Source organism: Tympanuchus pallidicinctus, unplaced genomic scaffold (assembly GCF_026119805.1).
Source record: "Tympanuchus pallidicinctus isolate F22 unplaced genomic scaffold, pur_lepc_1.0 scaffold6, whole genome shotgun sequence".
Lineage (NCBI taxonomy): Eukaryota > Metazoa > Chordata > Aves > Galliformes > Phasianidae > Tympanuchus > Tympanuchus pallidicinctus.
This window is the reverse complement of record NW_026294780.1, coordinates 15,777,286-15,843,925: the sequence shown is the minus strand read 5'-3', so window position 1 is coordinate 15,843,925 and position 66,640 is coordinate 15,777,286. Positions and strand designations below refer to the sequence as shown.

The 66,640-nt window shown below is 39.9% G+C and overlaps 1 protein-coding gene and 1 long non-coding RNA gene across 3 annotated transcripts; one reads left to right on the top strand and one right to left on the bottom strand.

Annotated features, from left to right (window-relative positions):
• Positions 1 to 12,302: 12,302 nt before the first annotated feature.
• Positions 12,303 to 20,361, bottom strand: LOC128071603 (uncharacterized). Its single transcript, XR_008201893.1, has 2 exons — positions 13,369 to 20,361; positions 12,303 to 13,105 (listed from the first exon to the last, which is right to left on the bottom strand). It is a non-coding gene; the product is annotated as an uncharacterized LOC128071603 (long non-coding RNA).
• A 181-nt stretch (positions 20,362 to 20,542) lies between these two features.
• On the top strand, positions 20,543 to 54,755 carry ANKRD10 (ankyrin repeat domain 10). 2 transcript variants are annotated; one of them, XM_052664395.1, is made up of 6 exons: positions 20,543 to 20,898; positions 27,074 to 27,226; positions 34,794 to 34,885; positions 46,321 to 46,556; positions 50,138 to 50,233; positions 53,084 to 54,755. In XM_052664395.1, exons 1-6 carry the CDS (start codon positions 20,698 to 20,700, stop codon positions 53,566 to 53,568), a joined length of 1,263 nt encoding a protein of 420 aa, XP_052520355.1. In that variant the 5' UTR covers positions 20,543 to 20,697; the 3' UTR covers positions 53,569 to 54,755. The 2 variants fall into 2 exon arrangements, with proteins under 2 accessions (XP_052520355.1, XP_052520356.1); XM_052664396.1 differs by having other exon boundaries at positions 20,544 to 20,898; positions 53,102 to 54,755.
• Positions 54,756 to 66,640: the final 11,885 nt, after the last annotated feature.

Sequence of the window (66,640 nt, the reverse complement as noted above, 5' to 3'; positions counted from 1 at the left end):
CAGGAAGATGCACTACGTGAACTTTGATACCCCTTCAGATGTGATGATTTCATACAGAAACTTCTATATATCAAACAAAAGGAAAAAAAATGCATCTGGGTCGAAATTCAGGTCTAAAACATGATCTGAACTGGAGTTACAGCTGTAAATGAAAGGTCAGTAATCACGAATTTTTAGAGAAAAATGGCTAGCCTTTCTTTGTGGCAGTATTTGCTGAAGAGAATCCACAGTAATCACCTTGACATTAGGAAAATTGTGTAGAAATAAGCTGAAGGCATTTTTTTTTACTCAGCACTGAGCAAGCAGATGAGACAGCAGCCGGTTATCAAATGGATCCTCCATAAGTGTGTTATGGAGAATATCTAACTACCTAATCACTTGTGCTTCTGTTCCTGAAAACAGACTGTCTCTTTGGTCACTCCAGACCTGAAAGACTGAAATAACGACACGGATTTCTTTATGACTTTTCAGGACTGGAGGCTGTATTTAGGAACGGGGTTCTGACTTAGTCTTCAAGAATTTACAGGTAAAGAAAGCAGAATGGGACAACCCAAATTTCTCAGCTCATCTTTCAGGATACAGAAAATAGCAGCCCCAAATAAACTGCTGGGTCTGAGCAAGTGGCTCCATGGCTTCTTTAGCAGCGTGACTTTAAGCAGCACACATCTCTGCCTCTTTCCTTTCCTCTCAGCTATTTAAAAAAGGTGACTTCATTCATGCATCTAATAAAATCACAAAGGCTCAAAAGCTTAGTATGCTGAGCTCAGTGATGTTCTTAGCTCTGTCTCTTAATAATTACTTTCACAGTGCTTCCCCCCACCAGTAAGATGAGCTCGATGAATTGGAGCTAACTTCATTACACGGCAGAGCCAAGAGCATCTTCTGCTTCCTGTCACATCCCCAGTGGTAAAAGCCTCTCTCCAACTTGCGCTGCAGAGTTCAGACCACAGCATACATACAGATTTTACTCAGATTTAATCAGTCCACACAGGCTGACACTACACATGCTTGTGTGTAATAAAGGCTAAAAGCAGTCCAAATTTTCTTAATGTTAGTACAAATATTCTGTAAAAAAACCAAAGCCCATTGACTTGTAGCAAACTCACTGAAAGAGGCAAAAATGAATGGTGTCTTCCCTAAGAAGTACAGCTGTTGATTTCCCTTATTTAGTTGACAGTTAAAATGCTACATATTAACTCCCTTAGATGTTATTACATCTTCATGCCCTCTTCGGCTTCAGTAGCATGACATTTGCCATTATTTCTTTCTATTTTTCTTCATGTACTGGCTTTCATCACCGTGGCCTTCTCTTACCTCGACAGCCATCAGAGATCTTATTCTCTTTGTGGCCCAGGTGTGTTCTCGCAGTATTTTATGTAGAGGGAATCAGTTTTGCTCCTCATCAGTATTTTTTTTTATCATTGAGAGGTTTTTTGATCCTTTATCCCTAGCTTCTAGCTGTGTGGTTTCTGTCAGGGCTTGGTAACTACAGTCATAGCATTTCACTCCTCTATTACAGCGACTCAGACAATTTCCAAAATCTGAAGTCTTTCCACCACTTGAAAAAGCAAAATAAGTAAATAAACAAACAAATAGTTCAATAAATAAAAATCTGAATGCAAATGTGTAAGGTGGTACCTTACTCTGCCCTATGGTGCTCCTGAAGGCAGTGTAATGGATGCAGGAATTAGGACCACAGGATGAGTTTTCTGTATCTTGAAGCAATGACCAGCCAAAGAAGTGGGAACAGACAGCAACTGCAGTTTAAAAAAAGAAAGGTCTTGTGACTACTGGATGTGAACTCCACACCCAGACACAGACGCCTTGGTTTGATTCATCTCCGAGTCTCTGGAGTGCCAGCATAAAATAATATATGATCAACAGAATCCAAACAGGCAATATGTATGCTCAACAAATACCTGCGAATGATAACAAAAATGTGGCAGTGTTGATAGCTGCCTGTTTGACAGCTTGGAATAAAGCATGAATGGTTTTACAAACTGCTGCTCAGATACAGTAATAACGCTCAGCTGTCCAGGTCACTCAGTCAGACATTTAGCCCTATCTGCATGATGCTTCAAGTGGGTAACATGAACTCGCTGCTAAGCCTTATCCTAAAGTGTCAGAAGTCACTAGTCAAGAATGCACTAATGCTTTGCTACATTTGAAGAGCTTCACATTTTATTGGCAATATTACACAGATAAACAATATTTGCAAAATGAAGGTGGACGGACACATGGTCAGATAAGCTGAAGTGACGTACAAATGAAGCTATACAACAAGCTTGTGCTTCCATTTCTCCATGCAAGCTCCAAGACCAAACGGCAAGACATAAAGCAGCACAGAACATATAACCTCAATTTAGAGTAGTGACCATTTTTAAGTGGCGTATTAAATTTTGTACAACCTTATGACATCTGTAGAGCTGTTCAGAGTTTTCTGAATTTACATATACGTGTGTTCTAGTCTTCCAAATAAACGTATGAAATGTAGCATTTGTTCTTTTCCAGGACAAAATGCTTTCATAAAACCTTCCAAAGATAAATCTTACAAACTTCCAAAATGGTCTGGAAATAATACCAGCACCTCTCTGTACTGGCAGAGTTTAATCCATCTCTGACCTAGATTATAAGACTTAGCAATCAGGATGATATAACACTCGACTCCTCGTCAGCAGATAAAGAGTAATAAAAAACAGCTCTTCCAAGGAACAGCAGGAAAGTAAATCCATATTATTCACCAGTCGTGCTTCAAATCTTCTTCAGAAATGAATCAAACTTAAAAAATAAATAAATCATGAGATTGGCTTTAAAATCGTGAGATTTGAAATACGAATAAATTTGGAGTTATTTATCTGCCATTGAGTTTTTAAGCCTCTAGAGTGTGCTCCAGTCATATTTTCAAGCATTTTCTTACAAACTGAAATGTGTAGATGCTTTATTTCTAATGAAAGCTGAAGTGGTTTGTAAAGCTAGTAATTCAGAAGTTGACTTTGCTGAGGAAACATGAAGTTCTACAAAAAAAAAAATATCCCAAAGTGACATGATTAACAAAACAGTACTGTACCAAAGTAGGAGAAAACTGAGAGAAAATAACCAAAGTGACAGCAGACGGTCTGCAAGTGCATATCTGAAAAGATTAAGAAAAAATGCCTGTGGTGCCAAGGAACATGAACTCCAAATCTTTAGGGGATAACTTCACCATCCACTTGGTGTAGCCATTCAGACATCCCCCCGGTAAGCATTATCAAAATATTATCATAATAACCAGCCGTAGAAAAAGGAACTTGTTGGCATGTATATTTACAAATTCCAAATCAGTTCCTCAGATACAGAGAGGACTGCACTGCAAAAAGCTGCAGATTTGCTTTCCATTAATTCATTCCCAGCTCCATTTATTTGCCATCCAGGATTCTTTCCATATTCTTTGTGACATTCCCAAGCAATTCCCTCCAATATCTAGGGTTGGAAGCTTTATTTTTATTTGAAAGAAAATAGGTTATTAAAAAAGAGCTGAAGTTTTAGGAAAAACATGGAATGTCACAGTAGAACCAGGAAGGTCAGCAAGCCTGTATCTGCTTAATTGAGGAACAACTCGATAGCAACCTACATGAGGTGGTGGTGTCCACCTGCTCTCTCAATTCACCCTGCATCCCAACAGTTCTCTCTACAAATGAGAAAGCAAAGCTCCAAATTATGCATCGAATGTGGCATACAAATTAACCATACCAATGATCTCCTAATTCACACAGCAGTTCTGCAGTAAGTGTGTAGAATTAACCACGGTAAAATGCATAAGCAAGTTCTATTAATAATCATACATTGACAAGATACATTGACTAACCGAGTGACTACTGGATAATTTGATAAGCTAGAAGCTTCTAAGTGGGGAAAACAGGCAGGATCCTGTGCAAAATGCATATTCAGACTCAGATGATCATTTTATTTTCTGTGCAGAAGGCAGGTAAATCTGAAGCCACACATTTTAAAAACTGTCATTTTCCAGACTGCCCAAGAGCTGGAGGTTTAGCCCTTCAGCCTCTTCAAGCTCCCTATGCCACAAAGTGGCTCAGCCTCAATATGAAAGATAAAAACCTTTGTCCTCCCCCTGCCCTACAGCCCCCTGGCTAAGACACTCCTATGGTGGTTGATGTATGTCTGTGTTCTCAGCATGCAACTGGATCAGCAACTTGTGATGTGTGCTCCTTTACTACCAAAAACCATTACAGAGAGATTCCATCTGATGATGTTGCTTTAGTAAGAATCACAATCAGATGTTTTTTCTGTAAACATAATGAAATAATGTATTAATTGGGATAGTGTTTAACTTGCGCCTATAAACAAAGATGAAATTACTTCCCTTCTTGAAAAATATAAAAGCCCGTGCCAGGCCTGCTGGGAGAACCTTTGCTTCCACAACCTCTTGAGTAAGTACTTGGTTAGGCATTTTCACAGTGTTCACACACACACTTCTCTACTGTGTCCCCATTCCTTAACACTTCTGCGTGTGCATTAAATGTTAGAAAGACAAAGAGCCTGAAAACACCGAGCACCATAATTCAACACGGTTGTGAAGTTCATTATTTATATAAAAGACTTCAAGTAAGCAAACTTTACATTGCTCATGAGTCTTCGTGTCAGTTGGTATTTTAGCATAATAATGTTTAGGGCCACAGAAATTTGGGCCAAAAGAGGATGGAAAACAGGCTGGTAAATACCAGGAAGCTGGAACTGAGTTCACAGGGCACTGTGTACTGGTGCAGCATATGAAAAGCTAAAAAAACACGCTTGTATGAACTAATGTGGATTCTGACTGCATGCTGCTGTCTCACTTCTGACAGACTTCATAATCTCTGTCAATTATAGAAGCATATGCATGAAATCAAATAGCACGCCCATACAAAATGAAGTTATAAAAAACAAAAATGATTTTGGCTGCTCTAAAAAATGCTAGAATTCATAATACTCAGAAATCACTGTAGCTGGGAATCAATATGAAGCTGAATGGAGCTGGATCCAAAAAGTGTAAGTGAATGACAATGTGTTACATGACTTTTCAACCTGTGATCATCAAAACAGGCTTGGTAGTGAATGAAAAAATCACTATCCAATACCTGTTTATTAATGAAATGAAACATCCTAATAATCTTTAGCCAGGTCACCACAGGGAAAGTCATACTCTTCCAAATTAGAGCTGCATGTGAGTAGTGTTTCTGCCAGAGCATGAACTACCTAGAAGTTGGCTTCTCCTTTTCCTCAAGAAAGACAGTCTTTCAAAGCTGTCCCAATCCACAAGTGATGCACAGTGAGGATGCACTGTTGTCCCTTTTTGATACCGGTACGTGATCCACCTGCGCCATCCTTCTCAGGACACAGCAACAAACAAGCCAATTCTTTCAGTTTCTCATCTCACATAGAAATACTGTCTCACTCTCAGTTCATGAATCCTTACTTCTTTTCTCCTTCAAAGCTGAAGTCAGCTCGTCCGTTACAAATAAGCAAAAACAAATTCTGCAGCTGAGCTGCTTTGACGCATATAAATCTCCATCAGTTTCTTAATATTAGTCAGTAAATTTATTATTTGTCACAACATGCTATGGCTTTATCTAGCACACCATGAAACTGATTTAAACCTGCTTGATGTTTAGATTCAGGTGGCTAAGGTACGAACAAAGTGAGCGAAGCATAGGCTGCATTTCAGTAAGCATTTTCAGCTGTAAAGAAATTAAGGCAAAAATCTTGACCTAGTTATGTATCCGTGTTGCAAGACACATTTCCTTGCTCAGCTGCAATAGCATATGACGCAGACTCTCTCTTATAAACTTGGTAAAAACTAATCAGGTTCTTCTGCATGATTACAGGAGTAATAAAAAGCCATACACCAAAACTGTTCTATTAATCCATGTTGTAACTTCTTTATTTTCTGACACAGAGTTATGACAATAAAAACTGTTCTGATTTTTAAAGTTGCTGGTAAATATGACAGAGTGGAAGCCATAAGAAAACAAGTTCAATTTTCTATGAAAACAAATGTGAAATTTTGTTCTAAGGCTACATATGTTTATCTGAGCAACTGTACTGCAGATTTCTTTGATTCCTTGAACTAACTTTGTGAAACTCAGCCATGCTGCTTACTTCTTCATCTTCCATCAGCAGCTCTAAACACCAAAGCAGCCATATGTTAATGTAGAATGTTCCTTTTTTAAAAAAACATGTCCTTTCATTTAGATTGACTAAATGTGGGCACAGAAGCTCAGCCTCAAAAGCCGGTTCAACATTTGTGTCTAGACACGACCCTCTTAAACATATTTCATGCCCATAGATGGGTATTTGGCTCCCTGCACTTCTGACCATCTGTTGGGAGGGCATGATGCCCACTTACAAGTTAGCCAGAACTTCTGTCGGTTGCCAGGGGAAGGGGATATGTGGTCCTGCAAGTGACATCTGTTCTACCAGTAGCCCTTTTATCTCTGAACAATGTGCTCGTTTAATCACAGACACACTTGTAAAGAATAGTGTTTAAAAGACAAGCTGTCGAAAAACACTGGAAAATATAATACTGGAAGGAAGGGGAAACATAATGATGGTCACCACAAGCGTACATTTCAAACCTAAGGGGAATTCTTCTAGTATTAAAATACTGGGGATGTTGGAAGAAAATTGAAGGTGCTCTGGATATAAAGGCAATCTCATGGCAGATGAAGTCACCAAGGGACACAGTGAACCACAAAGGACTCACTATAACTGAGCCCAAGACAACAGCTGTGCTCTTAGAGACTACAGGAGGAAAAGGCACATCTGAATGATTAATAAGGCAACACACAATGCCGTTTCGCACAGATGAGAGACAGAAAGAAGAGCAAGCCATCCCACACTCTTAAAAAATCTTATTCATCCAATGAGACACTTGGCAATTTGCGTGTGAGAGACTCCAAATGGTGAAAGTTGCCCCTCTGCTCTCTATGGTGTTGAGCCAAAGTGTCACATCTCTAAGTCGAGTCCGTTGTGTAGAGCAAAAACTATTTAACCCACTAACATTCATGAGATTCCTACAGAAGTGCATGAAGAATCTGACAGTTACATCCTGAAGAGACTTGAGAAGTATCACCAGCAGGTAGGAAAGAAAAATATTGACCAAGAAAGAAAAGAAGTAAAGAAGTGTTCTTAATACTTTCAGAAATAAGTAGATGAATGTGATTCATTAAGCTTTACTTATGGCATGGCCAATGAAGGAAGACGATATAACCCAAAAATGATGTAAAGTGAGCCTCAAGGCTCCACTGACCATTGTCACTGAATCTTTTGTACACTGAACATGTACCTCACCTATCTAAATTCACCCTACAGACATCCAAGCTTAATCTCGATCTGGATCTGACTCCCACTCTCAGAGTTCTGATTCACAATCAGAGATGAGTTATCTTGGCTGTGTACCATCTGAATCCAAAGCTGGGTTAAGTCTATGGCACCTATTCCTAAAAAAGGATGTGAAAATGTTCCCAAGTTTCGCAGCACAGTACACAGCATAATTTCTTCCATCCAACATCTCGGATCTTTGGGGTTATTGTCAGAAGTTCTGTTCCCTTTTCCCCATTTTTGGTTCTGGCTGGAGAATAGAAGAACTATCGTTGACAGCCCAGTGTTTTATAGTAAGTTAGAAACTACTTTGGGTTATCTTAATATACTTAGCTACAAATTGCCAAGCTACAGCAGCTGCTACATGAACAGCTGAGCCACCTCTGCAACTGAGGCTTGTAAAGGGCATGTCATGGGGTGGAATGGGCAGCTGGGAGCAGGAATCATTACAGCCATCACAAGCTGATCATCACCACCGGTGAGTCAGAGCACTCTGATCCAATTCTTAACTCACTGTTGTTATAGATACATAGACCTAAGTGATAGCTTTCTATTCACATTCCCTGCAGTACATCACCTGTACAAATTAGCACACACATTGTGTAAGAATTAAGTCACAACTGCAAAAAAGAAAATCCTAAGGCATCATACCATATGAACCCCTGACTATTTGTTGTATTATGAGTTCTTTCCCTTTGTATGAGATACGGAGGAAATTTGAACTACATTCAGCTAAATTGCCTGGCAGTAAAACCATGGAAATCCTGGGGGGAAAAAAATCAAAACAAAACAAAAAAACAAAAACAAAAAAAACCAAAACAACTACATCCAACAGATCTTGGAAATAGCCAAGTACGTCCCAAATCTAGAGTGATGGATTAAACTAGAATCATGGAACATCTTATGCAAGATTTGCCCTGGCAGAGCTCTCTCATGTTTATTCAGAGCAGTCCAGGCAGGTGGCTGGAGGTGAGAAACAGAAAGTTAGACTCAAATAATCAGTAGGATTTTCTTTCTTGGCTCTCATTTCCAGAAGACATCCCATTAATTTGAGATTCTAGCACAGTGCTCATTCCTGAACTGTCTGCCAACTAAAGTTGCCTTCGGCAGCTCTACTGTAGACCTGATCCCCAATTATCCTTGAAATTCCCCAGTGAATTTCTGAGTTCATTGTAGTTCGTAAAGCTTTTTACCCCAAAATTGAAAAGTTTAAATACACTTTATTTTTTTGTATCAAGCTTTATATACTTTGGAAAGCATTCATATTCCAAAATAAGGTTTAAATACACAGGGTACATATGTAACTTTAACTTCTGAGGTCAGACATCTCAACAGTTCTATTCAAGAATCTTTAAAACCACCAACAGTAGTGCCATTTTATGGTGTCTTTGCCATGTCTTTTGTTTTACAGAGGAAGAACTTCATTCTTCACTTTGGCACCATCAAAAAATTTACACACTTATTCTACAAACAGATTAAGACATTGTGACGTGGCGCACTGCAACATCCAGCTTTGGATGTTTTTAAACCCATAAGGTGCCTTGACACATATACAGAGCAGCTGGGGTTAGGGGGAATCCCCAGCTAGAATAAGCACTTAAAAATAGCTGACTTTCTCTTTGCCTGCCTCAAGAGTGGGTAAAGGTTCACCTTTACCATGGTAGTGCTAGCCAGACAAAAGAAAACTGAACGTGGGGAAGAAGAGTGTCCACATAGTGCATCTGTTCAGACAGGAATCCAAAACTGCCGATATGTTCAGTTGGGACCACGCAAAATAGCCAACAGTAATACTAGGGGAAAAAGCACCATTCACACTTGCAAAACTAATAGGCTGTAACCTGAGCTTCAGTGAGGTGAATGTTAATCATCACTTACCTTAATTATTCTCTACAAAATGCAGCAGAAATGTCCTATAGAACAGGAAGAAAATGGCAGTGGTGTTATTCCTTTGGAAAATACTGACAGCAGTCATCTGGTGAGACGGTGGAAATCCACGAGTTCGAGGTTGCACACACCAAAAAAAAATCAGAAAATGTGTTTTTTTCTTAAAGAAAAACTGTTCCAACCTGATTCCAACATGCAGGTGAACACGTATGTGTTCAGGTTTCAATCTATGAAACTTGAATACTAATCATAAATTGCATTAAGCTGAGAAAACAAGTTAATAAATGTTGCCTTATTTTGCCAAAATTTCATGTACTGTTACACTCATAGGAAGCAATGAACTATTACTTTCTACAACTGTATGTATTACAACTGCCTGGAATTCCTTCAATTTCTTTTCTTTTATTATTGTTTTTTTTTTTTTTTTTCCAGCATTAATACTTGGAGTTGTTTGAGCCAAAGGTCTCCCCTGCACTGACAGGCTTCCTTCCCTAGCATTTCATTGAGAAAAAAACCTAAAGTGTTTCCCAAACATACAACAATTCATGCATTTTTGTAACTTTTTGTTCATTTTTACAGTGGTAATACACTTCAAGAATACATTACAGTTTTAATATCAAACATTTTTTGTGGTTCAAGTATCACAGAAACATGTAAGCTTTTCTTTACACGTTTCCATACTCATAGCTTTTGTAGCAGTCGAGTAATTCACATAAATAATATTTAGCCTTACAAACACTGGAAAACTATGGAAACCCAGCAGTCTTCCTCTATTTTCCTAGTGGATATGGACCTAGTTCCAGACACAATAAAGTTTTTAAGAAACTTAACTGCTATTTGAAGAGGATTTCAGCTACTCTCAATAGTAGCACGAAGCATTTTTTAATCTGGACATATAAATCTTATCCAGGAAAATCCATAAGAACAAATGAACCAAACTTGATATGTTATAATGCAAGCTGGTATCTTAATTACTTGAATATTCATCAGCTTCTCCAAAACTTGAAAGTTAAGGCTGTTTTGCAAGTGTGGTAATCCATCTGCTTACTGTTGTAGGCAAACAATTATTTCCCACACGGGGGAAAAAAAACTGTTTCAAAAAAGATAACTCATCTTAGACATTGAGCTCAATATCCACTATCTATCATTTTTAAACATGGTATGACTAAAGATTTCAGCATTAAATCATGCCATCATGTGATATCGGAAAGTCTCTTATGCCCTGTCTGATTGCTTAAAATAACAAATTGCCATTCCTTTGGGTTACGCAATTACTTAATGTTGGTATAAATAATGGCTGTGATTTAAGCTTCTGTGTAAGATGCTCCAAAAAGCCTGCTAAGGCTAATTTCACAAACATCTTCAGAATGGCAGCACATCTTCTCTTCCCCCTAAAATATCAGTGTATTTTTTAGAGAAAGTATGGTCAGTGAAAAGAATATCAGCATGTGAGGGTACTGAATTTCACTGTTAAGTACGTCACTACTACAGCTGGAAGGTGAGACATCTGCTAGAATAAATACTATTACGTGGGGATCTTACAGGTAAACCTCCTGTTTTACACTGCTAAAGGCTTTAAGGCCAGTATTGGTAATTTCTGCTCGGAATTGTATGATTTCAGAAATTATTCTAACATACCTAGCAGATACAGGAAGAATGTTCTGAAGTTGCACATAAGGCAAAGTTTCCACAGTAAAAGACAACATAGCTGAAATTGGGAAGTAGCCATTTCTTCAGTCCAGACAAGCAGTTATCACTGGTAAAGGTTTATCTAATAAAATTCCCAATCTAATGAACAAAGCAGGTATTTCAGTTTGGTTCTGTTTATTTTGGGGAGGTCAATGAAAACACAACCCACTCCGATTAGATCAGAACTAGAACTCAGCTACTATAGAAGAGATGACACTGGTGAAGAACAAGCTGATGTCTGCAAGAAGTGAGGTTGTTCAATAGGCTTCCAGCAGTGTTCAGCTGTTTCAAATGATGTCTACCATCTACAAAAATAGTTAAAAAAAAAATAAAAAAAAAATGCCATGCTTCTTGAGATTAAGGTTTTATAAAAAGAGGAAGGAATAAGTAAGTGACAGAAAGAGACAACAGGCACAAGATGCCTGCCCCACAGATGGGGCATCCACAACCTCCTTGGGCAACCTGTTCCAGTGCATCACCATTCTCTGAGTGGAAAACTTCCTCCTAATATCTAACCTAAACCTTCTCTGTCTCAATTTAAAACCATTCCCCCTTGTCCTATCTCACCCATGTATCAACCCATGTAAACAGTCGTACCCCCTCCTGTTCATATGCTCCCTTCAAGTACTGAAAGGCCACACTGAGGTCTCTCCAGAGCCTTCTCTTCTCCAAGCTAAGCTAGCCCAGTTCTCTCAACCCTTCTTCATAGGAGAAAGGAGAAGGTACCAAAAGGATTTCATTTCATTTTTAGTAGGCCAGTAGTTTACCATTGATGAGGGTATTGCAGTATTCTCCTCCAGATCCTTCTAGTTCTTTCCTTGCCATTTGAATAAGACAATTTCTGGTTGTAGAATCAATGAAATCCCAACTAGCAGAAAAGAAAGCATGCATAAAATTTATGAAGGTACCATTATGATTGATCTGCTGTAAGCCTCCTTAGCAGTGGTCAGAAGTGATTTTTTTATACCCAGGGAAAATCTTACCCTACTTCTTGTTTATTGATATGGAAATACTGACCTCTGTAGAAAAACTCAAACTAAAAAAAATATCTGACTACAAAATTTCCCAACAAGAAATTTCTGGAAGTTGAATCCAAATAATTCTAATAAACTAAATTCAGTTCTGTTGTTAAATGAGGATACGTTGATAAGTCTCAGGTTTTCATAGAGTTCAGACAGTAGAGAGAATATCATAAAAATACATTCTTTTCCAAGAGGTCTGTTTTCACAATTGATCCTGTTTTAAATTCATTATATTCCATGATTCTTGGAATGCATATTTATTCTCCTCCACAATATACCATAATTGTAAAAGTTCTTGACTTTCATCCTTCTTAATATCAAAGAAACTGTATAATTACATCAGCCTGGTACTTAAGTCTGACTTCAGTTTTACTGAAGTAAATCCATATTATCATAGAAATGCATAAAAAATAAATTTTCAAGTCCCACTCAAATATGCAGAGACAGAGGTCAGTCTGTGAACCTCAATCACTGCTGTGATTGTCTTCAGAAATACACAGAGGCTCACTTTATTAAAGGAGATCCAATCAACCAAGGATGCAAGGATGTGCAATATTTTTGGATGACAGCAAAGCTTTCAATACTGTTTCTCACAGTATCCTGTCCAGCATACAGCTAGGCAAAAACATAACATGACAGGTGAATAGTTGGCTGATGGGTTGGGCTACGTCTGTCAGTGATGGGCTTCACACAGCTCCATTTTAAGTCCAATTCTATTCAATGTTTCTATTAATTACTTGGATATGTTTCTTGAAGGTATACTAAATAAGCTTGCAGATGGCATCAAGAAGGAGCTGTTGACTCCCTTGAGGGCAGAGAAGCTCTGCAGAGAGATCTTGGTACATTGGAGAGCTGGGCAATCACCAACTGCATGAAGTTCCACAACAGCAAGTGCTGGATTCTGCATTTGGGATGAGGCAACACTGGATCTAAGCACAGACTAAAGACAAGAAGATGGAGAGCAGCCCCATGCAAAGTGATATGGGGGCTGTGGCAAGTTGAATGTGAGCCAGCAGTGTGCCCTGGCAGGCAAAGGGTCCACAGTGCCCTGGCAGGCAGCAGGCCCAGCACTGCCACTGGGCCAGGGGAGGGGTTGTCTCACTGTGCTCTGCGGTGGGTGGCCTCGCCTCCAGCACTGGGGGCAGGTTTGGGTGCTACAGTATAAGAAGGACATAAAATTGTTAGCGTCCAAAAATTTGAATTAGACTTTTAATTTGACTGTTATTAATTAATTAATTAAAACAGTTCTAAAGAAATCAGATTTTTGTCTAAAATTGTTCCACTTTAAGAACTTCAGGAGTTATGATTTAGGCTTGTTATTTATACATAACTTCTGAGTTATCTAAGGGATTTTTTAAATAGATATAATTAAACTAATACAAACATCAGTGAGCTAATATATATGAAATAGATTTACCTATATCTGCTGAGGATTGTGAAGATTAATCCAAGTGTCTTTGTGTATTATCAAAGAGGCCAAGAAATCAGACTGATTTATCATTTATCAGACTGATTATCAAATGTTGTCTCCCCAGGTCAAATCTGAAGGTTGGTTTGTTTCAGTTTTGCATCTGGAATACACATAGTTCCCAAAGATTACATCTTAATGGATATTATTAAAAAAATAATAATTTGTCACTTACTTAGAAATCGGTTCCACTAAGAGAGTCGTATTTCAGAGATATGATTGACTGCAGTTTAAAGCAGAACTTAGAGTGCAAATTAAAGGGTGTAAGAACTCAGAGGACTGGTAAATATTGGTGTGGGTTGACTAATAGAGGACGTAGAATGAACATACAAAGTTTAATTCTGTTTGGCTAGATTGAATGCCTGGTAGAATAAGAAATCTGATGGAACGAAAAAGATTGAGTGAAAACAGTTTTACTCAAAATGCAACATTTCTAAACAAGTAGAAGAAAAATTGTCACAGAACTATAGAGGTAGTTCTATATACATAGCATAGAACTATAGAGGTAACTTCAGCTTTTCAAGGCAATACTGTAGCAACATTTTGTTTGCAGAATAGACAACCACAAGATGGCTCCTTTCATACTATGCTAGCTAGAGAAACCTCGTAATGTAAACTGCCTGTCTTTTTGCTCTGTTTCATGAAGAAAAACACCAGACACCATCTCCTTTAACAAAAAGATGGAGCTATGATTGCTTGATTAAACCACAGTTAGGACAGAAGCACGTTCTTTCTGAAATGAGTAGACTTAAACAAACATAGCAGCTAATCTCAGGTTGAGGGTTTCAAGAATACTTGCCAGGCTTAGAAATAGACGTGTCATACTCTTCATCTTTCTCAAGACTTTTGTTTGTTCTCTTTGTAAGAGGATATGACATTTTTCACTTCAATACATTTTTTTCTTTCCCCATGGAAAGATTTCCAGATTATGGAATTGGAAAATCAGATGATTTATCAATTCCAGATCCATGTAAATGCAGTCATGTCATGGATTTATTTGTTATTTCATTTAACATTTAAATAAATGTTACCTAATATATTTCTTCAAGCTTCCATCCAAATGCAAAACAGAATAGTACACAGTAACTGTAAAGGTATCCTTAATGTAGAAAGATTTGTTTGGTGTGATTTATCATGCTCAGTTGCATAGACTCCACAGCTGCAGCCATGAATTCCAAGAGCTGCAATACGCAGCACCCCGCAGCATCCTTCTGGATGCCAGAGATGAAATTTTCACACAGTCATTAGCATTCCTTACATCTCAACGTAGCACAGAGCACAAAGTAACACGGACAGGTTGCTTCCTCCACTGCTGCACAGCAGGGTGGAACACAGCAACCACTCACTAGTGCTTAACAAGGGAGGAAGACAGCATCTCTAATGAAGTATCAGGAGGAATTCAGGGAGTCATCATGTGAATTGCATAAAGAGAAACTTGAGCAACACTCCTCCACACACACACACACACACTTCTTTTCTTTTTTTTTTTCTGATGGAAGTTTGTTCATGAATAAAAGTGCTCGGGAATTCAGTTTTATATTCATCTCCAGTGTGGACATAAATGGAGAAATGAACTTTCAGTGTTCAGGTAACGTTGCAGATTATTTATTTGTTTATTTATTTATTTATTGGAAGACAAGAACGCTGAAGGACCTTTTTGTTGCAGTGGTTTAGGCTCAGTACAAATTGAAATGGTTTGATATTGATTTCTTACAGGTTGTTGTGGTGGTTCTTGTTGGATTTTTTGTTTGTTTGTTTGTTTTTAACAGGTATTTTCTCTCTCAAGAAATCTCAATTTTCAGTTAAACCTTGTAAGGAATGTTGAAAAGTGAAGGACAGTTTGTCAATAAGCTAAAAATCATAATCAACTCCTTTACTGTGAGGCAGCAGACCTCTTTAAACATGGCCCAGATAAGTCCCACCATGAATCAGGAAAAGAATTAGTTGCGTGGAGGCAGAACTGGCAAAACCTCACAGTGAATAAGGTCACTCTTCCCAGGCTCGTAAAAGATGGCAGCTTTACAACTGTAGAGTAACAAATCTGTTTTTATTTTTTACCCGCTAAATCACATTGTTTCCTAAGCAATGAAGATTTTTTAAAAGGCTCCTTTATGCGTAAGTAAATATTTTTCTAATGTAATCTTAATATATCTTGCAAACCAATCCCAGTTTACTTAACAGCGAGATAGCTTTCTCCAGGGAAGGCAGGAAGAAATGGGGGATGGCAAAGGGAGAGTTTGGCTCCGGCTGCAATAAGCAGCTGCTCTTTGCTACTTGCCTGCAATGGAGTAATACGTCAGTAATTATTTGAAAGTCAGACAGATTCCCTGCTTTCCTTGCCAAACAAAATTCTGAGAACTGAGGGCTGGAAAGGAGGACAAAGAACTTTCAGTTTGCTCTTTTTCCACTCATGGCTTTCTTTCCATGTAAGCAGCTACTGCTGCTATTAATTTTCTGGTCTTTGTGCACTGAGAGGCCTCACATACTATGCAAATTTAATTTTAGCACTTGGGCTTTAATGCTTCCATGTTTATTAAATTAACTTTTTACAAAAAGAATTCAGCTGCTTCTCCCAGTAACTTCCACCAGAAAGAGTAATGTTGATTTGCCACGCAGCTTTAGGAGCAAACACAACAGAACAGTTGGTCTTCTGGAAGAAAGGTGAAGATAGAAAAAAATCCACAAAAGAAAGAACAAAGTAAGTCAAGTGGTACAGTGCTCAGTCGTGGTCTTAAGTGTAAGAAAAACCAGGAAGTAAACCTAAACTTTGAACTCGTCTCTGAAGATGATGAGTCAGATTCTATTTGCACTAAGGAAATTATAGAAAGTTTCTCACCATTGCTAAAATAAATACATGGCATCTAAAGAGATGCTACATTTTCACCGCAGTTCACAGATTTCCAAAATAAAATGAATGATGAATAATGTCAGAATTAGTTTGTCCTTTTGTACTTGGACAGCATGGAATTGCACGACAAACTCCTACAAATACGGGTTGTTTTGAGGAAATCAGTTCCAGATAAAATGTGAAGAAGTCCCTGTGTGACCAGGTTCATCAATGTAAATGATATTCAAGAAAGGCCTATTTGACAGAATGTAGATTCTTAATGCAACCTAACAAGGCTGTTATTCAGAGATACATCAGCTCTGTACAGTGGCAGGGAACCTATGTAAGCTTGTACCATTTTCCTGCAGCAGTTGGCAACAAGCAAGAATACTCTTGGGCGTCTCAAATGGCACCAGACAAGTATGTATGGCAACTAAATAAAACTCTAAATGTTAACCAGTGCGAGCTCTCCATAAGAAAGAGGAAGGATTTGAACAAAGAATGTATTCTATTAAATTCCAAAGTTGGAGTGGTGGTGGTTTTGTTTTGTTTTTTTTTTACAAAAATATCCAAGACCATTCTGTGTGAGTTATCATAAAGTCCTCCATCTTCAACCTTCCTGCAAAATAAAATCAGCAAATGTAATTAATTTGTACAAGAATGGCACATAGAAAATGCAGAGTACATTACAGGGTTGTGTAAATCATGGAATCATTAAGGCTGGAAAAGATTATCTAAGATTATCTAGCCCAACCATCCACCACAAATGTTGCCCACTAAACCATGTTTCTTAGTACCACACCTAAACGATTCTTGTACAAGTCCAGGGACAGTGACTCAACCACCTCCCTGGGCATCCCGTTCCATTGCCTGGCTGCTCTCCCAGATAAGAAGCTTTTTGTAATATCAAACCTGAACCCTGATGCACCTTGAGGCCATGCCCTCTCGAACTATCACTGTTACCCAGGAGAAGAAGATTTTCACTTTACTTTCAGGTAATTGTAGAGAACAATGAGGTCTTCCCTGAGCCTCCTCTTCTCTAGGCTGAAGAATCCAAGCTCCCTCTGCTGCTCCCCATAAGATCTGTGCTCCAGACCCCCCACAACTTCATTTCCCTTCTCTGAACATGTTCCAGGGCCTCAATGTCTTTCTCGTAGAGAGGGGCCCAAAACTGAACACAGTACTCAAGATGCAGCCTTACCAGAGCTCAGGAGATACATTTTCACAAAACACTTTAAAATCATGTATTTTGTATCTAAATGTATACTTATTAGACTCTACTGAATATTCAAGAAGTCCTCATTTATGGACTATTTTATTTTATTTCATTTCACAACCTTGAGGCAAAAGAGAACATAAAAGTAAAACCAGCTAAAATAAAACTGCATCTTTTCTGTTACTTCCTTGGGGGAAATGCTGTTCTGTTAAACTCCTGAGTAAGCAGAAGGCCCACCTCCTTGAACTGACAGAGACAGAAAGCTTCTCACTTCCCTTGAAAGACCAGGAATAGAAAGAGGACAAAATTAATGCAAATAGGCTTGCAAATAACAATTTTTTTTCAAAACACATATATAGGGCAACTAAACTTAGTGGTTGAACTCTTCTGAAACATAAGAAATTAGGAATATATTTTGTTGTGTAAGTAATACAGTAAGCATACTATTTATACTACTTAGTTAAAGAATTTTATCTTATAACATGCAGCATAATACCAGAACCAGTGATTTCTGTGAAACTTTAGAATGTTTGGTGTAGATAACCAGTAAGGAAATAAAAAAGGTTAACGTCACAACAAAAATTCTAGTTGCAAAACTTAAGCCTGTAGACTCACTGGAAGGCTGAGGCTGGCAGGGCCCTCTGTGTCCCTTTGGCCCATCCCCTCATCATCAGGGCCACCAGAGCAGGGTGCTCAGGCCTACAGCCAGGCAGCTTTAGGAGGCCTCCAAGGAGGAGAATCCACAGCCTCTGGGCAGCCTGTGCCAGTGCTCCAGCACCCACACAGCACAGAAGTGCTGTGTGCTCTTCAAAGGGAACTCTGAACTAAACTGTATTGCAGTCTGTGCCCATTGCTGCTTGTTCTGGCACTTGGCACCCCTGAAAGGAGCCTGGCTCCATGCTCTTGGCATCCTCCCTTCAGGTATTTACTTACATTGATGAGATCCCTGAGTCTCCTCCAGGCTGAAGAGCTTCAGCCCTCTCAGCCTTTCCTCACTCCAGTCTCCAGCCATCTTGGTGACCCTCCATTGCACTGTTTCCAGTATGTTAAGGTCTCTCTTGTACTGGAGTCCCAGTAGTTCTCCAGATGCAACCTTAGCAGCACAGAGAAGAGGGGGGTCTCTGCCACAACCTCAGGTCCTTCTTTGCAGAGCTGCTTTCCAGCTGGGTGGTCCCAGCATGCTGTGGTTCCAGGAATTGCTCCTGTCTGGATACAGGACTCAGCACTTTGACTTGTTGAACTCCATGAGATCTCTGTCATCCCTCTACAGCCTTCAAGGTCCCTGTGGATGACTGCTTACTGTGGTGACTAAAGATGCTAGGATTCGGTTTCACAAGCAGAATTCCTGCATAATACAGTTAAACCACTTCCTTTCTTGGTATTTCACTTCCTCATTTGTAATATGAGTGCAACTGAACTCAGCTATCTTGCAGGAAGTGGTGGAAGTTAGTAAGTTAATGAATTTATATAAGGAAATTAGAAAGTCCACTGTCTACTTGGTGTGGTAGTTTCCATATCCCTGCAAGAGATGCAAAACATATGCAAATCCTTAATATGAATCCTCAGTAAAGTACTGGTTAATTTCTGTTCATCATAATAAAAAAGAATATTTTTAATATTCATTACTTTTTATGGTAATCATAAACAACACGAGTGACTACAAACAGTAGTGTGTATATACACTGTAAAAGCTGCTTGCCTGTTTTCAGTTGAAGAAGCTGTTTCATTTAATACCAGATGTTCTGGTAATTAACATTTTTATAACATAAGCTGTTGGAACGGTTGTATTTTTTCCTTCTTTCAACTGTTCTATCATATGGTACCTTCATTATTTAATTCCAAAGCAAGTCAAACAGTGAGCATCAAACAGAGCAGTTTGATGTGGGGAAAAAATACACATAAATCACAAAAGAAGAAGTGTGTATGGGATGATAAACTGTGAAAGCTAAGGCCAGGTGCAGCCTTGGATGCCCCATCCCTGGAGATGTTCAAAGCCATTTTGGGATGATCAGAGGACTGGAGCACCTCCCCTACGAAGACTGGCTGAGGGAGCTGGGCTTGTACAGCCTGGAGAAAAGAGGGCTGCAGGGTGACCTCATTGCAGCCTTTCAGTAGCTAAAGGGAACATAAAACAGGAGGGGAATCAACTCTTTGAAAGGGTAGGTAACTGCAGGACAAGGGGAAATGGTTTTAAGTTAAGGGAGGGGAGATTTAGGTTGGATGTGAGGGGGAAGTTCTTTACAGAGAGAGTGGTGAGGTGCTGGAACAGCTGCCCAGAGAGGCTGTGGATGCTCCATCCCTGGAGGCGTTCAAGGCCAGGTTGGATGGGGCCCTGAGCAGCCTGGTCTAGTGTTAAATGGGGAGGTTGGTGGCCCTGCATGTGGCAGGGGTTGGAGCTTCATGATCCTTGAGGTCCCTTCCACCCAGGCCATTCTGTGATTCTGTGGAGCTGTGGGCAGCGCTCTCTCCCTTGGCCACAGCGCTCAGTCTCTTCGTGCTTCAGCATCACCATCTATGGAAGGGCTCATTTGTAATCCATCCTCCCTCACGCGTCCTAATGTTTATAATTATTATTTTGGCAAAAAAAAAAAAAAAAAAAAAAGGGGGGGCCTATGAGGCAAAGTTTCAATCTAATCTTGCGTGTGCGTCTTCACACTGACAAGTATCCCTTCTGCCGGGGCACTGACAGTCGCTAACAGCACACGACGGCCGTCAGACGGACTCGCTGCGCTGCAAGCCCAGCTCGGGGCTCAACGTACCGACGGCTGTCCGCCTGGAGGCAGCGCTGAGTTTCCGGGCGAGAAGCGGGAACGCGAGCTCCCCCTCTCCCCGCCGCGCTGCCCCCTCAGGCGGCGGCAACAGGTCCTCCGCCCCGGGCAACGGGAAAAACGGTCCAGCAGCGCGCACCGCCATCCAGCTCTGCCCAACCCCCCTCATCCCCCCTCCCATCCCGGCGGAGCGCCAAGCGGATTGGAAGAGCCGGGAGCGCGGGGGCCGCCGCGCGCTTCCCGCCGTGCTCTGCCTCGCGCCCGCCCCGCCCGCCCAGGGAGGCGCCGCCCCGCCCCGCCCGCTTCCTTTGTGCTCGGGCGGTAACGGCTGCCGCAGTCGCCGCCGCTCGCAGCCCACTCCGCGCGTCTCGGCCCGCCCGCTCGCTCCTTCTCTCCCCCTCCTTCCCGCTTTCCCCCCCCTCGCCCCGCTGCCATCCCTCTCGCCGCTTTCCCTCGCCCTGCCCGCCATGTCGCTGGGCGCCGGCCCCGAGGCGGGCTTCTCCAGCGAGGAGCTGCTGACCCTCCGCTTCCCCCTGCACCGCGCCTGCCGCGACGGCGACCTGCCCGCCCTGTGCGCGTTGCTCCAGAGCGCGCCCCGCTCCGATCTGGCCGCCGAGGACTCCTTTTACGGCTGGACGCCCATCCACTGGGCCGCGCACTTCGGCAAGGTGGGGCCCGGCGCGGCGGGGGGAGGGAGGCGAAGGGAAGGAGAAGGAGGAGGAGGAGAAGGAGGACGGCGGGCCGGCGCGCGGCGCCATCTTTACCCCTTCGCACGCTGCCGGGAGACGCCGCCGCTGCCTCTTCAGAGCGGGGCTGGGGGCGGCGGCACCCGTCAGCACCGGGCGTTCGTGCCCTCCTCGCTGGGAAGAGCCGCCCCCATGGCCGGGCTGGGGAAAGGCGCCCGTCGTCCCTGGGGAGGGCTCTTCCCTTCGCTCCGATGGCCCCGGCTCGGCCGTCGCCGTCAGGCTCCTCCGCACCTGGAGACGGTCGTGTTGTGCCGGCCGTGTTATCGCAACGGGCTGGCTGGGCGCCTGGGAGATGAGTGTGCCTGTGTGCGCGTCCTGCGCGGCCCTTGGGCTGGGAGGCGAAGCGCTTCGGCTTCTTCGCCGTGCGGGTGGAGAATCAAAAGAAGCGGCAGCGTTGAGCTGAGGATGTTGTTTGTGGATCCCGCGGGCCGAGCGCTGTTCAGGTGCAGGGTAGCAGCGTTTGCTTGGCTTCGTTCCTCCGGCTCCTAAGAGCCCCTGAGCGATGGTGGTGAAGCGGCGGCGGTGCGGGCAGCCCCGCGGTGTGCGAATTGTGCTGCCGTGCTAAAAACCGCTCAGCTCCTCGTTACCTTTGTTCGACTGACGAGCCCGAATGCGGGCGTTAGCAACTCGTTGCGAATGGAAAAAGATACGCGAAGCTTTCTAAAACGCCCTCCTTCCCTTGGGTTATCGCTAACCTCGAACCCGAAGAGGAGTGGTACCTTAATGTATTTATTTGAGCTGGGCGTTCCCTGTTTATAAGCGTTCAGCCGGCACAGCGTTCAGGCCTGGGGGTGCGTATTTCTTTTCCTCAGTGATTGCCCTGCCTCCTGATTTTCCGGGACTTACGCTTTGTACTCTCGCTCTCCCTTCTTTTCCTAATATGTTTCTACTGTGTATTGATGGTGTGCCAGGGAAGGAAGATTAATGCGTTCACGCAGGTGTAACGATTTAGGCGAGTACATTAAGAGATGGGTTATGTTAAGTGATCTCATTTGCAGTGCTTGAGAAATACCTTAGAAGCAGAGCTAAGTAGTCCTACTGTCTCACAGAAAAAAAAAAAAAAGACAATAAAACTACAGAAACTCCAAGACTATCTATAAGACTATCTATCCAGAAAGTAATCTTCCGTGTTCAGAAACAAAGTGGAGTAACTTAGGTTTTGTCTTGAGATCAAATCTGTCTTCATACAAAATCTGAAGATACTGGCTTAACATTAAAGATTTATATTTGTCTTGTTTATCATAGAGTCATAGGATGGCCTGGGTTAAAAAGGAAAACAATGATCATCTGGTTTCAATCCCCTGCTATGTGCAGTGTCACCAACCACCAGACCAGGCTGCCCAGAGCCACATCCAGCCTGGCCTTGAATGCCTCCAGGGATGGGGCATCCACAGCCTCCTTGGGCAACCTGTTCCAGTGTGTCACCACCCTCTGAGTGAAAAACTTCCTCCTGACATCTAACCTAAACCTGCCTTGACTCAGTTTAAAACCATTCCCCCTTGTCCTATCACTATCCACCCATAAACAGCCGTTCCCCTTCCTGTTCATATGCTCCCTTCAAGTACTGGAAGGCCCCCATGAGGTCTCCCTAGAGCCTTCTCTTCTCCAAACTAAGCTAGCCCAGTTCTCTCAACCTTTCTTAGAAGTATTCCAGCCCTCTGTTTCTTTTAGGATATCAAAGGAATCCTTTACTTGCCTGTTAGTCACTTTAGTGTCCTTCAAGTATATGTTCAGTTCTGTTTTCCTTAAGCACCTTTAGTTTTCTGCTAGCCACCTGGAATAAGTAAATCATGGGTACCTTCTTTCCTATTGGAGAGATTATTGCATAGAAAGCTGTCAAAGGGAGTGAGTCAGTGTGCAAGCTACCCTATTTGCCATGTTCACTCCTGGGTACCTCACCAAAAGGTAAAGATTTGTTTTAAAATTTCTTGCAATTAAAGTAGAGAGAAAACTTTTTTTTTTTTTTTTTTTTCAAGTGAAGTGAAACTTTTTAAAAGCTTTCTGACAGGTTAGGTGGACTCTGTGTGTGAAAGATACCTGCGTGCTTTGTAGCCTTGTTAAGTAATGTTTCTTTGAGTCAGACTGTGCAATGGAACCGTGGGGACGCTGAGGTAGGAATGGACCTGTGGGTCCCTCTGGTCCCTTGGGCCGCAGCAGGGCTGCCAGAACAGGTTGATCGTGTCCGGGTGGTTTCTGAAGATCTCCAAGGAAAAAGATTGCACACCATTCCAGTTACCAGTCACCTCACAGTGGGAGAAGTATTTCCTGATGTTCCCCTGTGTTTCAGCGCTCTGGACAAGTTACATTTCTGTAATTAGGTACAGTGCTTGACTGACTTCTCACCAGCTAATAGATGATGGCCGAAAGGGAAACAGTAACTGTTTTTAGTGGACATTCGTATGCGTGTCATATGTTATTTATGTTTTTTCTAAAATTTGGAATCATCATTTTTGCAAATGGGAAGTTTGTCTGCATCTCAAAACACTGGGGCTTTAAAACTTCTATTTTTGAAACATTCATTAGGAGTTACTAAATGACATTCTTTCCTCTCTTCTGAGAGCTACTTGTTACATTGGATTTTGTGGGGTTCTCACTTGGTTTTTCTTTGCCTGTAAGAAATTAAATGGCAACTGAACTTCGTGGCTGTTGATCTGATACGGGACGCTTCAGCAGCACAGTCCAGCAGGCATGACCGATTGTAAGAGGCTGAAATGACAAAACTGATTTAGTTCCTCTTTACAAGAAGTCCTTGCGGAACAACTTGCTGTAAGCAGTGACATCTTTCTGCACACATGCATGCACGTACACGCAGTGTTAGTCTGGGCTTGGTGAAAAAACCCTCTGTGCACCAAAGGACAATGCAAAATTACTTTGGAAGAAAGCTAGGTAGAACTGCCTTCCTACACATCGTTGTAGATGCCCTGCAGTAGGGAAGGAACAAAAAATTTAACTTAGGAGCGAAGTTAGAAGTGAATGTGCAGAAGATGATAACTTATTCTTGGGAATTACTGATCTAATACTAGCATCAATAAAAATATAGTACCCTATGACTAGAAGAAGAAAACGTCATGCACTTTAAATACATAACTTACTCTGGAACGTGACTGTGGACCTTACCATTAATAAGCAAAACACCAGCAGAGTCATTTCTCAATGATAGATAAGCATTCCTAGTTGCAATATCTGGAATTTTAATGACAATATGGCCTGTTTTTTTCCTTCCAGAAGGCAGTACAGATTTAGATAGCAGCGTGTTCAAATTTACTTGCTGGGCTGAACATCCGTGGTATCTTACGCTTACCTTTATTGTTTGTAACCACTAGCACGTGCCTTTCTGTTTTCTTTACTTATATCTGCTTGCTTGTGCTCTCTTCCTCCTTCTATTTTTACATTTGATTGTTTATGTTATAGAAGCAAAACAGTAAGTACATTCTGTTTCTTCTGGAACAAAAGTAGTACAGATAAATAAAAACCACACATTGCCTTCCTGGCGTTTTGCCAGTATTATGGCTTATATTGAGGCCTGTCTTTCTTCTTTGTTAAAACAGTTTAGGTATAGCAGTACAGTGGAAAATATCTTTTAAAATGTTATTTAAAAAACCAAACTGATATGTCCTGATCCAAAGCAAAAATATTCCAGTGGGATATTGGTTTTTGTGTGTGTTGCCTCTTCCTCTGCACAGAAGTAATCTACCATGCTCTTTTAATAGCATCCTAAGTAAGAGCTTCTGTGCTGCAGAAGAACCTTGCTTCAGCTTTTAAGGGGATGAAACATTCTCTTTGTTGTTAAAACCCCAAAAAAGCCCTGGGGGGAGGGAGAGGGTGACCATCAGGTAGATGATATTGCAAATGCATTTTCACTGGTATGCTTGGAAGAGTCTGAGGGAAAAATACGGGGAAGCTATGCACAAAGAATGTTTAAATATGAAGTTTAATTATAATTAATCATGCAGCATTTTTAGAAAGCAAATCTGAACAGTGAGGGATGACACTGATACACCGGTTTTAATGCTTTTTCCCTTTCAATTGCCAGGCTACTGTGTCTATGTAATTAAGGAATTTGATTCAGCTGTTTCTGTGCAGGAAATATTTCCTGAAGATGTAATGTTTCTCTGACTGTTTTCAAATTAATTATAACAAAAGCCTGGTGTTCAAAAAACTGCATGGATTTTATTTTTGTTTGAAGCAGAGGAGCCTCTTGGGGTAGCTGGTGCTTTTTGTATTGCATCACTTACTAATGATTACAGCATTACAGTTCTTAGTCATTATTAAAGGGTGATTTAAGCAGTATTGAGATTCTAGGTTGTAGACTCTGAGGGAAGTCTTAAGATTAACAAATATAAAATTTATTTGGGTAATTTAGCATTAGAAAAACACAATTGTAGCACTTCTAAGAATATATATGATGAAACTTCTTTTTCCCTAGCAAATGTACTAGTTTTGGAGAAGGTTATTTTTTTCTTCAGTAACGTTGAGATTTCTGGAGGTGGAGCTGTTAGAATTGTAGTAGTTCAGTTAGTTTGTGGTAAGTTAATGGTATGACTTTTTAAACTCATAAGCTGGGGCTCTTCAGCCTGGAGGAGAGAAGGCTCTGGGGCAGACCTTATAGCAGCCTTCTAGAACCTGAAGGGGCCTACGGAAAAGCTGGGGAGGGGCTTTCTATAAGGGCAGGCAGTGACAGGATGAGGGAAAACGGCTTTAAACTGGAGGAGGGTCGATTTAGATATTAGGAAGGAGTTCTTTACAGTGAGGGTGGCGAGACACTGGAACAGGCTGCCCAGTGAGGCTGTGGATGCACTCTCCTTGGAAGCATTCAAGGCCAGGCTGGATGGAGCTGTGAGCAACTTGGTCCAATGGGAGGTGTCCCTTCCTACAGCAGGGGGTTGGGACTACGTGATCTTAAAGGTCCCTTCCAACCCAAACCATTCTGTGATGATTCTGTGGTTACCCTCCAAAGGAATCTTGCTTGTGAAGAGTAAGCTTAGTATGTTTCTTTGAATTGTGTAAGGGGAAAAATATGTTCTTTATGAACAGCTTATTTTGTAGCTATTCTATGGCTAATAAACTTTTATTTTTAACAGCAAAACACTGACGTAGAGATTTTCATTGTATGTGAACCAATGACCGCAGTCAATGTGATGTTTCTTTGTTTTGTTGTTTTGGAGGGTTGTTTTTAGCCCTAACAAATGAAAGCCTAGACTAAACTGTTTATGGTAGCAGTAGAACTTTCCTGTCTACCACAAGGCAATGTTACTATTTGACAGGAAAGGAACTTTTTTTTTATTTTTTAGGCTATTTGTGAAAGTTGAGGTCATCCTGGCTGAAGTTCGGGTAGCTCCTACAAATGTTATGTTGCAAACAGTTAAATATAGTAGCTGGATATTGGATACTTCTGGTAGTACCAGTGGAAAATAGAAGTCAGAATATAGCGTGACAACACTGCACTTTTTTTTTTTTGTTGTTGCTCTTTAAAGTAAAGAGAGCTTTATTTTTTGGTGTTGCCACAAACATGCAGTGCTGATTTTTAACATTTCTTCACCCGTAATAACAACACTGTGAGAATGATGGATTGCATGCATAGGTTTTTAGCACAGTATTAATGGTATTAGCTGCAATGAATTATCTGCTTCTCTCACTTCAGGAAAACATTAAAGAAATGTGAAAACTTTCTTGCATTTTCATTTAAACTCTTCTGGAAATGTCTGTGTATCTCCTAACAATGCTTTTGTTTTGCAAAACATCAGCTAATGTCTGTTTAGTAGTAAATTTGCAGCTTTGCTAGATCAGAAACTTTTCACTAACAGAAGTGAACCAAATAGCTCTCGTGGTCAGCTCTGAGGTATTACTTGGGCCCTCTCTCTTATTCCAAAAAATAAATGCTGGAATTGAGTTTTGGTTGAGAATCAAGTATTTTTCAGGTATGCACTGTGACTGAAGGAGGGGGCAAATCCTATTGTTTATGTCTTCCCTTTTTTGCATCCACTTGGTTTTGCTAGTAAGTTGAGTTTTTCTGGACTTAATTTATGTATTTGGCAGATGCCAACTGTGGTACATCTGTGTAACAGCTTTTGGTTTTTCTTCCTTCATGTCTTTAAAGCTGGAGTGCCTAATGCAGTTAGTCAGAGCCGGAGCCTCTGTAAATGCCAGTACAACACGGTTTGCTCAAACACCAGCCCACATTGCTGCTTTTGGAGGACATCCACAGTGCCTGAATTGGTTGATCCAAGTGGGGGCCAACATAAACAAACAGGTATGATTTAATGTGTGTTTCATGTCTGCATATGATTCTGTAAGGAGTGTCTTGTTCCTTTCTTGCTATGCGTGTGGTCCTTACATTCACAGACAGACAGGTTATTTTTAACATCTCTCCAAAAGACAAAGCCCTTTATCTGATAATTAAGATGTCACTGTAGTAGAGAAGGGCTCATAAATGTTGTAGGTCACTGAAGTTCTGGAGAACGTTTGTTTCAGGAACTAGCATCTTTCTCCTTCTGGAACAAAATGGTGTCATGCTGCTTTGGTGTTGGCAGCATTACCCGATGCTCTGATCCTGTAACGCCTATGAGGGGAAAAGCAGAAAGGACTAGTGAGGTGCATCTTACTTCACATGTAAGAATTAGAAAATCAGCCAGTTAATTCATCATTGCCTATGGAGCCATGAGACCTTTGTGGTCCTTGATGACTAGTCAGTAACTAGTGACATCTTTCAAAGACATGACTTGCTTTAAGACGTGTTTGGTTTCATACTGATATCATCCTTTAAATTATGTCTAAAACTCTTCCGATAACTTCCTGCAGGTAGATCAGAAACATGCACTTTACTAACAAATAGTGAATACATGTGTGGTTTTTCTTAATTGATAATTTTCCATTACTGTGACCATGGTTATAGATATTAATTTATTTGATAGCAGAGTGCAATTAATATAATAAAGTTCATGTAAAGGACTTTCATGCTCTGCTATGGTAACAGAATCAAGTGCTTAAAAAATATTATTCTTTTGGAGAAAACATTTCTAGTATTGAATGGATTTATTATGTATGCTATGCATACATAATGTGTTCCCTTACAGCAATACTCAAAATTATTTATGATCTTATATGAGAGCAGCTATTGCTAGAGTTAAACTAAGATTGCTGGGGAACTTGAACTTTGCATTTCTGGAGTTGCTGCTTTTTTTTTTTTTTTTTTTTTTTTTTTAAAGTTATGCAAAAATAAGAAATGGGGAAGTTTGTGTTGAGTTTTCAGAAAAGAAGGCTGGTGCATTGAGAACAGCTGTGAGACACCAGGAGAATTGTAGAAACAATGAAGGTGACGGGATGCAGAGGCTATAGATGGCATCTTCTCCTTGGTACCTGACAAAAGTAACTTACTGCATAAGTTATTGCTGCATAGTGGTAGAATCTTCAGAAGAGAAAATACAAGAACTAGAAATGCATCTGGAGACCAGGTAAGAATGTAAAGAAACTGTGATTAGAGAGGAGACATGGCATGCACAGAATAAAGATGTACAGATATCTTCTAAATGAGAAGAAGAGAATGAATGAGAATGAATGAGAAGAATGAAAGTTTCCAACTGTGGATAAAGAGAAGAACTGACCAGTAAGGCTGAAAAGACTGAAGAACCACTGTTCTAGAATAATACCTTCTAGATGTTCTCCTGGAACATCTGCAGTGTGAGGTTATTCAAAAAAAGAAAAAAGAAAAAAAAAAAGGCAAGAGGAAAATAGCAGCTAGCTCTGAAGAAGAGAGAAATGCAGAGAGAGCTATCTGTGGACTGAGGGCAACGCACAGATGATTGCAAGGGAAGCAGAAGACAGTAGGATATGCAGTTTAAAAATAGACTGGTAATTCGTCCCACCTTAGAGGAGGCTAGTTCTGGGGACTAGCCAGTGACTCAGGAGTCTTTAAAAATTGGTAGCCTGTTACAAGAGCAAATCTAAGCAATAGAGGAGGAAGAAATAATGTGATTCTGAATTGTTCAAATGAAATGGTGCCGATGGTATCCTACAGACTTTGAAAGGCAAATTTAGGTGTTTACAGGTAGAGGATACCAGCGTGAACAGCACTTGAGAGTTGATATTGTGGGAAGCTGTGTGTGTTGTTGATAACAGTAGGGTCAAGTTACACTTCTGTAAAAACGCCTTTTTTGCTTCCACAAAATATTAATTGAACAATAGGAAGAAATTTTGGGTTTGGTTTGATGGAGGGTGTCTCAGTAGTTAGAATCATAGTAGAAACAAAAATCGCTCTTTATTAAGATGCATCTGTTCAGTCACACTGGTTTCGCATGCATGAGCACTCAAAGCTAGACAGTTTACTTTTGTGATACCAACAGCAAATGCAACCCACGGATACTTGTGATGTTTCACACATGAGTGTGTAAAGCATAGTGCATGCTGTGCTCTCCACAGTTCCTTCAAGATGTTCATAGAATTGCAGTCAAAAACCTGCTAATTCTTGTTTGATTTGCACTGCTTAATATATGATTTTACTTACTTAACTTGCAAGCTCTTTGAGGTGATCATCTGGGGCTTCCACTCACACTTGAGGTTTTGGAGCGCTATTTCCTGATGTGTATTCTGTTTATTCCTTCCAGCTCGCTGACTGATGCTGTACTTCAAACAGACATAGTCACTGGCTAATGCTTGTGTGAGGACAAGTGTTCCATGGACACTGGATACAAAACACATGCTGAGAAAGATCTGGGAATACTTGATATTTAAACTAGTAAAACTTCCCTTCCAAACTGACTCCTGGTCACTGGCTACAGACTAACCAATCACGTCTGGAAAAAGAAAAGGATAGCTTCTGAAAAGGAATCCACTCGAGTCTCTCAGTCCTAATGTAAACCTCTGGTACTCAGTAGAACTTGCGTGCATGTTTTCCTTTTATCTACCCTGAAGTATTGTAGCTCATGCTGCCTGCCATGAAGTTTAGGAAAGCATTAAAATGCATATCTTAATGCTGGTGGCAGTTGACTGAGAAAGGTCCTGGGCAGCAATGAAGGATAAATGCTGAAATCTGCTTGTCCCAACTCTACCTTGCTCTCTAAAGTAATTTCTGTGAGTATATCCCATGATGTCCAGCCCTCTTGTTTAACTGTATGTGCTGGCTAGAATCATTTATCTTTTTTTTTTTTTTTTTTTTTTTTTTTCCCCTCTCCTTGATTGGTGGGCAGTTTTTCCCTGCTGTCCCTTACCCCCTAAGGGTCAGAGAAAGCCAAAGAGCCAAGCAGTGATTCCTGCCTGTTCCTGCCTGCCGCTGGACACAACAGGAAGTTATTTCTTTTTCTATTCAATGAGCAGTGCCTACTAATAGTTCTTAATATTGTGAGTCAAAACTTGCGTTTAGCTTCCCGCCTGTTTCAGTTCTCTCTAACAGTACAAAGCAATTATGCTGCTACTTTCCCTGATTTTTTTTTTTTTGTTTTGTTTTTATCCACATCAGAATGCAGACTGATTCTGTGCTGTTGTGCAAGATAATGCAGCAGATATTCATAAGTTCTTTCTGATAAAGCCTCTTCCTTCATTCAAGTGTATTTTTCCTCTGACCTCGGTACATCAAATGTTTCTTCTGTGTTACCTTCCATAACTGGGGAAAGTAAGCAGAAGAATGTCATGTGGCCTGCCTTAAGGGGGAGGGCTAAGAAATACTCCATCCCTACAGGTGATGTTAACTTTGCATCCCACCAGTTTACCATAATTTGGTAGTGAGGGCAGACAGATATAGGAAATATAGACACCTATACTGGCAACAACTGTAAACATACTAATATCCTTGGTGAGGGAAAAAAAAAAAGTCATTTCTTATGTGTTTTAGTTGCTTTGTTAACCATCTATGCCTGCTAGATTAAATCCAGATTTTAAAAAAACACCATTATTTCTCATCTGTACTGAAGATCCAGAAGGTAAAACAATTGTGAATTCAAAGCATATCTTACTGAAGAATGTGGGGAAAAAGTTGCATCTTCCCAGCTTTTGCTTTCTGGCTTCAGACAGGTTAGATTTCTAGGTCTAGGAAATCTGACCACTTTTTGGGAGTGTGGTCAGTTACAGGCTTTTGAAATTGAATCAATTGAATAAGGGATGGTATTGGTTTTATTGTCAGGTAAAATAGTGCTTCTGTGTCTTAAATGTGTACTAGAAGCATTATACAACTGCTTGTGTAGTTCAAAAGCCTTCAGTATAAATGTCCATGGGAGTATTTTAAGAAAGAAAGAAAGAAAGAAAAAAGCAGGTAAGTAACTTTCAGAAGGAAGGGAAGTGTATGAACTTAACTGAATCATTGAGGAGCAAGTTTTCCACTTTCTCCTCCAAGTTCAACTGGAACATTGTAACACCAACAAATTTGTATTCTAAAAAGATAGAAGTGGGGGAAATTGAAGGGGAGGAAGTGTTATAAAATGAACTGATGAACAAATAAAAATGTCTAGATGTCTGGAGAAACTCAGAGTCTGAGGAGAGGTTTATAAAGGAGGTGTCTTTTGAGGCTAGGCAGCATTGTAATGAAAGGCAAACTGATTAACCAAGCTGAGATGAATTCACTGAAGAAAAAATAACAGCAACAAAAGATTCCTCAGACAGGTTTATAAATGCAAAATAAGGAATTAAACTATATAGCTAGTCAGTAAAATGAAAAGCATCAAATGTAATCTAGTATGTCTCCAAGCTGAATAAAGGAGAAAAGCTTTGTCTTTGCAAACTAGAAGTATCACTCCTCCAAGGGGACGGAGGAGGACGTGGTGTGACAGTTGCGGAAAGCGTGTGGAAGTGTGTTCATGGTGCCTTGTGACACTTCCATCTGTTCAGAAGCACTGTACACAAAATATCATCTTCACAGAAGCAAACAAATTTGTATTATCTTGAATGCTGTGTTAATACTAGGAAATATTTTTTCCTGTACATCTGTTTGCAATGTGACTTCTGGATTATGAGAGAAGTCTGGTCAGTTGGTGCAGTGCTACGTAAGAAGGATAAATGGGGACCCCAAAATTCAATCTAGACAGTGTTCTTGGAAAAAACCTCTATCTTAGTGCATTTTCTGTTTAGTGCCATCCACTCTGATTGTTCAATTAACAAAGTTGCTTTCAGTCTTGTAGAATGCTTCTTCCTCTTTTTTTTTTCTGTTGAAAAAATACATAAGCTTTGCAGCTGTTTTGCAGTGGAAACCTTTTTTTTTTTCCTCTCAGTATAGCTCATAAGCCAAAGAGAATTCCTTTACAAAGCTAGGAAATTATTTTAGATAAAAAGGAGAGCAAATAGTTGTGGTTCCACAGGAGAACTTCAGAAGAAGGTAACTAATGTTAGTGAATATAGAAAATGGGGTATGGTAATTTAAAAAAATAAAAATAAAAAAAGCTATTACAATCTAAATCCATGCATTCTGTTCTCAAATTACTTTATCAATTCCTTAGCTTCAGGGAAGTGCGTGCCTTTCTGGGCTAGTGATTGAAAGAAGTCCTTCTCAAGACATACATTCTGAGATACTAGATAGTAATGTTTTTCTGGTTATTGGTGACAAGTTTAGAGCAGCTAATAAGCATAGCTTATTCTCATAATGTGGCAAGGAGTATTTTGCAAAGGTCCTTTCTCATCCTTCTATCACTTCCTAGCAGCAGTACTTCATAATTTGGCTGAGCTCTTACTGTGGGCAACAGATCTGTTGAATGAGTGGAGGTTTTTGTCACCTTCATCATGCGCATTGGCAAGGTGACCTGATTTGTCCTAAACTGAGCTTCGTATTGATGAGTATCTTTTAAATTAAAGGTGAGGCTATAAATACTAATGCTGAACAACGAAAAAGAAGTGTAAAAAAGAAACTTTTTTCTTTTAAATTTGTTTAAAAGAAATGGGGGAATGGAAACCATAACAAAGTGATGCAATTGATGACAGTTGCTGTGATGGGAAACTTTATTCCAACACTAAAAAAATTCTTTCTGGATGTGTTAGTGCCAGATGAGTTTTCATATAGCTAATAAAATTGTCTTCCATTGGGCTTATCAGTCTTATGTAACTTCTAGAAAAGCTATAAATAAAAGAAGTGCTATAAAGTTTGTTAGCACAGAGCTTGCAAGTGGTCTTAAGGATCATCTAGTTCCAACCGATGTGCTGTGAGTGGTGTTGTCACCCACCAGGTCAGGCTGCCCGGGGCCCCATCTGACCTGGCCTCGAATACCTCTAGGAATGGAGCATCCTGAGTTTCTTGGGCAGCCTGTCCATGTGCCTCACCATCTTAAGCTGTCTTCTATTCATGAGATACAGCTGTTTTGGAAGAAGGAATTTATCACTCTTTCCTAATACCTCTGGACTACAAGAAGTTTTCTGTTCTTTTCTGTCTCCGAACTCTTTGCCAACCTCAGCAATTATCCTTAATTTAATAAGAAGGTAAACTTTCTCTGGTTCCATGACTGTTCCTTGCTGGGACTGAGTATGTGTCTTAAACAGTCATAAACTTGTTTATCTTCCATGAATTTTTAATGTGTTTAAAAAAAAAAAAAAAAATCATAATTAGCAAATTGAATATGTGGAACATAATCCAAAATTCTTTCCTTCATTCCAAGTTACATTTACATGGTCTAGAAAATGTGACTGACTTTCTCAGAAGCTTGGTGGAAAAATTCCAATGCTCACTACCTTACGTGAAGACGGTGGTGTAACCTTGTTCTGAATATATTCATGTCTCAGAGCTGACAGCGTAGCCAGTAGTGCAGAGCTAAGCATGGACCACCGTTTTGAGTATAGACTGCTGACTTAGTAAAGCTGGTGTTGGTATTTCAGTAAAAGAAGAATAGTGAAAAAAGGAGGAACAGAAAGCTTGCTACGCAATGGAAATGTTGAGGACTGTGATAAAATGTAGCAAAACAGTAACTGAACGTTTACTTGCTACCTCAGGGTCACTTTTCATTTCACATTCTTCTGTTTCCTACTACTTACTACTAAGTTACTATTGACATTAAGTAAAATTATTAAGTTAATAATAAATTATTAATTTAATTGCAAGTACTGAATTTCATCTGCATCCTGTAGGTCACAATGTGTGGAATTCACCTGCTGCTCACCAACTGCATATATAAAATTGCATAGATTTTTCCTTCTTACTTGTGAAGCAGGGTAGAGGACCTGGAAAGCATGCTGTGTTCCTATTACATTTGCATTTAATATAGAAATTGAAGTGATTGAATTTATTAGTTAGCACTAATGGAATTTAAATGAGTAAAGGTTACATAGAAAGAATGGTAGATAGAACATCTAAGTCAAATGTGCATATCTTAGGAGAGATCTGACCTGTCATGTGAGCTCTGGGCATGCTTATGTTACTGTAGAGGGGCACTAGATAGCTCTCACCTGGTGAGTATTTATTGTGCCATACAATACTGAGTAAGAGTGACAGCGGGATCTCAAAGTAGTAGCAGTCCCACAAACTTGGCCATCTTGCTTCTGAATTCAAGATGGCCTGCAAAGTGCAGGGTACTGGGGAACTAAAAGGCTAGGAGATAAATGTTAGAGCAACTTGTTACAGTGTCATGTTTTGATCTTTTTTAACAAATTTTGCTGCATATGACTTTGATTATCTAGTTATTGGATAAAGGCTCATCGTGTGAGATTCATGCCTTTATAATTGTTTCTTGCTAAATACCTAAAGTATATAAGAGCCTACTGCAAAAAGCATTTCATAAAGTACCTGATGTATTTGCTAGCTAATAAATGCTGCTTTTATTATATCTGCTTTCTTAATTAAAATGAATAATGTAAAAATAAGACTGTCGTTTTTAGAAAGATTATTATGCTTGACAAAATGTAGTTTGTCTTTACAGGATTATGTTGGTGAAACTCCTATTCATAAAGCAGCACGGTCTGGTAGTGTGGATTCCATAAGTGCCCTTGTGGCTCACGGTGCGCAAATAGAGTAAGTGAGGTGGTTGGTTTTTTGTTGTTGTTGTTGATTGTTGTGCGTTTAGCTGACTAACTTAGACTGGTAAACATAGATACTAATATCAGAAAGAAAACTCAAAACAGCAGCCACCTGATTAAAAGACAGCTAGACATGTTCAACTGTAGTAAAGCCCAAGATGTTTTGCATGTCTAGTAATAAAGTTTACCTTACTGAAGTGATACCAGTGTGCTATATTAATATTGTATTTAAGTGATGTATTAAAAAATGTATCCCACTTCTGTGAGATGGCCCCAAACTGTACACTTCATGTAGTTTGTTGGTTTTTTTTTTTTTTTATAATCAATTGACACCTTACACTGGTAAATAAATGCAGAAAGCAATGCAAAAACGTGCAAAATAGCATCTCGCACACTTTTTGCAGTTAAATACTGTTTGCTAGTAAATCGTGTATATTTGCCCTTTTAACTTTTTTCTTTAAAGGTTTATGTACTGCAAAAACATTCAGAAAATCTCACAAACTTTTGCAACTTACAGCATGGACAAAATGGATGCAGTTTTCACCTAGAAATGTTGAGTATAAGCTCTATGGCTTATAATGTAAATACTTTAGCCAATTGTTTTAATTAGAACTAGACTTTTTTATCTTAAATGGTAACTAATTGTTGTATTTTGACCTGCAATGTGAAACTATTGAGTTGAAAGTGAAGTAAGAATCATGTAGTTAACTCCTTGTTTTACCCTTTGGTTTCCATCTTACTGTTTTGTAACACTGCCCTGATAAATCTACCATAAATTTTAACATTTTCAGTGGTATCGTAGAGCATTCAGGAAATAGAGAACCTTTTATGTTAATAGTAATCAACAAGTAATTTTATATGAAAAGATGTTCTTCACAGATGATGACACTGAAATAACTCATGCAGCTGTCAGGTAAATTATTGTCAAGTTCATTAAATCATTAATAAATTAATAAATTCCCATTTTGCACTCGCTTCCAGATGTTTTCTGATAAATGAATTTAAATTTACTGTGGAATTGAGCAAACCTTAATTATCATCATCAATTAGCATACGATCTTGTGGTTTTTAGAAAGTTTCCAGTCAAAGGAAGTTATGGAAGTGCATAAACAACATGAAATACGTGACTTGAGTCTGATGTAAATGAAGAGAAGCTGTTACATCCATAGGACTTTAAAAAATAGGAGATGAATGGCTGAGGTTGGATTTGTGGCTGCAGCTTAAATTTACACAATTTGGATTTTGCTCCCTTAGACATTGTATCTGCAAGCCACAGTCAAAAACCTTGGAATGTGTTTCTTGCCTTTGACCAAAGCTCTTGGCAGCAGAAATGACATAGATTTTATAGCAGTTTTAGTGAAAAGGAAATTGTTTGAATTCACTGTTTTCTAACTTTGAATTCTATCTGCGTTAGTAGGATAGACTTCTCACAGGTTCTATAGATAAATAAAGTATGAGATTCTATCCAGGAAACCATAAAATCAGTGATGCCAATGCAATAGGCTTGCGGAGCACCCCATGTTTCTTTCTCATTGAGAGCAACAAGACTTGGATGAAATTCTGCTGCTGTCACCTAAGAGAGATAGCTAATTGACTGACTGGGGTTGGAGATTTATTCCATGGAATGCAGTTTTCAGTGTCAGTATGTTAAATTGGGCAAATTGATAAGTATTTCTCTGATGATTCAATTTTGGGTCACCCGGATTTGAAAACTGGACCCATATCTGTAATGGTTATATTGATTTCCTGATTTTTGTAGCATCTTCAAAATGCTATTTTCTACTAATGAATAATTATTGAAACACTGCTGTTACAATGAAGTTACTTGGACTAGTGTAATCTTTGATATTGGTGTCTACTCTATTCCCGTATACTTCACTTGTTTAGTTGTGTTGGAAGCTGAAGAATATTGATGGTAGTCTAGTAAGGATAAAATAATTGTCTCACCTGAATTGCTCTGGTTACTTCATTTCAGGCTTGTTAGTGTATTAGTTTTACAGAGAAATACTATATCCTACAGTCTCTAAATTTCATGAAGTTTTGCATTGTTTTTCTAATTGATGAGAGAGAATTTGGGACTCTATTCCTGTGTAAATTTTTTAGTAATATTAAAAAATAATAATTGTACCCTAGTGAAAATATTTTGATTTTTTTTGTGGTATTTACCTTCTCATTTTAGCTGAAGCATATTCTGTGCACAGTATGTCCTACAGCCATAAAAATGGTTACTCCACTAACTATGGTATTCATGGACCCTTGAAGAGGGGGAAGCAGGTGGTCACAATGTCCTCATATGAGTGAAAAGGTTTGCTGTGTAAATGATTTTTAATGTGGATAGTATTTTTTTTTTTAAAGTATCCATAATATCTGCTGGATTTTCGCTGAAACAGCATAATTAATGCAATTTATGTATGGTTAACTGTGTATTTGCTATGGTGACAAATTAGTATCCACAGCTCTTTAAAGAGGAAAAGCCTTCTTGGTGCCATGTTTTGTTTTGCTCTTTTACATGATTTTTGAAATGCTGGGCTGTTACATGGTTTCAAAGGCTGCATCAATACATATGTGTATATATATATATAAAACACAAAGATCAGCTATTAAAGCAGGACACTATTAACTAAAAGAAAGTAGGAAAAGGCAGCTGTTAATTATAATAATTTGAACTTAATTGTTTCTCTCCATGTCTGTGTTTCCATACAGTTCACTTGTACAGCAAGTTTGAATATTTCTGAATAAAAGATCTTCTGGAATTGTCATTTGGACAGTTGTGCATTACAGAGTGAATTGGTTTGGAGCTAGGAGAGAAGTTTCAAATGCAGTATTTCTTTGGGATAGAGAGATGTACCTTATGGATTAGGATGGGCTCAGCTGTGCCTGTGCTGGGCCCTTTGGAGCCATCTGGAGCAGGTTCACAGCATGAAGCAGCCTCTTGCCTCCTCTTGCAGAAGCCACCTCTACAAGCCCCTGTGCTACCAAGACTGGGAGCTGGCTCAGTGATCCTTGTCAGTCCCTTGTAACTTGGGATATTCTGTGATTCTGTATGACTTCACATGCATCCAGTTGAGCGTGATTACTAGGTCATTCCAGGGTTTTGTTGATCAAGGTACTTGAATACTGAGGTAGGAATCTTCATATTTTCTTGCCAGAAATCTTAAGGTTTTTGGAAAAATCACTTTGTTGTGCCATGAGGGGATGCTGCAAGACCCTGAAGAGATACTTCTCTGTTCTGATTTCCCATGCTCTGGTCATAGGACATTTTTCAAATCTTGATTATGGCTACTCCTACAGTATCTCAGCTTTTGTTCTTGTTTCCTCTGAGACTTCTTTACTTCTTGAAATTTCTTCAGAATCTCTTCTCTTTAGCAGACAGGCAGAACTATGTACATTTCAGGAGGATAAACAAAGTAGAAATCAGCAATTGCTTCGTTACTACTTCTGTCAGTTTCCTTATCAGGGAAACTTACGGCCTGTTCTCTCAGGTTTTAGCCATCTGTTTTGGTTCATTTGTGCTTGTTGGAAAGTAAGGCTGCATGTTTCTGGGTTTCTTCCTGGTCTCTTAAAAATTTAGCAGAAACTTGTTACTTTTTCATCACGTGCTTGTTTCCCTAGCTAGTCAACGACCCAATTTTAAGTATATGTCTGCAGTCTCTTTGTGGTGTTACAATATGTGTGATGTGAACAGTCATTATTATGTCATGGTTGTACATTCAAAGCTGTCCTATTGATTTACTATAGAAAAAGCAACATCGACTTTCTTACGGTCTTGAACCCCATCTTGAAAATAATGCTTCTGCTTCTTACTGTTTAGAAATAAGAGTTATAATAATTGGCTAATTAGTATATTGATATACAATCTGTTTGGTACTTTTAAAGCTCAGACTACTTCAAGCTGAGGCAAATTCAATAATTCATGTTCAGTTTCAGAGTGGAATATTCTTAGTGGAAGCAGTTGTTGATAGAAGCTCAGGAATAGAGAAAAGTGCAAGAAGTTGCACTTCTTATGAGTAAATTTAAGTCCTTCATTAAAGCAGTGATATTTTGTGACCCTTCTGAAATGTGAAGAAAGAACACAGGGTTATAATCCAGCTTCATAGGAGAGCTTAGTCATTAGTGACAAGCCTCTGAGTTATGGTGGTTTTATTGACTTCAGTCCAAAAGAACTGGGTGAAGAAAAATAATGTGTTAGTAAGAATTTTAAATCTCAGTAGCTTAGATTTCTGACAAGGTGGTTGTTTGCTTGTTTTTGTTATTGGAACTGATCTTCCTTCCTGTGCAGCTTCCTTTCAGACAGGTCTTTTTTTTCTGTAAAATAAACTATTTGTGGTTACAGCAAGTAGTGTTACAAAGAGGAACTTGGGAAGAAGTTGTATTAAACACAGTGAAAGAAACAAGGATGCAGTACGTTCCCAAATACAACGGTCTTATCGGTTCTGATGGTTGGTCTTGACACTGATGGTGGGGATGATCTGTATGAATGGCGTGTTTGATCTGCTGATAAATTTTGATTGAATTTGTGATTGGAGAATTGTTAGAGCAAATGAGTTGTAGTTCACCTTTGGTTGTAAATGTGTTGATATGGGTTTTGTTTGCTATTCAAGTTTGGGTCTTTTCAGTTTGGTTGATTGTAGTTCAGCAAGTCTCTTTGGACTTGGACCAAAAAAAAAAACACAGGCCCAAAACATGTTCAGGTTGGTCAGAAAGGATTTTCTAATGCTGTGTGACTTATGCTACAGGTTGTATCTCATTGCATGGAGGGTTAGCGAGCCTTTTGAAGAGTTTTGGGAGCTATTACTTAGCTGGAATGTTTCATACAAATTCCTTCTATGTATTCTGCAAGATGTTGCTGGTATGTGGTAGATAAGCCTTCCTTAGTGTGAAAGACGGTGTAAATTGAACAAACTTTTGAAGCTTCCATGTGCATGTTCCATGTGCATCAGTATTTTCTTAATCCAAAAAAACCTTCTGTGTGAGAGCATCAAGTCACAAAAATTTAACATTTTATTGTAGTTTGAAAAATCTTTCTCTCTTCATGTCTATTACTGAGAAATAGCAAGTCCATCTGATTAGTTCTTTCATTCCTGATATTTTCTTCCCTTTGGAACAGAAATATCTGTTTAAAAGGAATTTCTCTCTCTTTAGTTTTCCCAAGCAAAAGTCCATGCTTTTTCTACTAACTCTCTTGAACTTTCTTCTGTATTTGGCATGTTTCAAAGAAGCTTGCTTTCTTACTTTTTCACATTTTAGGCTGTATTTGCCTTTCAATTAATATAAAGAGAAATAAGGTGATTGTATTGCTTCTATCAGAGGCACCTTCCAGAATCTGCATTACAAGACTTCATCTTTTTAAGTCAGAGTCTGATCTGAACTTTTCCTTAATGGTCTTCTATAATGCTTTCCTACTGCAAGCGCTGGAGATCTGGTTATAGAGACATAATAAATAGCAGCATCAGTGTTAGATCTGATTTTTATGGCTGTCTGGCTGTATTGTCTTTTGACTTAAAGAGGCTACAGTATTAACAGGACACTTAATTGAAAGGTGTTGTTGCTAGTTACCTCTACCTAGGAAGCCTTCATTTTCACTTCAGTGGTGAAGATATCATCTTTTTTTTTTTTTATCATTTTAAAGGTTAACATATTCGTTTATGCCTTTTGTGAGTTGTGTTAGGAATTCTCTCTTAAATAGTAGGGTATAAATTAAAAATTACTGTTAATTGCTGCTAGCAGGCAAAGTCAGACAGTGGTATATTCTTCAGGCAAAAGTTTATGTGGGGATGACTCACGTTTTTCACAAGAGATACTGAAAATTGAAGTCCACTGTTTGAGGTTCTTTCTTAAAGCACTTAAGCCAGAAACCAAGGCAGTAGATCACTGTTGGATGGTGATGACTGTAGCATTTCCAGTGTGATGTATCGTGGTTAGTTAGTTCTTTCTTGTGTCAGTAGGTGCAGCTACGTGATCCTTTGTGAACCGTAACACTAAGATGGAAGAAAAAAAAGCTTCACAGAGAGCTTCCTTCTTTCCAGGATACTCACCACGTTATGATTTTGGAGGATGTCTGAGAATCTCAACCAGGATTTGAAAAGGTCTAAAATGATTTCAGCTGCCTCATTTTGTTGTGAAATAAAAACTTGGCACCAACTTGTGCTTTTGTAGATGCCCAAGATGTAATTCTAGCATGGATTTTTAGAATTCTTATAGCTGTCCCCAGCAATGGCACGCATCTGTTTGGTTAAGAATATTTTTATCTTGGTATCTGAAAAAAGTTTTAAAACTATTTTGCAACTTTTGTATTTGGACACCAAAGGGTTAAAACAGTTAAAGTTTAGTATTCTAAAATCACTTTGCTGTAGAAATTTTAGACTAGTATGCTGGTGTTTATAGGAAACTTTTTTCTCACTGTGGGCGTTTTCGTGTTCTGATCTTTTTTTTTTTCTTTCTCCTTTTGTTTTAATCCTTGTATCTGCTAATTTTTATATAGGAGTAGTTACTAATTCTTTTGAGATACAGCCTACTAAAATTAAGTGATTGAAGCCATGGGTTGACTGGTAATTTTAATTTATTCTATATAAATTTCAGTGAAGAACTGGCAAATGGGTTTCAGGATGAAAGTAATAATACTTTAAAGGCATAAAAGGCGTAGTATCTTGTTGTTAAGGTGGTCACATGATAATGGCTTACATAATGAATAATGTGCTACAGCACTTTATGTATGTTAATGTAACTTTTAATCATATTGTTGCCTGCAAATATGTGATCCCTTATGATTATAAGTTTCCTGTTTATGCACCATTGCCCGTTTAAATCAAACAGAAGATTCTGAAACTGTGAAAACTACACATGTCAATGTTTTACAGCTACGTAATTCGAATTGACTTGATTTTTTCAAGTAATCCTAGAAAGGGGGAGCATTCCATATAGAAACTGCTGAAACTGCCACAGGTGCTTCTCCGAAAACCTTACAGTTGTGGCATTGAATGTTCAGTATCGCTTCCTTTCTGCACACAAGGCATACTGTTGAGGTATTTGTTGCGGTGATTGGTTTTAATGCTAATCTAGGAATTCAGATATAGAATCTATAGATTTGCATGCTTTGCTTACCCTAATTTACGATTATCTACTTTATTTGTAAACTAACAATAGATAATTGAGATCAGTATTTTTAACAGATATTACATTGATATACAAAAACTGTGGTTTATTTCTTAGATTGTCGCATGGCATTAACAAAAACACAAGTAAGCTGGAGGTGATGTGATCACTATTTAAAAATTCTACGTTTAGCTTTTTCTACGTAATGAATGTTTTTTCAAAGAGATTTAATGTTGACTTCTATAGCAAACATTTGTTTTGTTTTTCAAGGTATGTGACATTATAAGTGGAAGATGGTGTATTTCAAGTAGTAAATATCAAAAATGCATTAAAATGTACTTGCTTTTTTCCTTCAATAAGTTTAACACGTTTATAATGAACAACTTAGAATCAAGTTCTTTTTATGTAACTTCAGTATAATTCATAATTAAGTGCAAGAACAACAGGTCTTCATCTTTTCTTTCTACAGATCCTTCTAAGAGCAAGGCTTTTTAAAATTATCTTGAGGTAAATCTTTCTTACAAAAAGGTGCACTCAAGCAGTTTCAAGTTATTTTTTCTGTTTTTTTCTGTAGCTCATGATGATGGAATTATCTTCTGTATTTTCTGAGAGCTTGCCTCAGATTTTTCTCCTTCCTCTAGTGAGCTTCTCAAAACAACAACTGCGTTTGAATTGAGATAGTAAACTGAAGCTGAATTGAAAGTTAATTTTACGTTTCTATATTCCAGTCCTGTTTGGCTAGGGTAGTTGTTCCCCTGCTTTTGAAGAATAAATTAGGCACGTGGTCAGCCTCTTCCTAAAATTTCAGTTGCAGTAGCATCGTCTTCATAGTTGCTTTGATATCGATTGTGATGTCAACTGGAGGGAGAAAGGCAGATTAAAATGAGAGTCCCCTTCATGCCAAAATTAGTTTTGAAGACTGCCTTGAGGACATCAATTGATGGATGAAGAAGAATTGGTTTGTAAGAGTGTTTTCTTATTTGAGCACTGTATAAGGTATGTGAATAAACATATATACAAAAGTCAGAGCTTTAACTCTTAATAGTGCGTATTTTCAGCTCATTTATGAAATGCTTGTCGCTACAGAATAATTCAATTGTTAAATGTAATCTGTCAAGGAACCTCAAGATCGCCTACTTCTCTGCATCCAGATTTCTTTCAATTTTTTCTTGCGAATTTTTTTCTATTTGTAATAACTTTATAGTATGAAAAACTTATCTTTCCAATTGTATTTTTCTTACTTTGCTTTGGAGTTAGCATCTCATTCTGTGCTTTGAGGTAAATAATATGTCCTTATCATTTCCAGAGCCTGGCTTTCAGCCCATAAGGAAGGTTGAGGGTAAATACTTCTAATTTATCTGCAGGAATAAAGAGTACAGATAGTGAATGAACTGCCAAGCCAAATGAAATATTGCTAAGTAATCTTAACATGATAACAGGACTCATTTGTTCATTCAAGTTCATGAATTTCTTTGGAAATGGTGACGTGCATGTGCCTTCCAAGTGTACAATGCATCAACTGTGTAACTGCCTACCAAAAGCTGCATTTGATCCTCAGTAAGGTATAGTCAGTTTTTTATGTTTGTCAGCACTGCAACGGAATTGTTGGACACAGTTCTGTGTGGAGTAAGTGCCAGTAAGTGGAATTATGTTTTCAGAGCTGTAGTTTTCACTGTTACTTTTTTGGAACATATCTGCTTTGATAGAAATTCAACCAGCCTTTAGAAAATAGTAGTACCAAGTCAACAAATGCTATTTAGTAGACGACTAGTTGTGAAATGCACGTAATGCACACAAGGCTTAGCCTGATTTTCTTTTCTTTAATATTACTTCTTCCATCCTTCCATACTTTCGTTGCTGGCAGCTGTTTTGTAAAATGATTTTGAAAAATACCAATCTACCTACTAGTTATTTCCTTGATCTTATTTTAGCTAGGTAGCCTCGTTTAAAGAGACCTGAAACAAAACTGTCCTCAGGTGCAGTATCTTCTTTTTCTTCTTCAAAAAACCAGCCTTGCTAGGTTTTAAATAATGAGTAATAGAGAAACAGAGCTGTCACGGTTGCAGCGTGATTAGAAGAAACAAAGGGATATCTTGCCTGAAGATTGAATATCAGATAGTATATTTTGAGTTTCTTTGAGCTTCAACCATTTCAAGATTGGCGATAGTCAGCTCAAAGCTGGAACTGAAGGGATTTTTAACTTATAAAAAATGGAGGATAGGAGGGGGAAAAAAAGGTTTTTCAAGAAATAAAAATTTCTGAGGTATTCCATCTGTGCTGTCCAAAGCTGTTTTTTACTGCTTTTCTTTCACAGCCCATCTTCATGTTACTTTAATACCCTTTATGTGTTCAAATTCTTCCCATAAGCAGCTATGAGAAATGAAGCGTTTCTTAAGAGACGTTCCAATAACTGAGGTAGCTGAAAACTTGCTCCAATATAGTAATTACCTCTCTGAGTTTCCTTCTGATATTTTGACAATGCAATCCACATCATATATACTATTCTTAATACCAAAATTAATCTTTGATTACTTTGATTTCCTTCTAATAATTTACATTATTTGAGTTTATAGTCAAGGACCAGTATAGAGATGGATTGCATATAAGAAATGGAGCTCTTTATTGTGTCTTGTGTAGTCAGTGCAGGGAACAATTTCTATTCTCATTTCTATAATGAATTTTTTTTCTCTTTTTTCCTCTTACGTAGCAGATGGCCAGCAAGTTTCTAGTCATCGAGATCCTGTAATATCTCTTTATTTGATTTGTGGTGTTTGTTTTTTTTAATCACTGATTTCCTGACAAAAGGAGTTATTTTGAAAATTATAGGTTAAATTCAGATTTTTAAGAGAGAAAGTTCTAAGCTGTCCGAATCAAGAATGTTACATCCAGTGTGCTTCAGCCCATTCTAAAATATTCCTGTTTTTCTTCATGTATTAGGAACAAACTTTTTAGGATATGGGAAGGGGAGAGATCTGTAAAAAGTCTTAGTAGGTTCATTACATTATAAAATAGGTGAAACTTCAGATCACATCTCTGTTTCTTCTTTTTTTTTTTTTTTTCTGGGAAACAAACCTTTCTCAAAATTTGGTTTATGCAGCCTTGCACACTTGTCTAAATTTATTTCAGTGCCTTTCAGGGGCCAGCAAATATGAAGTGGATTAGAAATAACTGAGCTACTGTTTTTGTTCAAAATGGTTATTTTTCAAGTTTATGTTCCTGAAGTTTTTGTTGCATTGTGTTATGTTTGTTTGCAACGTTCTAGGAAGAAAAGCTAAGCTTTGTTCTTTGTGCTCTTCACGTGAGCTGAAATAACTTGATTTCTGTTTCATATGAGTTTCAACAGGAGGATTAGGTCTTGTCAGTCTCTAAATTCTTATTCTGTGGCTAGTCTGTGTCTGAATTTTCAAGTAATGAACTTGTCTGAATTACTTAAGGCCCAGATACAAATCCATTTTCTGATGTATTGGAAAGGAGGAAAAAAAATTAGGAAAGATGTATTGTCGTTTTTAGCCCTCTTGTCACCACTTATCCACATTTCCTTATTATTCTGTATTCTATGCACAGACATGTATGTTTGTTTAAATACAAGTGATAACTGCACTCTTTTTCAAATTAAACCTTCATAAGTCTGTGTATCTTAGCTGTTTTCATTTATAATATTCTTGATGCTTTGGAGTATTCAAATTCCAGTGTCATTTCTCTTGTACATGGAGAAAGTCTTGATACAAATAAGAAAGCAAGTCCCAACACTTATGATGTCACACACTTTGAAATGAAAAACAAACCAGAAAAAAAAATCCTATAAGCAAAGCATAACTAAGTATAGCATCTTTGTCTTTTTTTTCTTTATGTGTGTATATTTTATTGTTACCTTAGAAACCAGAATGCCATGGACAATTGCCAAGTCGTGTTAAGTTTGTTTCAAGTATTTGATCTTTTACTCAAGATATAGATAACAAAATAAACTGCAGAAGATCATAGATGGTTAATTTCAAGGCTTTAATTAGTCTGAAGTTTATGTAAAAAGCCAGGTACTTCAGACTATTTTAGATTAAAGCATTTTGAGAAGTTTAAATAGGAAGATGCTTTTTTTCTTAAAGCACATAGTATATTGATTTTATTTTAAAGTGTATTGTCTCCCAAATTTTGCTTAGAAGACAGATGTATGTGAGAAAAGTTAAGTTAGTTATAAACTATGATTGATAACTAATTTCTTAATGGAAATTTACTAAGTGTATGTTTTCTCTCATCGCCAGCAGATAGATAGTCAGTAAGGGCAGCAGCAGCAACAAGCTAGATTGATGAATGAGTGTAATTCAGTTTCTTTGTATTGTACAGCTTGAGAAATGCCAGTGGCCTGACAGCAGCAGACCTTGCACATACCCAGGGCTTCCAAGAATGTGCCCAGTTTCTCTTGAACCTCCAGAACTGTCATCTGAATCGTTACTATAGCAATGGCACCTTAAATGGGGGTCATCAGAATGCAGGTCCCAATCCATTCAGTGGTGGGACAAGTCGAAAGAGATCCTTTGAAGATGTGGAGTCTGCTGGAGTAAAGAAAGCTAGAACGGAAGGTGAGACCCTAGAGGTAAAAGGGATGGGGTGACACTGTTGCTGAGAGAGGAAAATAAACGTTTTAAAGCCTTTCAGAGTGGATGTCGAGTGTTATTCACAAACTCACTGTCATATCTAAATTAAGCTTTGATACAAGAAGCAGGTAAATACAGTTGTTCCATTCTTTGAAGAGTGTACACATGTCATACGATCTCAGTTCTCCCTGTCATCATCTTGACTTGTCTTCAGAAATTTCTATTCCCAGAGAGTGCTGTAGTTACACGACACCAAGAATAACATATAGAAGAGCAGAAGCTCAAATTAGCTCCTGCTTTCCTCGCTTTCTTCTCGTAATATTTTCACATAATATTTTAATCCATGAAGAAGCCCAGATGTTCTGATGATACTTTTCCACTTTGGGATTCACTCATTCTTCAGAAATGGTTTACTAAGCAAGATGGATGAAATAAATTTGATACAGAAAGGTTTCTGAATTGGTATGGATCGTGTCTGTAACATGAAGTGAATGTACACTAAATATCCAGGATCGTTTTCCAAGGGGAACTGTTAGATTATACAAGAATAGCAGGTGGGAATGAATCTGAGGGATTCATATTCAATCCAGTGCAATGAGGATGCTGCTTCTTTCTCTGCCAGCAATGATAGGATAATACCTTGAAGATATTTTTGGTGGCTATATGAAGAAATCTTTTTCAAATCGTAAATAACTGCATGAATAACATGAGAGAATATCCTGTTGCCTTGCTGTGGACATTCTGTTAAACTCATACTGAAGAGAAATTGAGCATTCTGTACTCAAACCTCCTTTGTTCCTGTACCAGCAATGGAATAGGGACTCTATAGACCATCACTGAAGACATCTACATGAAACTGTGTTTTGTTCTAATAAGCGTGGTTTGCAGTGAGCCAAGAAAACCTGGGCTTAACTGGTGCTTAACTGCAGGGAGTGAGAGTGGAAATGAGACCAAAGCAACATTTTAAAATCTGCTATGAATAAAATAAATCACAACAACATTGTCGCTCCGTAGCATTTGCTTTAGTACTTACTGTCCAGCCACCATTTCAGTTCTCCTGGGATTGGAGGCATTAACGTGTTTACTCTGAAGCTAAACATGTCTAAGATGTACCACTTGATCTAGTTGTTCCAAACTAAATAAATTCCTGATGGGGAAGAGCGCCTATTCAATTCAATGGAAGGTGATGTGTCAAGGAATAAAGTCTTTAAGTAGTTGCTTGGATTGAGAAAATGCAGTACGCAGTTGGATGTAACTGCTGAGGAATGACGTTTTCAGTGCGTTCATGTTCTGGGCTGAGAAGACGTTGCTTGAAGTCAGAGATACACACCTTTGGTCTTGAAGAGCTATTCCTTCTGGATGTTCATAACCAGCAAGCTCTTTCGTTTCAGAAAATGGTTCTAATGTAGTCAGTAGGTAGATTTCCCCAAAATCTGCAGGAGTGGCACTGGGCCATCTATGATATGTTGCCATGAAGTAGCAATACCTGCATTATCTTTCAGCGTAAGGAGTTGGAGTAATGGGTAAGTCAGATGAAGCAAACAAGTACAATATGTTCAAATGAACGAGGTCTCCTAGCCAATTACCAAGATATTAGGGAAGCAATCAGAATAGGTATTTTTTTGAGGTTTTACTACCAGTATGACTTTTAACACCTTTGCAAGCAAGGTAAAAACTGCTGCCTTTGCTTGAAGATTTTTAGAGCAATTAAGAGATGCATCCGAACTCGGAGTTTCTGATGCAGTGTCTGCCTTCAAAGACATCAACATCAGTAATATCACAGTAATATAAAAAGCCTGTTGGGAATGAGAATGAATCATCTTTCTTGAGGCACCTTGTAAACAACGAAGGTGAGTAATGAGGAGTCATCAGTATGTCTTTGGGCTTAGCTAGCCTTTAAAAAAAAAGGAGCAAATTCAGGCAGATTTGCCTTTAGCATTGCCATTTATTTGCACATGGGATTCCAGATATCCAGAGAGTGCAGGCAGTTATGGCCAGATTACAGCAATTGAGAAAAGCTTACACAGTGCCTTGGCACGGTATACACAATTTATAGTGAGATTGTAAGCAGTGGAGTAGGGGAAAATACTGAAACAGGCTTCATACTTTGTCCTGGAATAGCTAAACTGGAGAGGAGATGAACTTTATGTACACAATTTTGTTTTTTTTTGCACACAAATCTGCTATTGGGCACATAGTATTAAAAAAGCCTTCAGCCTCAAACTTATGCAATGCTGATACAAGATGCTCTGTGACTGATGGAAGCAAATGCAATACAAGAACAAGCTCCAGAAGCTGAACAAATGTACATTCGTAGCTCTGTTGCAAGTCTGCGTTCAGAATGCACACTGGATCATTTCCACTTTTAACTTGGGAATATCAGCTGAATTTTATGTCAGTTCTTCTGAAGTAAGTTCCAGAAATCTCTCTCTTTGATTCCTGGGGCGGTTGGGTCACACAGTGAAATGCAAAGATGATTTGTGCCAGGCCAGTCGATCACTTGTGTGTTTGTTGCAGTCCTCATCCATCTAGCCCGTGGCCTTTGGCAGACTGGCTTTTGCACTGTGCTGTACAAGCTCAACACAGTGCAGGAGGTGCTCAGCTGCATGTCATGGCATTCGACATGGCTGCTGTTGGGTTATCTTTGTGGGAGGAAGATGGGGAGGATTGCTGAGTGGGTGTACCCTTGCATATGCCAGCATGAATCTGCACACCATATTCATCTAGATATCCAGAGAAAATGTCTTTTTCTTCCTGGTCTGAGTGATGTGAATCTCACTTCTCTAAGAACTCTGGTCTCCTTGAAGACCTATGTTAACTCTGGAGCCCTGAAACACACTGGCAATTGCTTAAAGTTCATTAAAAGCAAGTCGTTTACTAAGATTTCCCTTGTGCCAAAGGTAATGCAAAAAGACTTGCAGTCTACTGAAGTAGCCCACTATATTGTGGTGTGTGTGCAGAGTATAGAAAAGCGTGACAGCAAAAAAAAAAACAACAGTGCAGGGTCTGTTGGGCTCATACTGAAGGGGTGCACTGGAGGGTGCTGATAAGAGGTAGTGCAGTCACACCCTTTTTGCTTGTTAAAGCATTTCCCACGTCTCGACACTTCTTGGCTTTTATCAAGAGAAATCTATGTTCAGTTCTCGGATGGTCCCTGGAACATCTCACGAGTAGGGCATGAGTTAATAGGAGAGCAAAGGGGGAACATTCATAACTGACACTGAATGCTCTCTGGGATGGAGTCTGCTTATATCCACAGGGCATGCTATCTGGGCATCCTAAATTACTCTTCAATCAACTTACACCTAGTAATTGCTTGATACATAGGTGCAAAGTCTGATAAATACGGTGGTAATTCTGCATTTTTGAGGATAGTAATGAAAGCGCAGCTACTCACCTTTTGCTTATTCCACATGTGTTATCTCAAATGTCAGAAGCTTTCACACGGGAACAATTTAGATTTGTATGTAAAAAGCTTTTGTTTTAATAGCGAAAGTACTCATCTGTTTGTTGGCTGAGTTTTCAAGTGTGCACCAGTGACTAAGCGAACCTCTTTTTTTAATCAGCTTACAGCTTTGATGGCTTAATACCAATGATGAATGGAGGAGTTGAGGACGATGCTGACAATATGCACGTTGACAGAGAGTTTGCTGTTGTATCAGGTGGGAGTGGACAGTTTCCTGTTAACTACAACAACATTCAAATGGTCGAAGACACCAAACAACAGGAGAGTAGTTCTGTTGGACCAAAAGAAATTGAAATATACACTGTTTCTGCAATGCAAACGCCTTGTCATTGCAAGAACCAATACGCATTTTATTTTTAAGACTTAATCTTTTACTTTTGCACATGATGACTAGTCTTGAAAACTGTTGTATTGTAACACACAACACCATGGGGTTCTAGTAGGTGTCTGAAATTAGCTGTTTCATGCAATATATTGTAATGGTGACAGAGGAGGTTTAATAGCAGTTCTCAGATGAACAGAAATCCACAGTGGCTGTTTCACTTCTAACCTGAGGCTTGTATTACGTTGTGCCTTGCTTTTAGTTGCCTATGATTTCAGGTTAACGGAAACTCAGAAATAATGTAAATGATTCACTTTGTTTCCATTACATAGTTTTACTTGCTGATAAGACTTGATAGGGAAACATATCATAGTGCTTATATGGCTTTGAAAATAATATATGTTACAACTAAACTGTACTCAGCATAGTTTAACAAATGCTATAAAGAATAGACTAGACTACATGATGTGTTCAAAATTTGTTCAGACAATATAAGCACAGGATCTTGCTATGAACAAATTTGTGGGTTTTAGTGGGAAAAAAAAACAAAACTGGATACTGATGTTCTTAAACTAGTTTAGAACTAAATTTGGAGCTGCAGTATCAGAAAGCTGTTTGGACTTCGTACATTGATCCTCACGGAACAGTCATAATATTAGTGGTATTAGTGGATATTAACAGTGGTTTTTTTTCAGGGCTGCTCAATCAGATGCTTTTTGATAACCCCAGGGTGTGCATAGAGCTTTGATAAAACCTGTTTGGGGTCAGCTTTTCCATGCACTTTGTAGGTAAAGCATGGAGTTACTACGATAGTGCATTATTATAATGAGAAATGAATATCTTACCTTAATTTGTTCTGTGATTAAAATGTTTATGCTTTGTACCACAAATCAGACTTGCCAAAGGGAATGATAACGGGCAGATATTTTAATATATTAGAAATGAATATATATACATATATATGCAGTCAGTTCTTAAAAAGTAGATTATGATATTTTCCAGTGATAATTACTAAGTGTTCTTATTTATGGAAAAATGATTGTCATTTATAAATACTCTCTATTACTATAGGTGCTAATCTTTAATGCGTAGTAACGTTCTATAATTATCACTAGAATTATTCATTACCTACTTTTGCATATTAACTATGGGTAGCACCACTTTTATTAAATTTGACTTGGCAAAGCCAGTCTATGAGGATTTATTTTTAAACAGTTAAAAATTTCACACTTTTCAGTTAATAAACACTATCTGAAATTCTTTCTGTGCGTTTTCATCACTGAAATATTAGCTTTGGTGTCTCGATGGGTTTGGGTGGGGTTTTTTTTCCATTTTCAGTAAGAATTTGTTGTTAGTGAGTTCTGTTGACGTCATGAAGGGAATGAAAGAGGAAACTCCGGTTAGTATACACAGTGAGGTTCAAAATTAACACATTTCTTGGCTTTGTGTATCGGTGTATCCATATTGCAAAACATCCATGCAATGGACTAATAACCAAAGCTTCCTTGTCAAACAGTGGTACTCATGTCACTTAAACAGGAACCCAGTTGTTTTTAAATGTGGAAAATTACCAGCAGGCAGACTAACTTACTGGCTCGATCTGGAAATGCAACTTCAATGCAGTCCTGTTTTGCACGTAGGTTTATGCATTTATGTATTCACAAACATATGTGCATATATCCAAGAACAACAACAGGACATAAAATCTTTAAATGTAGATGTATAGGCCTGTAGTTTCTACACTTGCCTCACTATTCTTTACCAATACAGATATAAATTTTAGATGTCCTTTACCTGCAGGCATTTTAAGGCAGAGTGTATTCTGCTAGTTGTTGAGCTAGTACTTTTGAGTACCACTGCAAAAAAAAAAATGCATTTCAGAAATGCTGATGAAATTCTGTTGATGGAAATAATGATGATTGTACTAACTACTAAATCCAACAGAAGTTGCTTTAAAACAGTTGTCTATTTTTTTGCATGCACATATTTAGAATTTTGTTCCCTACTATTAATCTTTTTTTTTTAGTCTTCTGTGCACTCTGCTGTTGCTATTGTATGGCCTTTTGCATGGCTTTTTGCATGTGGATTGTACAGGTGTTACTATAAACTCATTAATATAAACCTCACTATCTCATCTAGCAAGCTGCTAGATGAGTTGAAGAACTTTCTAAATAAAAGCACTTTGACACATTTTATATTAGCATCCCAGCATAACATTTCTTTATTCGACCTACTTCAGTGTATTCTGTGCTGTAAGAGTGACCACTGAAAAGAAAGAAAGGAGTCACAGACTAATTACTACAGAAAATAATATTTTAAAAAAGGCAACTCTTCACCCTGTCACAGATGCTCCATTATTGTATATTTACAATCTTAGAACCCAAGAGGGCATTACAGTGAAGATGGAAGGATGTCTTATTCCACTTTTCAAACTGCTGTTCCAGAATGCAGCCTGCTACACTTACAGAAAATAATTTCTGAAAAACTCACGATGTCTTTGAGAGATTAACACAAATATAATTGAATGTAGGTAAGATAGTTGCATTTTTGACATTAAAATCCATGCCTCAGTCCAGCTCCCACGAACACGAACTGCGTATACTGTTACCGATAGGAAAGGGCAGGCTTATTGGCAAAGTTGTGTGTGGAAACATTTTAAAAATCAGTGGAGTGTAGTGGAGACGTTTTGATGTATTTCGATTTATTCTTAATTTTTGGTGACAGGTGTATTTCTTAATGCAGATATGAATAGCAGTAGCTCCATATTGAATGCACTGACAAATGGATGTGCCATCAATGGACATTTGGATTTCAGCGCCGCACAGCAGCTCAGTGGGATGGATACCAGGCAAGAGGAATGTTTAACATTAACACCTACTGGAATAATTCCTGGAGTAACTTCTCCCGGTAGGCATCGAATTCATACCAGTAATGGCACCGAGGAGCCAGAAAAGGCCATGAATAATCCCACTGATATGTGTGGATCTCTCCATCTGAATGGAAGCCCAAGTAGCTGCGTTTCTAACCGCCCCTCGTGGGTGGAAGACCCTGGAGATACTTTGCACTATGGACACTACCACGGTTTTGGGGATACTGCTGAAAGCATCCCTGAGCTTAGTAGTGTCGTTGAGCATTCCAATTCTGTTAAAGTTGAACAGAGGTACGACAATACTGTCTTAGGCACAATGTATTTGTACCATGGCTCCTAGATCAACGACCTTTACATCACGCGCATATTGAAATTGCTACCGAACGAATCTGGGGGCACAAAATCTTCACATAGCATTACATTTGAAAATTGCAACTTACTGCTATTTTTACACTTTGTTTATATAAAAGGTAAACCTTTCATTTGACAGCCTTATACAGTAGTTTTAGTTTGTTGCATGTATGGGGCTTGTTTAGTGATAAAGTAGGTGCTGTTATGATGGAATGGTTATTTTCATTTTTTATGGAATGTTCCGGTTTTGTATTTTTTTATTTCTAAGCTTGTGAACACTATCTTTCTCCTTCCCTCTTTTTAGAGCTGTTTTCCCTTTTATTAAAACTATGTTCAAATGAATTTTGTGAAGAAAATGTTACATATGTGCATCACTTAGAAGTAAAGATTTTCCTTTTCCATATCTTCTGCTGAAGCTATGGTAGTAATATCAATGCCAACTATCACTATGCAAGGTTGAAAAGTGGCAATCTTATGGAGCTTCTCTGACTTTATAGTTTGTACGTTTGTTCAGTATAATTAGGTGTTCATCTTCACATTTTTGAGCAAGTTGTTTAAAAATGCAGAGGCAAAATTTGGGAAAGTTAATGTTTCACTTTGCTATAGCGTAGAAGTGCTTTCTGTTGTTGGGCTCTTGGCGTTATAGAGTGGGAAGGTGGGTTGCCCTTGTGCAGTCAGGTTGTGCCTCAGGTTAGTTCTGAATTTGTGGCATTTTCCTTTTGCTTCTCTTCTTTATATGTATGCTTGATATTTTACCATAGCTCACAGACCGGAGGCATGTTGGCACTGTTCTGCTTTGTATGCAGTTTAAAATTACTGTTACTTGTTATAGAGTTTGGCAAGTCAAAATATTTGAGTTTGACCGTCTTGGATATACATCTATTGTCCTTTTTTTAACATACGCTTTGAAAATGTAATGTTGTGTATTCTGGGCTATGCTCATAGATATACGTTGTATTTAAAGCTTAATACATAAATCAAAACTCATATAAGTGCACTATATAAGCACTAATAATATAAGTTGCTGCTTTGTGATATGATAAATGAAGAGTGGGAAGAATATGGTAAATGAGATAAGCCCTCTGAATTGTGTTGATTATTTTTTCTGTTGTTTTGTTTAAAAAGGGACCTTTACCATTTGGATTCAAAAAATAAACATATTACATTGTATCTGAATGTTCTGTTTAGACATGATATTTTTACTGGATGCTTGAACATGTCCTTAATAGCTTTTAAACCACATTTCACCATAGTCTTTCTCAGAGCAACTGTAGAACTTCATAATTTTGTCAGTATGTGGAAGCAGACGGGGCCAGCTGAGTCAGTTGTCCTTGAATCACAGAATCACACACTAGATATTCTGGGTTTAAAGGTTCTGTCAGCCCTGAACTCCAAAAACAGGTTGCAAGTACTGTCTGTCTGATCATGGAAATTGTGCTCACCTTTGAACTTCTCTGCTTAAAATGATACAGACTGCAGAGAAATCAATATTGTAAATACACTGTAAATGGTTTACTATCTACATATAATATACCTGCGCTGTATTCAGATGGAGAGCTGCATTCTCACTGAGCTGCACAGTCATTCTGCACGTTGTTGGCCAGTCCAGTGAAACTCCTCAGTGCCTTGTGGGGACAAACAAGGCAATTAAGGAAGGGTGACTCTCACCTGAGGCACTCTTTCTGGCATGCACATAACTTGCATGTGCTTGAATAACTGCATCCAGGCTCTGTTCTGCCACAGTTTGATTTGTTTATGTGGTGCCCAGAGGCATGTGCCATTGCCATCATACTAACACAACAATATTGTTTTTGTATATGCAGAGCTTGCTGCACGCATGTGCTTTCTTATGCTTCTCAAATAAATCAGAGCATCACTAAGTTACAGTAAATATGTCATCAGAAGTATTTGGCTATAACCTGATTCCTAAAGGATTTTTTCTTTGGGTTATCAACAAAATTTGCATGCGTCCATTTACATTACAATTTTAGGTACAGAATTCTAACACAGCAAGATTTATAGTCTGTAAAGCAAGATCTTCAAAAATGTATACACTTTGGTTTTATTCAATTGCTTTTCACGTCTCTTACCTAAAAATGCTTCGGAAGACACTGAATTTCAAATTCAAAGAGAAGACTGAACATTTTATTTTAAAAAGCTCTTCTTGTGATTTCATTTGGGTGTTCAGCCACACACTAGTAGAGATTTCAAGGTGTTTGTCTCTTGTCAGGCACAATGGAAACAAAGTACTACATTCTAATTCAGTGTAGAAGATCAATGAAGGCATGACTTAGACATACTGTGTGAGTTTGCTAGGTACCTTCCATTATTGGTGACACGTCAAAGGGCAGAAGTCTGTGGTAGAAAACGTCTCAGACAAAGGCTGAGATGTGTAATCACAGAATCATAGAATGGCTTGAATTGGAATGAAACGCAAAGCCCACCCAGCCCCAACCCCCGCCATGCCTCACAGGCCCTCTTCAAGCCTACAGAATAACATTTCAGACACTACTTACAGAATCTTAAAATCATGGCAGATCCTGAGTTGGCCACAAGGACCACTGAGCGCAGCTCCTGGCCCCACACAGCACCACCCGGTGTTCAAACCCTGTGTCTGAGGGTGGTATCCTTGCACTCCGGCACTGGGCTCCGTGCCCACAGCCCTGTGCATCCCGCTCCATGCCCTCCGCGCTGTGGTGCAGCCCCTTTCCCTGACCCCCAGCTGCCCTCCCCTGACAGCTCCATGCCGTTCCCTCAGCCCTGTCGCTGTCACACAGAGCAGAGCTCAGCGCTGCCCCTCCGCTCCCTGTGAGGAGCTGCAGCCGCCATCAGGCCTCCCCTCAGCTCCTCTGCTCTGCGCTATAATTTGAAACATATCAAAATTAGAAAATCATAGGAGCGTTAGAGTTGGCAGGAACGCTTAAAGGTCATCGGGTCCGATTCTGCTACAGCAAACAGGGACACCTACAGCTTAATGAAGATGTTCAGCCCCTTCCAGCCTGACCCCGTGTGTCTCCAGGGATGGGAACCCCTTTGCAAACATGTACTTCTCCAAACATTGATCTTGCATCTGGCTGTGCTCATGTCTTGATCTGTGTTCAGATTCAGATTCACATTCCTTGATAAAAGTTTCTCTGAGTCTTTTCTAATAAACTTCTTTAACAAGCTGTCATCTTTGCGCAGTCCGAAGATGTACCCCAGGTTAATATTTATAATCAAGCTATAAATCACTGAGGAGTTTCTGCTGTTTGGATTACAAATGCACATGTTCAAAAGCACTACTTTGCAAAACATCAAAGTCCCGAGAACAAAAGAGAACTAGAATTAAAAAGTAATATTTGCTGTCTTATATGCTAGTGCCTACCTACAGTACAAGTTTGAATTGGTAATGCACACTTTCTGAAGTACAGCCTTGCATATTTCTGTACTTACTTTGTGTCCAGCCTGTGCAAAACTACATACTTGAAAGCAAACAAACAAACAAAATCAGAAAAATAAATTAATTGTTCTAGCACTCTTTCACCAGCCTGCCACTCATGGCAGCACATCTAATGCAACAAGTCCTGCACACTGGGGAATTGGCAGCAGGAGATGGGCAGCTGGACTCCTCCACATGCACAAAATCATACAGCCATAGAAAGGCCTGGGCTGAAAAGGACCACAGTGATCATCTAGTTTCAACCCCCTGCTATGTGCAGGGTCGCCAACCACCAGACCAGGCTGCCCAGAGCCACATCCAGCCTGGCCTTGAATGCCTCCAGGGATGGGGCATCCATAGCCTCAATGATGGGACACACTGTAGCCTCCCACTGGGCCCTTCACATCTCGATAGTTTTGCTCAAGGTGGTTGTTACTTTGGTGGAATATAAAAAATAGCAATCTCTGGCCAGATAAGCACCAAGTGGGAAGCTTTGTAACCAGGTCAGTGTGGCGCTGAGCCCAAAATAAGGAGCTCAGTTTATTAGGTCTTTGGTACACTGCCTGAGGTTAAGCCTGTCATGGCCTCAATAGAAAAAGGCAGAGCAGCTGAGGGAGTAATCCTATGGAACCTAAAGACAGAGGAATGAGATCAACCCTCAGACTAAACTTGCTTGGTGAGACAACCAAGATACGCACAGGGGACCTCTTGCTCAGGACAGCTGAGGAGTATGGGAATAAAGACAGCAAGCACCTGTTGAGGAGAAAGGAAATGATAAAAATAGTGCGTAGGGAAAAAATACAAATGTCACATCAGAAGCAAACTCCAATCACTCCCATGTTCTCCGCTCCTGAGGCTTTCAAGGAGCTGCACTGGTGCAGTAAAATCAAAATGCCTTTGTAACAGCAGCCTCCATCAGCAAATGGGTAGAAGGCTGTGAGAATGAATGTTTGACACAGAAGTGAGAAGGGACAAAAGCAAAGTGCGGAAGGCATTTAACGAGCCCCCCTTTTGCTAGAGGAGAAAGATGAGTGAACTCCTACACGCTGCCTTGCCTGCTCCAAAGGGTTAGAGGAGGGGTTTGGAGCACGTAGGTATCTTTGAAGGATTTTAATCGTTGTGCTTCGTGGGAAGGGGAGCGCTGCTCAGCATATGCCTCGTGCAGCATGTAAAAGATAGGAGGTTTTGCCTTGCAGAACACTGCATGTGGTATGCACTGGTTGAGTCGACCTCTGGTTGCACTTCCATTGCCACTGTGCACAGCTGCTCTAGAGCCCTTCTCCATGAGACTACTTTGTATTGTCAGTGGGAATGGCATCACTGCAAGGAGGACCGCAGAGAGAATTTTTAAACAGTAATCTGCTGTGCTTTATTGCACATGGACTGAGGGAACATACGGGCCTCTCTGCACAGCTTGGAAGTAAAGAGAACAACTTTTGTAAGGAAAGAAATAGTATGGTATCAGCCGAGAGGCAGAGCAAATGCTGTGGTCAGATCCCAGAACAGAGCAATCGAATTAGGGATCTGCTGAATGAACTACAGCTACAGTGAAATACGGAGAAAAAAAGGCATAATCTCATCTGATACAGACTAAGGAAATAAAAGTGGCTCTTAGTGGGGTGCAAATAAAAGCCACGTCCAAAAGGAAATGAGCTGCAATTAGATGAGGAGAATGAAAATAGAGTTACTCTTCCTGTCTTAATGTCTAAATGAGAGTGAGTGTGGACATCCATTTCCCATGGCCACCAGGAGTCAGCAGTGGCTCTCCACTAAAGGCACTGCAGCCAGTCTGTCTAGCAGGGTGGGAAAGGGGAGGTGTGCATGCTCAGCCTGATCCCAGACACAAGCAGCAGTGGTAAGGCAATTTCAGGCCATCCCTTGCATAACCCTCTCATGGATCTCACAAAAGGATGGGTTATGCTTTTTTTGCTGCCGTGATTAAATGGGAAGTTGTGGTGAGCAGTTGGTCTCTGCTCCCGTGTAACTACTGATAGGACTAGAGGGAATGGCCTCAAGTTGTGCCAGGGAAGATTCAGGTTGGATGTTAAGAAAAATTTATTCTCCAAGAGAGTGGTTATGCACTGGAATGGGCTGGCCAGGGAAGTGGTGGAGTCACCAACTCTGGAGGTGTTCAAGAAATGTTTAGATGTTGAACTGAGGAACATTTTGTAGTGGAAAATATTGGTGACAGGTGGATGGTTGGACTGGATGATCTTAGAGGTCTTTTCTAACCTTTTCCAAACAACAGCCTTCTGCGGTTCAAGAGGAATAAGTTGAGGGAGGGAAGATTTAGGTTGGATGTCAGGGGGAAATTCTTTACAGAGAGAGTGGTGAGGTGCTGGAACAGGCTGCCCACAGAGGCTGTGGATGCCCCGTCCCTGGAGGTGTTCAAGGCCAGGTTGGATGGGGCCCTGGGCAGCCTGGTCCAGTATTAAATGGGGAGGTTGGCAGCCCTGCCTGCAGCAGGGGGTTGGTGCTCGATGATCCTTGAGGTCCCTTCCAACCCAAGCCATTCTATGATTCTACAAAATGAACAAAACCAAAAGAAAGCTCTTTGGAGGGTCTTTGTAGATTACTGGCTGCTCTACCTATCTGCTGAGAGGTGGCTGTAGCATCAGAAACATATTGTTCCCTGTTCATTGGGTTGCTAATGCAGCCAGCTTAATTTACTCTGCCAGAATCCAACCACGTGTGTGGCATGCTAAGTGTGAACCACAAATCAGTTATCTGTCTGAAGCTCTTATCCTTATGTGGGCAGCTTAGATGAGGGCCCTATTATTATGAAGTTAAGTACATTTTTGCCCAGAGTTCAGTTTTTGGATATTCAATATGGCACAAGTGGAGGGTACCCAAATGGTCACTTTGATTTGAAGCCCCATGTCCATTTACAGGTCAGACAGAGTGCATGTTCTGGCAGATTGCCCTGCCTTCTCGTTTGGTGCCTTTGGTGGATCCTGGAGTAACATTTTCTGGGGCTGTGTAAATCGTCCCAGCCTCAGCAACAGGGCACTCCTCAACCTTCAGCTTCTTCAGTTGGCCATCTACTTCTCACATGCATTTACAGCCCTATCCTGCATGTCTGCTAATGCTCAGGGAGACAAACATCAGACTGCAACAGCAAATGATGGAGCCTTCAGAGGCTTTCACTGCTGTGTCAGCTATTGCTGCAGCTTAAAATAAGTGCATTTCCACCATCGTAAGGCTGGAGTTCGGACACGCAGCACTCTCATCACTCTTGCAGCTGGATTAAGGCAGCTACTGGGACTGAAGGAGATGGCCTGAACAGAAGTGACATGCACAGCACTCCTACAAGTGACTTGGTCTATGTACCCCTTGCTGAACTTGGGAAGAGTTTTCAGCCAGTTCAGAGGTAACAGAGACAAAAAACACCTTCCAAAACCTCAGTGTAATGACAGAGCCTGGAAGGTATTTCTGCTACTTGATATATACATTTGTTGGAAAGCAAGTTGGATGTGAACTGAAGACTTAAAAGAAATTGGATTACTTGCGAGGGCACTGTAATTGAAAAGAAGAGAAGCGTGTGTGCTTGAAACAAATTTATTTACTACCGTGGGAGAACTGTAATTGAAAAGAAGAGAAACTTGTAGAGCGGAGCATTTGAAATTGGCTGGAGAGGGAGAGAAAGTAGGGGCTCCTACTCTCTGAAATTAATTTCCTGCTTGATTTGTAGTACCAAACTTTAGAAACATCTATACCAATTAACTTGGAAGTGTAAGGTTTTCCTTAGGGAGCATTGCCATAGTGCACAGGGACAGAGAAGTGAAATGCTTTAACCTTGTTCCTCGGCTCCTGCACAAAGTGGAACAAGGCACTGACTAAGATGGCACTTGATGGCAGCTCTGGGTCCAGGTTTCAGGAGCCTGATGAGTGCACTACAGATCTTGCAAGGCACTGGAGGCCTTAAACAGCACCTCTACAGCCCTGGGCCACAGCTGTGGGCAGGTGGGACTGAGTGGCTCCATTTATAGGAACTATCAAACTAAGCAACCAGGGATGCACGCACTGCAGAGTGTGCCTCAAATGGCCTTCTGATCCTCGCCATGGCTCTGCAGGGATCCAGGAGCCAAGCGCAGTCACAGCTTCATCTCATCACGAGTCCCAGGTCACCCGGAGGTTTTGGTGCTTCTTCTCGTGTAATTGTGCTCTGAAATCTCTGAAATCCCTTTTTATCTTTTTTCTTTTTCTTTTCTCTCTTTCTCTTTTTTTTTTTTTTTTTTTTTTTTTTTTTTCTGCCTACACTTATTTCTTCGTAAGAACTCAACAAAAAAGAAACAGGTGAACTGAGTCTGGCTCAGGGACAGTCTTATCCAATTTCACATTTTCCCTGATAAAACCTTCTGACCTCTGACAATCTCACACTAAAGGAATTAGGGTTTCCACTTCTACAACATCCTTTGACAATGAGCTCCACCATTTCAGCACACGCTGCGTGTAGAAGTGCTCATTTTTGTTTGTTTTAATCTTGTTCTCTGACTCTTTCATTCGGTGACCCCTGGTACTGTGAGAAACAGTGAATAAATTTTCGTATGCGGCACACAATTTTGTAGAGCTATCTCATATTTCTCCTCAGTCATCTATTATCCAAGGAGGGGAATCATATTCTGTTTAATACTTTATATGAAGCAGACCTATACAGCAAATTCTGATTATTCTCTGTATCTGTTTTTCATTTCTACCACAATCTTTTGAGATGAGATGACAGCACATGAAAAGAGGATGCATCATAAATTCACAGCGTAATGATGTACCTTATTTTATTCTCTGTTCCTTTCCTAGTAATTACCAACAGTTCCTTTACTGCTTAGCATTACACCAATGTTTGCAAAGAACTGCTCAAAAACACAATAACATCTTTCTCATATACTGACAGAAAACGGAGAGCTCATTGTTATGTCTGCTTGTGTTGTTAGGATCATTTTCCCCATGTGAATTACCCTGCCTGCTCCCACCCAAATTCATTTTCCAGTTCCCAGTACTGAGATCCTTCTGTCATTCTCTGCAGTTGGGTTTAGTTCAGATAACTCTGGATAGTTTTGCATGACCAACAGATCCTCTCACCTCACTATTTATGTTATGGTTTTTTGTCCTACCTCACTTACAAATATTTTGAACACCATAAGTCACAACATGTATATAAGAGATTTTCCCACATGCATTAGAAGTGATGGTCCCACTGAGTAAAGATGGTCCTCCCACTGTAATTCCCACTTGCGCATCCTCACCTTGAATATGGCATGAAGTCTCACACCTGAAATCCATCATTCTCCCTGACAGAGCCCCAGCTATTCTTAATAATTTTTCCTACCAATTAGGTCCAATTTTCTTCTGCTGGCATGCTCATTTAAGGCAGATCTATGGGCCTGCCATCTGGTAAGAAAGATCTGTGAGTGAGTGAGTGAGTGAGTGAGTGAGTGAGTGAGTGAGCATGAACACCAGCAAAGGCACCTATAGTTTATGTGCCTTCGAGTTCCAGGGCAGTTTCCCTTTCAGTCTGCCAGAGTTCATCCTTTTTGTATTGCTCTCACTGGAGACATCCTCCGTTCTCCCATGGAATGTATTTACTTGACTTCTAATAGTCCTCTTTACTGTTTTAAAAACACAAATGGGGCTTTTTTGGTTCCTTTTAAGAATCTTTTAGAGTATATTTTTTCCTTTTATCCTCTGACGCAGTGTCCATAAAGCCTCTTTATCCCAGTGGAAATCGTTCCGTCCTTTTCGTAGTGCCTTTTAATGCAAGTACTGTGTTATATATGATTTGTCTCCTTGAAGTTAAGCATTACTGCAATTGACTTTTTCTTTTTGTTCTTGTGATTGAACTGAGCATGACCTAGGCCTACTGCACAGGGTTCCAGTGAGAACTGCATCTTGTGAGGGTCCTGGCAGCTTGCTGCAACTCGGTATCATGTGTTTTAGCTGTCCAACAGTTCGGGCTCTGCACCATGCTCTTTTGTCATGGTTGCTTGCCCACATAGGAATCATGGAAATATATTGTGCTCTCTATCTTCTCACCGTCTCTAATCTCTCTTTAGCTTTCAAGGTCCAGATGACTGCTGGCAAAGTCCCAGTGATAAGGCTTAGAATCATAGAGTCATAGAATCGTAGAATCATCAAGGCTGGAAAAGACCTGCAAGATCATCCAGTCCAACCATCCACATACCGGAAATATTCTCCAGTAAATCACGGCCCTCAGTACCGCACCTAAACGTTCCTTGAACATCTCCAGTCATCTCCAGTGACTCCACCACCTCCCTGGGCAGCTCGTTCCAGTGTCTCACCACTCTTCTGGAGAAAAAATTTCCTTTAATATACAACCTGAATCTCCCCTGGAGCCATTCCTTCCCATCCTATCACTGTTACATAGGAGAAGTGACCAATTCCCACCTCGCCACACGCTCCCTTCAGGCAGCTGTGAAGAGTGATAAGTTCTCCCTTGAGCCTCTTTCTCTTCAGACTGAACAATCCCATTTTCCTCAGCCACTCCCCATAAGACTTGTGCTCCAGACCCTTCACAGCTTTGTTGTCCTTCTCTGGACACACTCTAGGGGCTCACTGTCTTTCTTGTAGGTAGATATGAAACTCATCTCCTGGCTGCCAGCTGAGACACCTGGTTGCACTCTGGGATATTTCCAGATATTTCCAGCACCTGATGCATCCCCTACAAATTACACATGCACATGGGCATTATCTGGCTGAAGAAACATGAGTGTCTGTTTCATGTGCATCCTTTAGGATGAGAAGCAGCACCATTAAGCTAACAGCTGGAAATGGTACATGGAATGGGTGCTGAGATGAAGTTACATTATTTTCAATTTTTCTCTCCTTTTTTTTTTTTAATTGCTGTTGGAATTGTTAATAATACAAGTGGTTTATCACAATCTGCTCTGCAGTGTTACTGGAGTGTACAGGATTCTAGACACATTCTAGTCAGGGAAAAAGAGCAAAACTGATTTCCTGCAGGATCTCCTGGGCAGCTGATGCTGAAATGCCCTTTCCACAATTGTGTTACTCCGAGCAGCTTGCCAGGTGTTTGCATACTGGTGTGGTAGTCTGTCTGCACTGCAATGTGGGCAAAACCTCCTTCATGGGCACATCAGTACTCTTCAAAGTCTTTTCCATAGGCAATAGGTGCTACCTAGGGAAAAATCCTAAAAGCACAGGATGTCTGTCGGCCTGACCATCAGAAGATGGCTGATCCACATCAGAAGATGCCCATGCTACATCAGTTATTAGGTATAAAACTACATCAGTTATTAGGAAACGACACCTTTTTTTTTTTTCAAAAACTGAAGGCTCTTAACAAATGCCTTGTGCCAGGTTACATTTTTGGGGCCTTGGCAGCACGAGGTCTTTTGTGGGGAAAGAGAGGGTGCTGGCTCACCGGGTCTGCAAGGAGGAATGGTCTGAGCCTGTAGGAGGGAGGAGTGCTCCTGCTGCTTTGCAGACAGCAGGCTGTGCGGTGCAGTGCTGACAGATGCTGTGGGAGCCTTATTGCCTTCCTCTCAAAACATACAGCTTCATTAGGGAAGAGAGAGGGCTACCCCTGGCTGCAGCAAGCCCAGGGTTTTCCTGTAACCTGCCTGAAATGAAGATGGATCTGGTGTAAACATGACACTTGTGTGCCTTTTGCTGCAATGTTTGAGAAATTATTATATATGTGAGGAAACATATCATTTTAACAGGGAGAGGCTGCAGCTTTATTTGAAAACCAGCAAAAAATCACTGAGGAAAGTCCCTAAACTATCCAGAGCAGTGGGTGGCTAGCTGTTCTGACACACGTGGCTCCCACTCTGTGGATTCTCACTCTGCTGGGCAGTTCCTACTCACAGATGCAGCAGGGCATAGGGAAGATCTGTTTGGGCTAAGAGGCCAGGCTGTGAGAGCCAGGACACCTCTCTGCTCCTAGGCCTACTCACCCTGTCCTGCAAAGGCAACAAGTCATTGCCTTCAGCAGCAACTTGGTGCCCGTCAGCTGTAAAACTAAAGGGCATGCAGCTTCTGCCTTCCTCTGTGCTGGTGTGTGCAGCTTGCTGGTGGCATTACATCTTGCATTGCTTACTTGCCATGCAGGTTGGATGTGGTTCCTCATGGCTTCCTCAAAAACCTTGCAATAGCCTCATGGCCTTGCATGCCAAGCCTCAGTGTTGCAATGGAGACATTCTTCCAAATCATTGGCCTTCCCAACTCCTGCTCTGGCTTCAGAGACCAAGCTGGTGGGTACCCTATCTCCTTCATGCAGCGAAACCCTCATGAGGTAGCTCATCTCTCCCAGCCCTTCTGGAGGCTGAACCAGCAGCTCCATAGAGGCACCAGTGCACTCTGAACACGGATGTGCCATGGGAGTTCTCCGTTCTGCACGCAGGATGTCACCCCACAAATGTCTGCTGTTCGCTCCTCACCCCAGCAGTGGGCTAAGAGAGGCCTGTGAGAGTCACTCTGCTGGAGCTGAGAATGGCACATGGGAGATGGCCCCTGAGAAATGTCTGCCACAGCAGCATCACCAGTGCAAGGAGGTGGGATTAAATGTGAAGGAGCATGTCACTCTGCTGGACACCTGCCACCTCACAACTGGACTTGGTTGTGACCCCACCTGCCTCATATTTTCCCTGGGAAGCCAGAATGAAGGGAGGACCATGTGCTTCTTCATTCAGGACATGAGTTGGACACAGACACCAAAGGATCAGAAGAATGGTCCTATTTCTCCAGCTTCTCACTCAGCAACAGGCCATGAGGACCAACACTTCATTTAGCAGGAAATCCAGGTGCCTCCAGCCCAAAGCAAGTCTACCTTTCCTGTTTCACACACATCATGTGCTGCTTGCTCACTGCTCCTGAAGCTGGCTGGTGTGCAGTGCAGCAAGTACAGCTGTGGTCCACCCCTGGCTTACTTGCCCAGCACTGAAGGGAGCACTTAGAGCACAGGAGGTTTCTTGAGGAACTTTCTGCTTGGATGAAGCTACTCAGAGAACATGGAAGCTTTTGGCCCTGTGCCTTCCATCCAATAGAGAGACCAGCTCATCTCCTCATTTCCTTTCTTGCCTGTTGCTTCTCTCACAGTCTAATCCAAGGGCTACAAAACTTGACTCCAAACTGCAGTTTTGGTATGACAGAGATCTGCTGCTTTATAAATTTTGATCCCTTAAGCAAGAATGATTCGTGTGCAAGAAGGACAAAAAAATCTTTAAGTAAAAAAAATAGTTTTCCTTTTTTTTGTTTACTCGCCTTATATTACATTAGTATTGAATTTTTGAGATGAAGGCTGTAATACCACCTATGCCTTTGCTAGCCCATAATTACACCAATCTCAGAAGTAGAAATCTGTAAGAATTGCCAAGGGAGAACAAGAGAAGGGAAAGGACAAAAAGCTGAAACGAAACCATGAGGCTAATTGCAATGGTGACTGTCTGACATTTCCCATTTCCTCCTGAAGCACACTTATCCCACAGAACTTTAGTGCTGGTGTGCTGTGAGCGAGCCCCGCTGGCACGTAACCTGTGGGGTCAGGCACCTCTGTACCAGCAGTCGTGCAGCCCTGAGATACCGAGGGCATCACATGGATGGTGGGAACAGAACCATATCAGAGGTCAGGCGTTTTAGAGTGTGCAAGTGGCACATTTTTATGCAG

Coding starts and splice junctions, on each gene's coding strand:
- ANKRD10 (XM_052664395.1), top strand. CDS start 20,698: ATGTCGCTGGGCGCCGGCCCCGAGGCGGGCTTCTCCAGCGAGGAGCTG. Junction 34,886..46,320: donor GCTCACGGTGCGCAAATAGA/GTAAGTGAGGTG, acceptor TGTATTGTACAG/CTTGAGAAATGCCAGTGGCC. Junction 50,234..53,083: donor AGAGTTTGCTGTTGTATCAG/GTGGGAGTGGAC, acceptor TTTTGGTGACAG/GTGTATTTCTTAATGCAGAT.